This window comes from Drosophila willistoni (assembly GCF_018902025.1).
Source record: "Drosophila willistoni isolate 14030-0811.24 chromosome 2L unlocalized genomic scaffold, UCI_dwil_1.1 Seg168, whole genome shotgun sequence".
NCBI classification, from domain to species: Eukaryota; Metazoa; Arthropoda; class Insecta; order Diptera; family Drosophilidae; genus Drosophila; species Drosophila willistoni.
Genome location: NW_025814047.1, coordinates 8507156 through 8573123, shown reverse-complemented (window position 1 = coordinate 8573123; position 65968 = coordinate 8507156). Strand labels below are relative to the sequence as shown.

The following is a 65968-nucleotide window of genomic DNA, read 5'->3' as shown; positions in this document are numbered from 1 at the left end:
TCCATTCATGCAGCTCTCTAATATATATTGTTCATAATATTATTTTAATTATCTGTAATAAAAAAACATTAATTATTTAATTTTTTTTTCAAATCTATTTTGGGAAATAATAATTATTTTCGGTCCCTAATTTTTTTTATATTGCATTACAGGATTCATGCAATTTAGAATATTCGATGTTTTGCTTTAGAAACCATTAAATGACAGTAAAATATATCTCTTTAATTTCCATTGAGACACATGTACATGGTATCCCGATTTCGATGTAATCATCATTAATGAAACTATAAACACCTAAAATTAATAATAATAATAAAAATATATTTCAGAATCGCCATCTCTCTCAAACATATCTTATCAAACAGAAACTAATACATATATATTAAATTATTTCTAAGCATTCATGGTTTAAAGAAGTCAAGTTATTGAATGCCATAATCAGTAACCAATCATACCAATTATAATTAACATTAAACAAAAGCCCTGAAGTTCACCATAATAAACTGGGCAAATAGTCTAGCAAAATAGTCCGGATAAATAGAATAGACAAGTATTAAACCAATAGCCAATGCAATGATTTCCTTTGGAACCGCTTAGCATTTATCCTCGTGCTACTTACTGCTAATGGATAGAATATGATAGAATGTAAATGTTAATTATTATTTTTGTGTGCAGATATAAAATATCAGTTCTCACCTTGTTTGGGTTGAACAACGTGTTAACAATTTTTCAATTGTGCTGCTGCTTCCTTGACCCAGTTTGGCTACGTCGAATGGAAAGCAAACGAATACGGAAAAATAAAAATATTAAAATTCATCTGCCAACTCAATCGAACAGTATTTTCGAAATCACCTCGATTGGGCCTTACCTCTCTTTGGAATACACATAAATTGGCTCTCAATATCCACAAAACGACAGTAAATGGTCATTTTTATCGAAATAATTGCTTTTTTCTTCGTTTTTGTTGAATTTGCGGTTTGAGTTTTTTTTATTTTGTTTTTTTTTTTTGTTGACTGGCTCGTTTGGCAGCGAAAGTTTTGATTGCGATTCCCTGACGTTAGCGGAGAGCTTCCACTAATCCTCCAATGTTCATCCCTATGCCCGTATGAAGGGGGGGATTTCATTACGAGAAGGACGCCGGAGGCCTGGCAGCCTGGCCCAGTCGAATTGCCCAAACAAGCTTCAATCTGACAATTGTAACCAGGCAGGCAGCCGCAGAGCAGGGGAAAAATGGGCGATCGTCTGCTGCTGCTCCGACTGCTGTACTCGGTGTGCCGTGCTGATTGTGCATACGCACGAAATCAATAAATAAAAGGGGTAAAAAAAGAAGAAAACATTCCCTCTTCAGACTCAGTCATCCAGCCAGCCAGCCAGCCAGCCAGCCAGCCAATGCGCAGCCGTGGCCCACGCCGCCCTGCCGCTGATGCGCGCTCATAATTCATTTCATTATTGTTTTGACATTTTATTTATTGAATGCGAACAGGCGTGCGTAGTGCTCCTCTCTTGCCGACCCCTTTTCCCCCTGGCCGGCAACCACTCCTTCTCCATGTGCCGCTCTTGGTTTGTTTATTTCTCCTCATATTCGTTTCGTTTGCTTGTCAGAGGTGGAACAGGCCAAATGGTTTTGTGCAAATTGTTAACGGGCTTGTTTTATTACCACCACCACCACCACCCCGCTCGACCCTCGCCAAAAGAAAACCAAAAAAATTTATAAGAGCTTATGGGCCAGCATCGTTTCGTTCACTCCTCGGTGGCAATGTGTGTGGTCTGTAAAAACAAAAGACTTAGGCAACAAACTTCACTTCATTGTTGCTAACAAACTCAAATTGAAATATTGTGTGTAAGTATTTACCTAGCCAAAGAAAATTAACATAAATTTTGAAGTGAACCAGTTCAATTGTAATTTGAAACTCAAGATGATGAGCGATTACAAATGTTAATGTTGGCAATATCGCCAAGATCGAAAGGCAGAAACGCACATATGAATGCATATGAACCATCTTTTACACACTTGCCACGCCCACACATACACTCCAGTCTCCGCAGACCCCGAACAATAAATGCGATTGCCAAATGGCAAATGGATAACAATTAATACACACCGCAGATCAATGCATACATACATGATAAATGGACATTCTTCTGTACCCCCACACATTGGACACCACCCCTGGCTCCGTCACCCCTCCCCCCCTCCCCATATACAGATGACAATTTGGAGCAGAAACTTAATGGAATCAAAATGCATATAAAAACTTTTGCCCCCCAACAAAAGCAACAACAACAACACGAAGAGCGAATGGGAAAGAAGAAAAATATGACAGTATCGTTGAAAATTAATCTTACCATAGAACTTCTAAACCCTAGGCAGGATGTGGTCTAGTGGACTAGTGTGAATGGTGAACTTGATTATGTTTTATGAGACGCATTGCATGCAAAAGTCTGCCAACTCCGCCACGAAGCCTCCTCAGACGGTGTGAAGAAGTGAATCCCATTAGATGTCGGCCATAAATTGTGGTATCATTTTTATGCAACTGACTCTGGAGGACTTACAATAAACCAGGCATTGTCCCATGCTTCTGCCCCCTCTGACCAGAGGAAAGGGATATGCAGCCACGACAATTGGGAGATAGTCAGGAGCGGTTTGAACAACAAGAGGGGCATGCAACAAATTTGACCAACAATTGTTATTCTTCCCGGACCAGCCCTGGAATAGGGAACCAAGGTGGGCGATAATCTGTTGGCAAGTTTTGATTATGCGTTGGCTATTTAAAGCAATTGTTGGCTTCATTAACCACTACAGACTAATCAGTTGTGAGGTTTTATGTGTCAAAATCGAATAAAATCAAAACTACATCAAGCTAGGTTTGTTTCCCATTTTTAAGTGAATATATGATATACTTTTTTTTTTTGTTGAAATATTTTGCTTGTACTTGGACACTGTTCTGTGTTTCTGTCACCTACGCCTCCTACGGCGTAGCCCATGGTCTATGCCGAGGCCTTCCAAACGGGCCGTATCATTGTTGATGACATTTATGTCTTAATATTTTTGCAGGCGTCCAACAAATGAAAATGGAACTGCAGTGGCACTCTGTTGATACCGTTACCCCAGCAGCAGCAGGAGCAGCAGCATCTGCAACCACGATGCCAGCAACTGGCAACTTCCACCATTAGCCCGGCTAAGAGGCTCAGCAACTACACAGACATTCGTATTTAAACCATTAATTTCCATTTATGGATTAAGCATAGCGACCGAGTGAGAGACAGGGGCAGAGGAACGGCAAGGGGAACTAGCAAAGGCTGGAAAGCCCGCACGCACAAAAGCCTTTAATAAATGCAACGCCATTACGGCCAGCACATGGAACCTAGATGGAGGAGCAGGAGCTGGACAACTCAATTGCCTGTGCAGTTTTCCCGAGCTGCTTATCGCCTGTTGTTGCTGGTGTTGCATTTTCCTCTTGGCCTCTCGCCCTCTCGCCCCTCGCCCCTTGAACGACGAAAAAAATGTTTAAATGCTGCTCATGTGATTTTTCTTTTGCTCCATAAGGCAAATGGAGACGCTGGGATTAAGCTGAGTGAGTAATGGTTGCCCGATGCTTAGGCCACGTCGAGAGCTAAGTATTTAATAGATTGTTTCATATTTGTACTAAAATCCACAAAGTAACCAGTAGAAATTGTGGAATCACCAAACTAAATATGCCACGAGTGCGCTCTCATCTATTTATATGGTGGAAAGTGGAGAGTGTCGGAGTTTTGGGTTGTGCAATTGGAATAACTAGGCAAACACTCGAGCGACCTTAGCTAAATTCCTGGGTGTTCCCCAAACCCATCAACTGCCCCGACTGCTCCACCAACTCTGTGGCAATTGTAACGCCCCACCAAAAAGCAAAACAAACCAAACAGAAGAAGAGCCTTGGACACGCCGACTTCCACGGGGATGGAGACGATGGAGACGACGCGACGTTGTTGTTGATATTAATGTAGACCTGTCCGAATGGCAAATGAAAGTCATCAATCAAAGAAGCGCGCGCGAGCACCAGCAACTGTTGAACAAAGACAAATACAAATATGAGTTCAGTGCGCATACGCGGAACGGTACGTTATGGTTATAAAGAAGGCCAAGTCCCCAATCCCACAAAGTATACAGGAGCGGCTTATCCTTTTCAATAAGAGCCTGCACTCTCCATCATCTGTTCGTTTCATATTTCTACAAGTCCAAACAAAACAAGGCAAATAAAAGCTGCATAGTCGGACCAATTGAACCGGACCAATTGAAGTTATGTTTGACTTAAAGAACGAACTCTTTCATAAATTGATTAATTTAATTCAGGACAATCGAAAACCTGAACATTTTTTTAAATGTTGCAACCTACACATTTCATTTAGGAACTTTGCGATGTGACAACTTTTCCTTTTACTTAAGAAAAACAATTTGAATTCCAGTATCCAGTATTCCCCAAAAAGTCATAAGGAATCAAATATATATTTCCTATGAAATTCAAAAGATTGAACTCCCATGGGAACCTTTACTCGCTTCACAAATAGTTTATGAAGTTTCTTAAATAGTTTTGAAACATCTGTAAATCTACGTTTCTTCGAATAATTTATGTGGTGCCCCTTTTGAGTGCATTCAGCCTGCGTTGGCAAATGCGGTCCTGGCGGACGCATGCAAACACTTTTCAAGGACCCGAAGGGTGCACACTTGAAAAATGTGAGAGTGCAAAATGTGCAGACTTGGGGCGCCATTAATTGTTTAGGGGTGGGCAGGTGACGAGAAAGAGTGATCGTGCAGCGGCATGGGCAAGGGGGTGATGGGTAATTTTTAAGATTATCATGCGCCATTTTGTCCACCTGTAGTCACTCTCTCCCTCTCTCGATGTATATTTCTCTCGCTCTCTCTCCTTCTATGATGTCTTAATTGTCATGCAAAAAGGCAGCTGGGGCGTTAAAAATTAAATTTATGTTTCTATGCAATTTATTATATCAAAGCAAAAAAACAAAAAAAAAAGAGGAAAAAACTAAACTTGTTGCCTAACTCAGCTCCAATTGGAGGCCTGGCCTTGCTGATAGGTTGGGCCACGCCCACTTTGTCGGCTTTCTGTTGATGATGCCAAAGAGTTGATTTTGCTTGTCTTTTTTATTATTTTTATTAAGTTTTATTTTATGATCTAGACCTGTATACACCTCCTCCGTTCTGCTCTTCTCATCCCTCACCTTATCGCAGCTCTGTTGTCTTGTGTCTTGTCTGTTGTCTCTTGTCTCTACTACCCACCCAGCCAATATGTTCGATAAAACTGGGCGATAAGCCGCTGCCTGCTGCTTGCCCAGCTTCCTGTTAGAAAAAGAGAGACTGAAACTGCGGCTCAGACTGAGATTTACTTTTGGTTTTATTTCGGGTTTCTTTTGCAGGTCAACGGCAGTTCAGTAAATGTCCCAAATTTGTTTTCTTGTTCATTTCGGTTGTTGGCATAACAAAAATTTGTTAACTGATTTAACTCTGTCAACTTATTTGGATATAATGGGAGCTTTTTTATTTGAATTTTAACATTGAAAACAATCAGCCAGTAATTGTTAAGGCTTGCTTTTTGTACTCTATAAAGTGACGAAAATGATTTTCCCCTCATGTTCCATTGGTAAGGTATTAGCCATTATCTGCCAAGGCGAAAATTCTTCTAATGTTTTGAGGTCAAAGCAAGAGTACTTGAAATTCGTTGAGCACTTTTTCCATTGAAAAGTTTATGTATATATCTCTAGTCGATTGCTTATTTTATCGACTTTTGTGCATCTTTTTTGAGAGGGGGGAAAAGAGGCTAGTTACAAAGAGAGGTAGAGCCCATTTTCGTGCCCAAAGAAAAACCAAGAAAATGACAGTAAAACAATAACAATGAATACAACACAAAATCGACAAAAAAAAAGAAACAAAATAAATTTTTGATATTGTTGCAAGTCAGCGGGAGATATTTCACTTTTAACCTTTTTGCATTTAAGCAAAAGCAAAATTTGTTCATAACATTTATTTTTCAATTAAATAGTCGCATTATTATTAAATGACATCGTCTCCATCTCCTTGGTATATACTGTATTAGGTATAGGTATTATAGGAATAGTCATTTGATTTATAGAAGCCGTGTCTGGTTGTAGCATGTGAATAATGAATTCGAGATTTATAACATCAGCCTAATTGAATGTTTGATCCTGCGCATAAATAACCAAATTAATGGAAATGATTTTTAATAAATTTCTCAATCGCATGCCAGGATGGTATGAGCCAAGTTAAAAGCCAATGGCCAACTGGAAAAGTGACAGCCCAGAGAGGCTAGGCAGCAGACACGCGCTCCATAACGATGTCCTGCTGGGTTATGACTAATGTTTCTCTATTAGGCTCCGCATTCATCCTGCTAATGGAGCCGGAATGTAGAATGAAGATTTCCTTCTCTTTGCCAATGCAAATGGACGGAAGCGACAGTGTCATTAGAGGGGCAGGCAGGGGAAAGGCAGCTGCTGTTGCTGCTGCTGTTGCAGTCCAGTATGTCATTCACCCGATTAATTATTAAGAAATGTATCCGTTTTTGCGATAATTAATGGCGCCATTCTCCATTTGATTTCACATATTTGGCTGCTGGCTTTAGCTCAATTCACAGATAATTGCTCCGGCTACTCCTTCCTCCTCCCCATGCAATGATTTCGAAAGGCGTAGCATGGGTTTTTGGGTCTGAGTTGCTTTTGATTTGCTCCGATCGCATCGCATAACTTTTCGGAATGCCCTTGGTTTGTGTTGACAACTTCAATTAACGAGTGCCCAGTGCGTGTAATTAGCGCATTTCTCGGTTTCTCCTCCCTCTTTCAATCCCCCTCTACCCACCGTACCTCTACCCGCTGCCTATTAAAGTCCTTTACCGAAAATGATACAAAATACTCGTAGCACATGTACACGACAATTTTGGCATACCCCGAGAGTACAAAGATGAGGTGCAGACAGAGGCCAAGAGGCGGAGACTTTTTTGGTCAGAGCTATCGATTGTTAAAAAGGAAGTGGAAGCCGTTTCTCAACTTGCTACAACTCGTAAGGTATGTGGCATGCAACATATGATATCAGTTATCAATATAAAGATGGGTACTTCCTATAAATGTCCAAAATTTCCGTCATGAATCTCTAATCATAAATATAAATATACCCCACAGAAAAGAAGGAGAATCAACGAAAAAGTAACAACTTGGATCAATCCACTCAAAAAGTAAACAAACTAAAAGTTTTCATGGACTTTTTTTTGTAGAGGATACAAGTGAAGTCGATCCATGGCAATTGAAAGTATTTGCCATTCCTCATTTGTCATTTCACATTAGAGTTCTGAAGTGTTGAATTTTGAATTTAAATGACAGTAAACACACAAATGCATAAATCAGTTGGGCCAACAAGAAAGGCATTCAAAACATGCACAAAGTGCCGGCACCTGCCACATAACCCAAACACAAAACCAAACCCAAACCCAAAACCAAATCCAAACCCATATACCGAAGCCCATCCCTGAATTGAAATACAGCTCACAACATGCAGACATGACGACAATTTGTCTGCTATAATCTATGGGGGACCAGCGACAGTAATGATACAGGCACTTGAATTTATAGTTCCGTTTTGGGTTTCGCTCAGGTAACATGGCCAAAAACGATGCAAGCGCAGGGGAGGGGAGGGGCAAAAGATCTAAAAAGTAAAAGTGTGCAAATCGTGGCGGCTGCTGTTACTGTTAGTGAGAACAAAAAACCCAAAACAAAAATAATAAAAAGAAAGAAACACAATGTGGCCAACAATGGAGAGCCAGACAAGACAAGATCCAGACCATGAAATGGAGGAGAGGCGGTTACACGGACTCAAATGGCTGGGGGCAATCAAAACAGCGTCACGATTGCCAAAGAGGATGAAATTTTAGCTGCAATCGCGGAATGGCAGCAAAAATACATACATATATATAAATAGGTACTTGTATAGTAGGTAACGAATCATAATCACATAATGAAAGCAAGTTTAGCTATTGCCTAACATCAGTTGCTTTGCGATATAATCAGCATTCGCGTTTAATTGAATATAAAATAAAAAGAAATCTCTGTGATAAAAAGCACAAAACACTTTTTTCTCGTTTTGTAATTGTCTTTTGAAACGCAGATTTCATGTCTCTCGCTCTGGGTCTGGGTCTGGATACCAGGAGGCATAATTGAGATGCTTTTGAGGCGATAATAAATTATAAAACCAAAACGAACGAACCAACGAACGAAATCGAACGAAAACCCTCAAGAAAGTAAAATGGCGAGGTGACTGACTGATGAATTTTTATTTTCAGGTTTCTTTGTTTTTGGTTCGTGTTAGTATGAGGCCAAGACTTAGAGACTGGGAGACAGGGAGACAGGTGGGACGATTAGGCCAGGGATTAGGCAAAAGTCTGCAAGCCATAAATTATAAATTGAAACCTAACGGGAAACAAAACGTTTAAGAAATCCAAAAATGAAAAGGGAAATCGTTTTTACACAGTTTTTTTTTTTTTTGCTTGTGAGGACGAATGAAAGGGGTGATTAGGACAACGAACCCGCTCATAAAGGATTAGACTGGTCTTTAATGGAATCTTCCTAACAGGTTGGTAATTGAGAAATGTCATGCAATCTGATATGTTTTTGGCATTTGTCGTACTAAAGACCTTTGCTTTTTGGGGGCAATTAGCACAAAGCCATTGCGTGTCCAGTTTGAAAGTCCATGTTAGAATGGACTTCTCTTCTCTTTGGAAGCGTACTAGTAGATATATATTTGGATGGACATATGTCTATTGCATAGATAGAGCTAAGCTGGAGCCTACCGCGTGACTCATAAAACAAAACACACACACACAGAGAGATCGAACGAAATAGAAGAGGAAGTCGAAATAGGAAAAGAAGAACATCGTTTTGCGGCAGCGCCTGCGCAAAGCGTGAAATTTATGCGACCCACACGCAGCGCCACTCACACGACCACGACCCAAGGCACAGATAGACGGACAGACAGACAGACAGACATTCATTCTTATAAAGTATAAAGATCTCTGGCAATAAATCCATGACTGATTTATGTACTGCACAATCGTTACAAATCACAAACGTTTATTGAGTGGCATCTCCCACCTCCCCTCAAGTGCCTCCGACAGTGCTCACTTCTCATTCGTATTCATCTGCCTCTGCCTCTGCCTCTGTCTCTCAGTCTAGTTAGTCTAGCAGTGTGGTAGCCAAGGTGAAGAGTTGGCCAAGAAAAAGTGACAGTGTCTTCAAGTTAGCTGCAACTCCACTCACGTGTTGGCTTTCAGCTTCAATCAGACGAGCATCACTTGGCCCTGACATGCAGTTGAATTGCATTTGAATTAATTAAAATGCTCGTCTAGTGCCTTGTGCCTAGTCGAGTCACCGTCCCCGGGACGTCCTACCCTCTATCCCCGTCGCTGCCTCCGCCGGTCTCAAATCTGCAAAATTTGTCAAATAAGTGCCGCAAACATTTACACAACAATCGCAGACCGAGGAGACGTCAACGACGACGACAATAAAAATTGTTCGGCTCCAGACAATATCTCCATTATAGCCATGGCACACGCAAACAAACGGCCAACACTCCACTCCAACTTCAGAGATCAAAATCTTCAAGTCCTATCACATGTATCCGCTTTCTGTCTAGAGCCAACAACAAGACTATTGAAAGCCCAAAAACCCAATCCAATATTGGCCATGGTAGTTTTTCTCATAGATTGGAAGGAAGTACTCACATTTAAACATGTAGTTAAGCCTAGTTGAGTCTCTCAGATGTTATCTATTCCATGATCTATCTTTAAGCTTAAGTAATTATTATATGATTGTTTCAAAATTATTTCTTGTGAAAAAAAAATATCATAATATATCTTATTCATAACAGAATACTCTTGGATGGGCCTTTTCCACATGTAATTTCACACAACTCGAAATGGTAAAACATACATCAAAGCATTCACAATGAGTATATATTTAGAGACGAGATAGTAAAGCCAAAAACGTCTGTTCCCCTAAATATCTAACAATATGTCACATCTAATATCTAAAAGGGAATGAGTCGAACCCTTGGGTGCCCATCTGTAAGAGCAAAGCTTAAACAAGTGATTATTGAAAAGAACCACGATAAAAATTAACCTATAAATAAGTCTTGTTTCTTGAAATCTGATAGAGTGTAATTGTGTGGTTCTGCTTTTCTCTTGAAACCTAGACTTCTAAGACTTCATTATCCTCATCGGAAAATCGAGGCTTGAGACTAAACCAGAAAGCCGGGGATAACTTCGGTAAAGCTGAAGTGTGTAAAAAGTCGAAAATTTCGGAAAAGAACTGAGAGAAAGGAATCTGCGGGTTATATAGCACGCTACTTTATTGTTTTTTTGACATCAATATAATATAGTTATCGGATTTTGATATAAATACCCAGATTTATCAATGCCTAACATAATGAAGTAAGTAAGTCGTCTCGCCGACTTGGGTATACCATACACCAGGTGAAACAAATATCTAAAATTTCGAAAACCAAATGTATGTCTATTAAATGGTTTTAACATTCCTCATACCATATGCTATCTCGTTCACTCTACAAACACACGAGCACTCTAGCGCCGCCACTAGCCAACGGCCAATTCTGCCCTTATGGATCGAGTATCAAAATACGTTCATACGCATATTTTGCATGATTCTAGTCCGATTTCAATCAAATTTGGTAGTTTGATAGAAATAGATAAGATTTATTAGTCTGCCAAATTTGATCGCGATGGTCAAAAAATTGCGAGAGCCAATCGGTTTTTTCTAAATTATGGAGGCGGAAGTGGGCGTGGCAACATATCAAAATATATGTATTCTGCGCGCATACTAAGCCAATATACATACTAAATTTGGTGAGTTTAGCTTTGTTAGTTTTCGAGAAAATCAGTTTTGTTTAATTTTCGGGGGCGGAAATGGGCGTGGCAAAATTTTTAAATAGTCAATATCTGCGCGTCTATTAGGCTAACTTACATACCAAATTTAATCTCGGTAGCTTACATAGTTTTTAAGAAAATCTGTTTTTTGTAAATTCCGGGGGCGGAAGGGGTCGTTGCAAAAAGTTGGAACAACTATTTTCTGCGCCCTCACTAAACGAGTATATAAGCCAAATTTGATGTCTCTATCTGTTATACTTTTTAAGAAAAACAGTTTTGTGTAAATTCTGGGGGCGTAAGGGGGCGTGGCCAAAATTCCAATGAACTCTATATATTTACATACCACACGAGTCTACATACCAAATTTGGTGGCTCTAGCTTTGATAGTCTCCGAGATCTGCGTGTTCATACAGACGGACGGACGGACGGACGGACAGACGGACATGGCTAAATCGACTCTGTTGTTGATCCTGATCAAGAATATATATACTTTGTGGGGTCGGAGATGCTTCCTTCTGCCTGTTACATACATTTTGGCGACTTTAATATACCATTTCACCCTATGGGTGTATGGTATAATTACATTAGCCAAAACAATATTTAGGACAACAATTATATATCGACCAATCATTCCTATGGTAGCTATGCAAAATAGTCAGCACATCTTGATGAAATTTGGCACATTAATAAGTAAATATTAATTTTTATGACAAAAGCTTAGAAAATAGCGAAGCTTTCGAGAAAAGATACTGTTATTTATTTAGTGGTTCCTATGAAAGCTTTATAATACAATAGTCCGATCCGGCTGAATACAAGATATACAATGCCTATAGTATATAGGCCCACATACAAAATGTCAGACGGACGGACAGACAGGCGGGGATGGACGGATATGGCTATATGAACACGTCTCCTTTTGACAAGGCCATAATAAGCAAATAAAACCCTTTGATACTATTCGATATTCGGTGCGTGGTTGCAATGGAAATCGTCAGAAATAATCCATTACTCCAAACACATTACTGCATTAATAAGTATATACACTCCAACTCCAGTAGCAAAGGAGCTGATCCCCTAGAGAGGACTGTCAACATGACCTTAAATGCAACTCGTGTTCCGGTTGCAATGAGATCCACTTTCAAACAACCAAACAAAACCTTTCGGCATCGCCCAGTAAATTGTCAAAATGTACAAACAAAATTTGGTTTCGGAGATACAATACCGACACCTTATAGCCTCGTCTATTGAGGTCGTAGCCCAAAATGTGTCCCAATAGAGTCTTAAACTAACTTAAAATAACGTGCAGTCTACGGCTGATCACAGCTCGGTTTTTGGGCCTTGTGCTTGACCTTTCTAAAATCAATCCAATTACCTGTGTCTTCTTTCACTTATCATATATTTGTATTATAAAATATATATTAATAATGCTAATTTCGGCTTACACCTACAAGAATCGCAGAACATGTTCGTCCACCGGAGAATATTCTGCCCAGATCTGCTCAACAGATACATCATTTTAAAAGTGATGTAATTCGTTTTTATTATGTACATATGTGTGCACGTATGTATGTAGAATGTAGATTCAAAAAATGAATTATCTATAGTTTTTGTTGATTCCAAGTATTTCAAATCAGATGTTGTAATTGTGTTGCCGTTGTGCGACACGATCAATTCGTAATATATGCAAACATATAAAACAGGAGAGACAGTGAGATGAAGATGCCGCATCGGTGTAAGAGCCAGAAAGAAGGTATCAAATTATAATTTAATTTTCAATCGACCACCGGGGTGGGCCAAAAAAGAAAACAAACACATACCACACACACAGAAACACACACACAAACACACACAGTCTTTCTGATACATTCCTAGGCTGTTGTCAGCCGTTGAGATTAACTCATAAATTGTCCAAATTAATTCATAGTGGCACCAATGGCGACACCTACTCGTTGTCACCGTTACACCTCGCCACCATCCAACCGGAATGGGGACTTGGAGATGGGAATTCGGATAGGGGAATGGGGAATCGGCATGGTTTTGCTTGTTTCGTTAGTCATAAATTTATAGTCTTTATTGAAACATCAATTTGGACGCCATAGTGGAAGACACCTGATCCAATTGTGTTCGCCGAGAGAAGAGAGATGGAGGTGGAGAAGGAGGAGGTGGTGGCTAAATCCAAGGTGGTCCAAGATAGTGCGACCAACAGCAGCGCGGCGGCTCTTTCTACTGTTTAGAACAGGTTTCTTCTTCACTTCAAGCGAATGTTTTGTTTCTCAGTTATTCCAATATCATTCGCGTTTTAGCCAATCGCGAGAACGTTTGTTTAACGTTTTTTGATCAGTTTTACGGCTAGTTATGCAAATTATTTCCAGCCTTAGGGTCTAGGCGGATGATCTCACTCACCCGGGTTGGAGAAACCACAAAACTGTGTCCCAGAACAGAGTCATCATTTTTTCTTTCATTCTTATAAATAATTGGATAAATATATACAACACACACCCCAAACTATGTAAATAATGTGGAGCAAATGGTGGAAGTATTTGCTGGTCAATGTCCTGTGGAAATAAATTCATATCTCATCCATAGCATTTACCTTTTGACAGCCCACGATTAGCTAAACTTTATTGGATTTTAAGCTCGTCGAAAGCTCCAAAAAGCTTACACAATACGTTGAAATTGAATTTTTAAAACACAAGGAAACGTGTCCTTTCTCTTAAAATTCCAGTTTCGAATTGAAATCTAGCGCATAAAAATGCTCGACATTCACTGCGTTTGATTTTATAAATGGAGAAGAGGTTTTGAATACTTTTCCACGAGTATATAACGGTTTCTTTTTATTCTGTTTCTCTCTCCCTCTCTCTAGCTCTGTCTATTTCTCTTCCACAATCTCTGCCTCCTTGAAAAGCACTTTTCAATAGCTCAATAGAATTCCCCTTGTGCGCGCGACTAGAAATGGGTGGAAGGCTGTTTTGGGAGGAGGAATTCAACTTGGGTCCTAAAGGACATTCGCTATAAACAGGCGAAACTCAACAGGTTTAAGCTCAGTTGCTGTTCAACGCTTCTCTAGGGAGAATCGCACATCAAATCGTAACGAAGAAATATCAAATATACATATATACTATATATATAGCATATTTCGAATAAACCGCTTTTCAATTTATCTATAATTGAATTTTGTCCACATTAAGTTTATGGTTATAAAAAGAGAAAACACTTTTTTTATGTGCTATTTGTGTGTGCTAATCAAAAGAGACCCAAAAAAGAAAAAAGAAGAAATAAATTAGTGAAAAAGGAACATTAAGTTTAAAGCATATTTTGTTCGGGGTTTGGTTTAAATTCGAGTTCTGTTTTGCTTTCTGTCAACAATTTATAATGTGTTTTTTTCCGTTTATTTATGACTTGACCAATGACAATTTGTCAAGACAATTAAAATTGTAATCAATAAAAATTGCTCTGGTGATGGAAGGACATGGGTCAAGTGTGAAAAGTAAACAGCCAAGGAAAAGGGATATGTGTGTGTTGTCCATTTAGGTGAACTCAAATACAGCTCATCGCGGAAAATTGTTTACATTCGAGTTGAGGTACACTGAGAGAATCGGGGAGAATCCACAGCCAGTCCACAAAGAAGCAATCAAATGTGCTTTCAATTAAACTCAGAGTGCGGCGCACTCCCAACAACAAGAACCCCTCCCCATCATCTCCCATCCCATCCCATCCTGTCCTTCATCCCTTGGAGTGGACTTGGTTGCTCATCCATCAAATTTGTTGTGCTGACTTGCTGATTGTATGGAAGAGGGTGGTATAATAAGTGATATGTGTGTGTGTGTCTGCCCTGGCCCATATGTGTTTATCTCCTCTCCATGTCGGTTTTTTTTTTTTTTTTTTTGCAATTATTTTACGCGTCTTCTTCTCATTATTGCACTAACAACCTCCCTGGCTATTGAAACTCAACAAGTGTCCTTCAGACAGTGAGCAGAGTAGAAAGAAGGGCAGAGGGACCGAATTTAGCTATTTGGGAATGGGAAAGTGGGGTATAACACGCAACAATTATGTGTAATTCTTTATGCAGCCATAAACATTTGTGTTTATTATCATGACCAAATAGTGTCCCATCTAAATACATATTTATATATGTATCTACAAATATATACATACCTATATAATTAAATGGATACATAAAAATATGCATGTACTCGCATGAACAATCAACAATATGCTAAATGGAAAAGCTCACAAATTAAATACAGAAACAATGCAGAATCTGAACCAAAACCCTTCCCCAGCGGGTGCCAACAGCAGCAGCAGCGGCAGCGGCAGCAAAAGGACCAACACGTGCGTCAAGATCGACATCACCAATTGCAAATCGAATCCCGAATCGCCCCACCGCCCCAACTCAGTCTCCAACACCCCAGGGGGAAATTCCGCAACAAGTGCGGGTATGGGTTCGGCTGGTCTCCTCCAAGTCCCCACCCATCACAATCTGCAGCTCGATAAAATTTCCGTACGCTCGATTAGTTCCGAGGATATATCCAATGGTGGAAGTGGAAAATGTTGCAGTGCCGCTGCCAGGAATCCAACCATAAAAACCGGACGGCGCCTGCAACTGATGCAGGTGAGAGAATATAGCGACTGATAGACAGACAGACAGACAGATAAATTCCTATTGAAGCATAAATTAGCAAGGACATATGCATCTTAATTAGCTCGACGGGGCAGGGTCACGTGCCAAAGTGCGCGACCCTCGCTCTAATGAAGTGGTCACACGAGAAAAACACTAATCACGTCGTATGAATCGGGGCTGGAGCCCGTGACCAAGAGCTAGGGGCGTATCGAGCTGAAGTGATACCCACCTTTGCTCATGTCTGAGCATAGATTGCAAATGAAAATAGATTGTCCCAATTGCACAGTGGTTAAAACAGCGAATTAAATGGATAACAACAGGTTTCTTAAAAGTTTCAATTTTTTTGGAAAATGGCAATCAAGCCATGTCTTTCCGATTTCATTTTGATGTTTGTACTTAATGTTTTTGGTAGTATTAATCAGCTACAATTTGTAAAAGCATTCACAAATTTAAAATTTGATACATTTGATATAGAGTCAACAAGACGTCAAGACGTGACATTTCAATTAGATAATATATCTACTAAGTATAAGATTAATTCATCGAGATTTTTTTAATACCAAAATGAACAAATTTTGCCCACTGTTGCTTTGGACCGAAGACACTTTTTTTTTTTGCTTATTGTGCCTCTCATTGAAATGCGTATCCATTTTCCAGATGATAATTCTACCATTTATACCAATATTGGCACTGATTGTACAAACATCTGTATCGCTGCAAGAGATACTCGAGTACAGGGCCGATGTGGCCGATATAGAGACACAGGTAAGACCATAATGACTGACTGCCGAGAGTCCTGGGAGTTATCCTCTGGGTAATTACAATTTATGGCAGAAATTCAATCATATGCCAAAGTGTTTAAATGTTATAGGTTCTTTAGCTGTCGTCACCTACTTTCCTATTCCTCAATCTCTCTCGTTCTATCTCTCTCTCCCTCTCATTTAATGTTCACTTGACCAAGGAGAGTCTTTGGTAAATATTTGTTTGGCCAGGTAAGTGCCACCCACTTTCACTCCTACTTCCACCCCGCATAGCAAGGACAAGACACACTCGGGGCTTGAGTGCTGAGCCCCTCATAATGCAAATGCGTTCTCAACGGAAAGAAAATGTGAAACAAGTGGAATGTATAGATAGAGAAGGAGAAACAGAGAAACAGAGAGGCAAATATCAAATAATATAAGGATGCTAAAGTGAATTGATAAGCACGCAATGTAAAATATGCATCGACAGTTACAAGTTCTGAGTGGATAGGGCGATTTTCAATTGGGTCACGTACTTAATATATACATGGAACTCGGGTTCAGCAACAACAATGACCATATTCTGAAGAACGAGTAAATAGGAATCCATCTAAATCGATTTGACTGTTGATGCAAGAATATTCCTATACATATGGACATAAGTATATATAATTCCATTCTGTCTGTTCAACCCATAGCAACCGATATCACAACTTTGGATGAGGACTAGTCACAGGTTTTTTCTCAATGTTTAGTAGGGTTTTTGAATTTGAAATTAAATTAAACCTTTTTTAAATTACATAAAACTCTGGATATAATTGGGTTCGAGATGAGGAAATTGTCTGTAGCTACAAGTATTTCATGAACCACCAAGTTCTATCATCAGAAGACTTTGCCATAATTTTATTATAATTAATATTCGAACATTTGAAGAAAAATTATTAGAATAGAATTTTTTCGTATCCTTAATATCTTTTTTGAGGGAGAAGGAGAAAGAGAGAGAGAGGGAAAAAATTAAATTTTAACGTTCCAATTTATTTGAATTTTGGATATTTTATCATCAAAGGTAACTATTGCAACGGATTTGGGTAAAGTGGTAACACGTCTTCAACTAGAACGTTCTGAAGTGGCCTTCTACATCTTCACCAATGGCAGCAAACAGCGGTAAGATATATGTACATATATCTATGTATGTAGATGCATTACTGTCATTTTTGATTATATTCTTTCATGGGCAGTGCCAATCTCACACAGCGGTTTACTAATACCGACCATGCCCTAAATAACATGACAACGTGGAGTGAAATAAGTGTGCCCACTGCGCCGGATGAGGATGAGGATGACCGGGAAGTCATGCTGAATCGTAATGAGTTTCAGAGTCGTCTCAATGAGTTTAGAGATCGAGTGCGGCTGGAACCGGAAGATAGTTCCATTACAGAAGTTATGAATTGGTATACATCGATTAATCGAGGACTATTACATCATCTGAACGAGCAAATCAAAGAGACTGATAACAGTGGCGTGTGGCGGCAAGTTATTCCATCCGTTAAATCCATTAACCACATACTCATCTCTTGATATCGCTTATAGCTATTTAGTTGGTTTCAAAAATCTGTTAAAGAGCATTGAATGCCAGAATATAGCCACCTCGTTTGGCATTCGCTACTATGGCCGAGGATCGCTCACAGCTGAAAACTTTGTATCCTATGTGCGTTATGAGTTCATGGCGCGAGAAATGATTAATTCGACCCTCAACTATGCGCCAATGTTGAAGTACATGTACACAAATATAACGAGTAGCAAGAAATTCCATAGGGCGAAACTCATGTGAGTACCACCTTGGTATACCCTTGCATGAAGAGTATATTAGTTTTAGTCAGGAGTGGGGAAAGATTAGATGGAACGACGTGGAAAATATGAATGTCCGTTCACCCGTTTTGCATTTTTCAAGCGATTGACATAAAGTTTAATATTTGTTAGCTCAATATACTTTAAATGCAAATTAAATGAAGATCGGGCAACTATATTATATTGGTTTAATTGAGGAAATCGGGTCGGAACTGAATGCTGGAGAAAACAAAAAGTGAGCAAGTTGTAATATACAATTGTAGTGCCAAAGCACTACTCTAACACTAAAACTAGTTGAGAATTAGTTGACATTTGAAATACAGATTTTGGCAAAAGATTAAAACCAAAGCTGGGAAGGGTATACAAATTTCGGCACGGCCGAAGTTAGCCCAAACTTCTGTTTATTTTTATCCCAATATGATTACCTGATTAGGAGCAACACTGTGCTAAAAAACAAACCGAACGTATCCGATGAACGAAGCGCCATTGAGTATTACGAACTTATGAACAATTATACCGAGGATCTGAGAATATTGCAAAAGGCATTGCGCCGCTTCATCAAGTGAGATTTTCTTCCACAATCCGCGTGGTAATTCTATTCTATTCATAAGAATTTGTTTGTCCTGTTTAGGGAGTATGTTGACGAAACTCTAATGGAGGCAGATAGCAAAGAAGCCATTGGCATTGCCATATTGGTAGTTGTCTTACTGGTATCGCCCATTATTATTATATTGGTAAAGAATGCAGCAGCCACCATTCAGGTAACTGTGTACTTGCTATGTAAGAATCCTCATCTGACAGTGTTTTGCCCCTAGTTGTATGCCTTGAATCTGTCACAGAAGGCCAAGGAACTGAAGCGTGAGAAACGTAAAAGTGATTCGCTGCTATTCCAAATGCTTCCACCCAGCGTGGCCATGCAACTTAAGCAAACGCAGCAGGTTGGTGAAAGTACAAGCAAGAATCACCCGCACACACCACTTAACGCGATTTGCCTCCCTCATTAACAGGTGCCAGCCGAGCTCTACGAAGCAGTTACCATCTATTTTAGCGACATTGTGGGCTTCACCGAAATCGCGGCTGATTGCACACCGTTGGAGGTACGTATGTCCATACCGAGCAGAAGGCGAGGATGTTGGCAAATGCAAATAACATTGTTATTGTCACATTTCACAGGTGGTGACATTTCTCAATTCCATTTATCGTGTATTTGATGAGCGTATTGAATGTTACGATGTCTATAAGGTGGAAACCATCGGCGATTCCTATATGGTGGCTTCTGGGCTGCCGGTTAAAAACGGTAATTTATGCAAATTTCAATCAATCAAGGAGCACGGGTGACGACGGCCAGCTCCAGTCAATCCGTCGTCAACGCAGGCATTGACCCAGCAGCCCACAAAAGCCGACCGACTTGTGCTAATTTATTTTTTTTTTTTATATGCTCATGCGCCATAATTTATGCTATGGAAAGGTTTCCGTTTTTCATCACATATGTTCTAATTTACATGTCCTTTCTGTAGGCAACAAGCACATTAGCGAGATTGCAACAATGGCCCTTGATTTGTTGGATGCTTCGTCTCTTTTTCGTATTCCTCGAGCTGGGGAATTCGTTCAGATAAGATGCGGAGTGCACACGGGACCAGTGGTCGCCGGAATAGTGGGCACCAAGATGCCACGCTATTGCTTATTTGGCGACACTGTTAATACGGCTTCACGCATGGAAAGCACCGGAGAGGCCCAAAAGATACATATCACCGAAGAGATGCACGATTCACTACAGCAGGTGGGAGGCTTCAAAACCGAACATCGTGGCCTTATTGATGTCAAAGTGAGTTGTTATACTGTACAACTTAAAAACCTTATTTAAATCATTGTTTTCGATCAGGGAAAAGGTCTAATGAGTACCTATTGGCTAACCTGCAAGGATGGACCCGTTAAAATGTTGCGTGAGGAGATCTCTTGGAGGGCCGACATACAGCCCGTGTTCCTGGATCATCTAAAAATGCATCCTCCCACGGACTACAAGTTGCCCAAACGCAAATGAAGGCCCGTTTGAATGCCTAATGAGAACAAATTACTGTTATTCCAGTGTGTGCCGTGTTATCTCTTGTCCTCTTTGTGTTTACGTATGTTTGTATGGGTGTCTGTTTGTTAGAGGTTATTCACCCTTCTCATGTACTAAGTGGGCGATTGCTCTGTAATTTGACTATGTGAATGACTACTATTAAATAATTCTGAATGTAACAAACCAAGCCAGACTAAACGATTTTAGACGGTACTTGGATTAATTTAAAAAATGGATGTGGCTGTTGTTAAAATAGACAAAGAGTCCAGTTAAAGCATCAGCACAGATAACGTTTCTAAAGGATCTCCAAATTGATTTGCCAATCCACATACACATAAATCCTTTTTTCATTGAACAGGATCAGCGTGCCAAGGACGAATTGCAATTCATTTTATTAAAGGTGAGCTATACGAAAATATAAAAAGCGCTTTTACGTAAACAAATGGAAGTCGAGCTTTTTATTTGTTTCAAAAACGTTAGTTAATAGCTGAAGAATCTGAAATTCAAACTGCAAAAAGTTAACAACAGTTGGAACCGCCCAAAATGAAAGGAGTTGATCGGCAAGTGGGACGCAGCTGATTATACCGCAAACATTCTAAATATAAATACTTATAACTTAGTTACTGAAGAGAAAAAAACACAAAAAACGTACATCCCGTGGCAGACATTTCTTTGCATTCGCCTATTCCTTGATCACAATACTCAACGGCTTGGCACAGAGAATATAGGCTAATCATTACTAATAAAGAGTTTTATGTAAATGAAATCATTTTATACAAATTCCACAATCAATTGCTTACGGTTGAAACTTAGTATACATATTATTGTCTGTGGACACAGTCATTGTATATCCATGAATTTGCTTTATCAACTTAGAAATCCGGAGTTAAACTCAACTACGCCGGTTTGTAGCCACCATCGATAAGGATCATAAATTATACATTGAATATAAACTGTGCCAGATAAACACGCTCCAACAAATATTAAATATAGCCTCATTTGGATTTCTTAAGGCGCGACTAGGATCCCCACATAAATGCGTCGTTGTGGTCGACATCTATACTGGAGATTTATCTTATTTTAGTCGTGGTGCGAAATGCTTTGTTTGGTGCCGTAACAGATACAGAGCTAAAATTTTGCATGTAGGCTTGTATATACTGCAGGGGTTGTATATTTCGGATTCAGCCGGATCGGACCTATATCATATAGTTCCCATACAAACGGCAAAGTCACGAACAGTGACTTTTCTCAATAACTTCGTTATTTTCTGAGCTATTGTGGAAATTTAATATTGGTGAGCTTAATACATTTATAAAATATCAAAGAAACTAACTTCGGCTATGCCGTAGTTTATATACCCTTGCATTTGTTCCACCTCATTGTGTCGACGTTGGTGAGTTCGCGATTTCGCAATAGAAATTGGGGCCAAAATATTTACATAGTTGCATTATGTTGCGCCACACTCTTGAAATTGATTTAACAAATTTAACTAAATCATGGAAGTAATCTTCAAGGTATGCACTACCTAATGTATAATGTTATTTTATGTGTACTTCCAGGGATTTAGTTTAGTAATTAACATGCGTTCTCCGTGTTTCGTGGAATATAACTAATGTGCTGTTCCATGCTGAAAGCAGTTTATTGGTCCAGTTTGTACTTGTGAGTGTTGTCTTTAGCCACAAACCTAAAACTTATACCCGTTCGTCCCCCTTTTCGCACATTTTGGTATATAGAGGAACGTTCGATTAGAATTGTGCTAAAATGCAAGAGTTTTGGATTGTATTTTTCCAGTTTTTGCCGAAATTTTCGACATCTGGACCATAGTGCATTGGTTGGAGTCCGACTCAGACTTTCGACGCAGACCACCTCTAGTTTTCTGGAACTCAAATATTGATATCGATATATGATGAAAATTAGAGATGGTATATAGGTTATCGCATTCAAAAATAGCTTTTTACTAGTAGACACTGATTAAAATGTTTTCTTCTAAATTTTTGGATATAATATTTAAATTTTGGTTCTTACAAATAAAAAGCGAATTATAAGAAGCAATCTACTGTATAATACTGTACTCGACTGCATGCATCATCAAGTGCGTGTGTTTAGTGGATCTAGCTTGTTTTTAAATGTGTATATGTGTGTGTGTAAGTGAGCGAGCGAGTGTAGGAGTGGGAAGTTGTTGGCTGCATGAACAAAGCGAAATTGGACCTAAATTAGTTGACCAGCTGTTTGTGTATTAAAGCAATGGCCAAGGTAATATCACAGGACACATTTGACGATGTCGTCAAGGAGAATGTGGTGGAGTTTTCTATGAGCCCTTCGGAAGCAAAAGAAGAAACCATCAAACAATTCGAGGCACAGGTGAGTCAGACCAACAACTTTTTGTAAAAACTGGTGCCTGTTGCAACACTTCTTTTGCAGGGCATCAATCTGGCCAACATTATCAAAGATTTGTCTATTGATGCTGACACGGGCAGGCCGATTATCAACGAGACTGTGGACAAACTAAAGTCGCACATTGGGGAAAAGTCAACGGATTCAGCACAACTGTTAAACTATTTGTCTGTCCTGGAGGCGGAATGTCAGAAATCCTTGGCCCATCGTGTGCTTGCTGGCAAGAACGGAGCTCATGATGCCTTAATCACACTTCTGGAGCAATTACTGGCCGCAGAGGTTCTGAACGAGGAGCTGCTCTTAAAATGTTTACTCGCTGTAAACAGTCTAACTAACAAGCAACCAGATCTGTTTGATGCGGAAGCCCTGACAGTAGTGCTTAAGTTATTGGCACTTAAGGATCGCACTGATGTACTTTGCCTTACGCTCCAGTGGATGCAGAAAGCATGCTTGATGCATGAAATGAATAGACAGAATATAATGAGCACCAGCGCCTTAAAGATAATGAAGCCTTTGCTAGGCAAGGACAACGGGCGACTTGTCAGGGATCTAACGGCTGTGTTTCGTTTCTTGGTATTGGATGATGATATACGTGTAGAATTCGGTTGTGCCCATGAGCACGCCCGACAGATAGCCAACGAAATGCTTGTTCCTCTGGTAGAGCTGCTCCCCGCATTTGAAGATGTAAACATCTTGGCTGATTTATTTCTTACGTTAGGCACCTTGGCAGTACGTCAGGAATTATGCACGGTGATTGACGATGCAGGAGGTCTAAAGCTGGTCTTTGACATAATGAGTACAAATCTCGAGCAAGTACGTCTTAATCGTGAGGCTTTAAAGCTACTGCGTGCGTTGGCTGGTCATGATGCTGTTAAGGCTCACATTGTGCAACAGGGAGTGGCACCAATTATCAAACAGCTTTTGGAAAATCATCTGAACAATGAGACTATTGTATCCGCCGCCTTGGCCTGCATTACAACATTGACTTTACGCGTTAAGGAACACAGTGCAGCCTTTTTTGATACAGGCATAGCCGAGATTATCGTAGAGTCACTTCGCTCTCATCCTAAAAACAAAATAGTCCAACGCAATGGGGCCTGGGCCATACGCAATATGGTGTCACGTTCACGCAATCAATCTGAATCTTGGCTATCTTATGGCATCGAAGATCTCCTTAATGCGGCCATGAAGGAGCATCCTAGTGTGGAGCAGGACATCAAAGCTGCATTGCGCGACTTGGGCTGTGCTGTGCATCTCCGAGAGGAGTGGACTGGCAAAGCGGAGAAAAAAATCGCCGCATAGATGAAAACTATCCAATATATACACATATTTTATATTTTTATAATACTTATCCTAATCACACCGATAACAACTAACTTATTAAATGCAACTGCAGCGTATAATTCAATCCTACTAAAGTTAATCCTGAGACAGTCTTGGCCATTGAAGATTTTCCAAACAAAAATTGCCAGCAATTATTTGCCCAGCTTGAAATTTCGCAAAGTACCAGCTTTGAGTCGCGAGTTGATATTCTTTGATAAAAGCTGTGGCTGTATCTCGCGGTCTTGTTGCCTCTCCTCTTCGTCCCGCTGGGCAAAGGGATCGGGCTTCTCGGAGCCACCTACACCATTGAACACTAAATTAGAACTTGTTGCAGCATGTAATCCTGTGCTTACAGAGCCTAGGTTTAGGCGAGGCTTCTTAAAGATGGAGTACTAAAATAATTAGGGATTACGGAAAGGGGATATTAAATGAAAATTAATCACAATGTTTTAATAACTCAATTACCTTTTCGCTGAGATCACTAGTTGTTTTCCTTATAGCTCCGGTTGTTGCATGAGGACCACTTAGTAAACCTCTGCTCCCTTTGGTCGGCGATAGTTTTGCTTTGCTGGCGAGTAAATGGGACAATCCCACGCTGCTGGATTTGATGTTAAGGTATGGTGAAGTTGACTCTTCAATGCGTTTAATGTTCTCTTTCTGTAAGATTTTCGGGAGTCAACTAAAGCAGGTAATGCTAAAATTAATTACTGACCGTTGTCGGAGAGATGGTGGCCCGCTTTTCGCCTCTTTTCAGGGCAAGTATATTATGATTCAATCCAACAGAGTTATTAGGAGAATCTAAAGCACTACTCGCTTTGCTCTCGATCTGAAATAAACCATAATTTATTTAACTATCGACATTCGGGTTGGACATACATACCTTCTCTTGAGCTTGATAAAGATCGCTTTCCAAGTGTGAGATGCGCTCCTCCATGGTACTGGCGTTGAAATTAGAAATTAACGAAATGATAAAACTATTCAAATTCCACACTTACCGCTTAATGTCCAGTTCCTTGCGCAAGTCATGCTGCACCACTCTGATGATATTTCTCAACTCCGTTTTCTTGGTTTCGCTCTGACGCAACTCACGTTTAATTGTGGCGACCCAATTGGCCAGAACTTGAGGATTAGATTCATTCTTTAACAAGCGTTCCACTTCGGCGGAATTGGCATCTAGCATAGCGGAAACACCTTCCATAGTATGAATCTGCTGCTTTAACGATTTGTTTTCCTTTCTCAAGCTATCCAACACCAGACTATCACTTTTTAGCACCTTGATCTGTTCCACATAGCTGCTCAATACAAATTCATTCTTTTGCATCTTTTGCTCTAAACCGGCTATAGTTTTCATGCACTTCTTTTGTGTGTCTTTTAGGTCTTTGATCTGCTGGTCTAACTTTTTAGTCTCTTTTTCCTTGATTTTCAAGGAAAGGTTGGCATTATCCAGTTGCTCTTGCAAGGTGCCCACATCAATGCGGCTAACATCCAGGTTAGCCAGGTTGAAATAGACGCGCGTAACATTGCGTGTTGTACATTTATTGCGGCACTGGGGACATGTTTGGGAACTGCAATATGAATTCGGTCTTTAATATGATTCCTTAAATGGATATGGATATATGTATATAGGTAGCAATTACCGCTGCAGCCATTGCATCAGACATTGATGGTGGAACATATGCCCACATGTTGTTACATATACATCGTCTGATTGTGAGAACAGCTCGGCGCATATAACACAATTTAAATTCAACATTCTGTCATAACAGTTACTCACTAACAACAAAAAAGACTTGCTAAAACAACAATTAACATTAAGTACGATGGAGTAATTTGCGCGCCCAAACAGATGGAACAGATGTTCCATTGATTGAGGACTGCCAGATGTTTTTGATCACAGTCTGGCAGCACTATTAAAAAAGAAATGACAGGGTCACACTGAGAATCCCAAAACCAAGTCAAAATTAATTAATTTAGAACTGCCGTGCATTTAATTTCAGATTTAGTTTATGTCTATATTGTATGGAGTGACTCGAGTGTTAACCAAACGCAAAGAAAAATTCGCCGTGCTCCGGTAAGTTAAAAAAGAAGGCGCACACACAAATGAGGGAAATCTTACATGCGCATTTCCCCACAAGCAACAACAACAACACCTTTGTCAACTCAACGCTAATTCTTTTATTTCTTGGACACACACTTATACACTCTTACCACACATATGTACATACTAACACAAAAGTGGAGCCCAGCCAGCAGCAGCAGTAAAATCAAGAAAATATAAGAACAACAAATAACCAAGGCAAGACGGGATCACAAAAAAAAAAAATGGCTAATATGATTAGCAATAACAACAACAAAACGAATAGCTCAACCAGCAGTGGCGCCAATTCATCTTCCTACGCTTACAACAATTACAACAACAGTGTCAGTGGTGGAGAGAGTGGAGCCGGAGGCGGAGTTGGAGGAGGATCTGGTCGAGTACAAACATTGCGCGATGTTTGCAATATGCTGATGCCCAACCAATACACGATACCAACAGGTGGTTGTGCTTATGACCATATTATCAACCTAATGCGAGACCTCAATCTGCAGGACGATGGTATTGTCTATAATACAAAGATCAAAGCCATTGAAACTGACTTTTGTAATATAGTGCAAGACGAGACGATGTTGTGGTAAGTTCCTCTCACTTATATTTTTCTTCATGGTATTCAATTGATGATTAATATTAATATATAAATATGCATACGTATTTTCATAGATACTTATGTATGTATTGCCAAGCGTACAGTGTGTCAATTATGTTTTTGTTCAATATCCCCTCTCTTTTATTTTAACTAATTTAAAACAAAAACTGTATATTACACATAAAAATCTAAAATATCCAATTGGGTTTGACTAAATCCAACTGGATTTTTTGAAAATTACAAATTTAATCTTATTGTTGATTCATTTTCCGTTATTACAAATATAATATTGTAAGCCAATTGTAATGACTTCTTTGACGACTTCAAGTCGATTTTTTTTTTCATATTCGATATACTGAGTGCTGTATCATTATAGTTGATGTTAGTTTTAATATTTTATGATTTATATATGTTTGTGCTCTGTACCAGGACATCAACTAAGCACTATACGTATGAAATAATAAATGCTTCAGATTTTACAAATGTCGCAATAATAATATTAGGTGAATTTCCTACATTTTCTTTCTATTGACTGCCTCTCTCTCTGATTATATATTACTCTAGTGAATCTATGGAATATATGAATGAAAAAGCCCTTTCGGACAGCGACACGGCATTAAAGTTTGCCCTTCTCTTCTCTTCGCGCAATTTTGATGCTCTGGCCATGAAGGAGACAAAAGTGCGCAGTGCCATGCTAAAAATACTTGAGACTAACTTTATAAACGCCGATGCATATCGTGTTCATGATAAGAATCGTCTTTACAACTCTATTATTCTACTGGGAGAATATTATAATCGGGTGCGACTAGCGGATCATGCTCCCATCACAATTCTGGCCGATTCGCTGCTTAATCTATTGATACGGGAGATAAATGACACCAGTGTTGTGATTGGCACACGCCTGGCACGTTTGGTGCTCTCACAGATTACCCTTAATGGTGAATTAATGCGCAAGACCCACAAGGAGCAAATAGATCAGTTGCTATTCCATGTCAGACGCCACTTAATCCTCCAGCCCGCCTTGACAGCTAAAGTGAAGGCCATGCTCATGATGGTGCTGGATTTGTTTTACAGTCACTTTCGTCACATCGGAAATGAGCTGGAAGCCATGTATACCGACTATCTGGTTGTGGAGGAAGGCGAGGAAGAGGAAGATGGGCTGAATAACAACCAAAATGGTGGAGATTTACCGTCTGCCCAGATCCAGGAGGGAGAAAATGGCAACAAAGTTCTTAACTCGTCACAAGAGCACGACTCTTTCGATTCGCAGCCAACTTCTACCAAGAAATGGAGCGAACAGGTCTGTGAGGATTCCTTTTGTGAGACTGAAGGCACTGGGGCAGACGACGATCAGTACGACAATGAAAATTTGGTGAATTCATATGCTGCATCATCCTCGTCACAAGGACGCCCCGACTCGAACACCCGGGGTCGTCGTACCTATCAGCCACGCAGTGCTCCCCGTCCATTAAAACAACAGCAGCTTGATCAGCAATCACAAGACAAGTAAATTGTAATACTTTGAGTGTAAAAAACTTGTTTTAATTCTTACGTCAAATTTCAGCAGCACCTCCGACCAATATCCTTCCATGGCCAGCAGTGAAGATCGCGATGAGTCTAAACCCCTACCGAGTTGGCGCAAGACCCGATTTAATCGGGTCAACAACGATGCTGGTGATCAGCACAATGGACGCTCCCGTAACCAGCAACGACGGTTTAGTGCCAGCTTTGACGACGATCAACATAGTGTGCGCAGTGAAGGTGGTCCTAATTTACGTTTATATAGCATACAAGATCGCAGAAAGCATTCCCAGGAGCGATACGAACGCAATCAAGTCGGTGGATTAGGGTCTAACTATAACAGCATTGTGAACTCCAACTGGGATCAGCGCGATCGGGATGATCGCAGCGAACGCTCCTACATAAGCAATTATGAGCGTGGGAATAGCTACAAGCGTGGTGGTCGGTACAACAATCGCAACACTTACGACAAGCCACCGCGCTTTCAGAAGCAACAGCAGCAGCAACAACAACAGCATCATCATCATGGTCAGTCTGGTGGGCATAAGATTCATAGCGACACTTGGCGACGATCGAATACGGCAGTCAATGCATATCAGGATGAAAACTGTGCCTATAACTCCAACGGACCAGATTCGAATAGTCGGAGCTCATCGCGAGCACGTACATTGCCGCGACCAGCTAAATCTCAAATGGATGATGGTGGAAGGAAATCCAATTATCGCTTCAGTCAGAGTCCAAGCCATGCAAAAGCAGGAGGTAGCGCAGGAAGCGGCGCCCAACATAGCTTCCCTCGCTACAGCAGTCAAAGTAGCCTAGCCAGCGAGGCGTCTAGCACATTTGATCGCCGCCAGCAGCATCATTCACACCAGCAGCCAAAACGACATCGCAACTTCACACGTCGTTCCCAGCCCGATATACATCAGCCGCAGAATGCAGGCAGCTGGCAGCATGAATCGCCACAGTCGCAATCGCAGTCACAGCCATCGTCCAAAGATGAAAGCGAGTTGGTACGCAATGCCCAGCAGACCACCAAGTATATGAACTACCTTTCGGCGCAAAAATGAGAAAAGGCCTGCCCGAGAAGGCGACGTGCCCAACGGCCTCTACAAGAACCTCGTTCGACACATAGGCCAGTAGTTTGTAAAGCAATCCAATAAGTAAACTAGATTTGTGGTCTAACCCACATGGGGCGTCCCAGCATTTTCCCCCAAAAAACCTTGAATTGCTACTTAAAAAGTTTTCCCCATATATAAATATATATAAATTTATTATATAGGATTCGCTGTAAACGTATGTTCTTATCAAGCGCGTGGACTGTGTTTGCCTGTCTTCAAATACAAAAAAAAAAAAAAAAAAAAAAAAAACAGCTCAAATCTTGGACTTGACTTGTGCCCATTAAATAAATAATATATCTCCAATCCAACACACAAATCAATCATACTAAGGCTCAATAAAGCAACAAACAGAAAAATAAAACCAAACTCAAAAATCGTATGCATTAATTACACATACAACCATTGGAAAAAACAAACACAAATTATATTGTAAATAGCTTACATTCATAGTCAGTCATCAGATCGATCACAATCCACACACACACACACATATATACACAAACACATTTTATACAAATTGTTTAGAAACTAAGTACAAAGTCATTGAAACAAAAACAAATCCTAAATCTATTCTAATGAAACAAGAAAAAAAAAAACAGAAATCGTAAAAAATCATGTTGTTTAAATGTTACATGCACGTTAAGCATATAAATTATATTTTTTAGCTAAATATTTATATACAATATATCTAAATGTCATGTTACAATATTTGCAAAAAAGAAACCAAGATTCTACAGATTTATTAAAGGAATTATACATACAATAAAATTTACAAATTTACATTTATTGTCGATTTTCTTTAGCCCCGACTCAATATTGTTATCAGATTGCTTTTGACCTTAAAATGATATCGTTCTTTATGGTTTTAGTTATAGGTACATATATTGATATAAACTTATAATATTACTGGGATTTTCCTCAGTAATGCTGAGAGTCTTTTGAGTGAGTAAACAAAATTGATCCATTCCCTTTAATGAGTGAGTAAACATGTTTGCTGAACCTGTTCACTCAATGAATCACTTGCTAGCTGACTCACTAGATTCTTGACTGACTGCAAACAATGTTGCTATTTTCTTTAACTAAAACCACTTACCACCATACTTATAATAATGATTCATAAAAAAAGGATTATCTTTTTTTGTTTCCTGGAACATCAGTTAAGCTAGCCCTACCCAGGGACCTGGTCAGGACCTTCGGAAAACAACAGAACCGAACAGATTTGGTCGTCTCTTTTTTGCCTATCATCACTAAGCCAAACATAATATGTATATATTATATCATACAGCGTAATATCGGATATTTTGATTATTTGCAATCTGTCGGAGTTAGGACAATCATAAAATTTTCTTGTGGGAACTAATCTTCCAGTTACATTACATTACAATTGTTTTCCATTTAATTATATATTGCAATAAATTGAAGAAAGTTAAATACTTTTCAGACAAGCAATGCTGAAAATTTCGGCCTTGGCGCACTTGGGGTAAATCCGCTACTGACAGTCCAAAACTGCTTCTACAAAGGTGCAACCAGATCCAATCCGTTTCTCAATTTTTGCGATATTTGAATTCCTTGTAATTCGCAAAACGAATTATACGCCCATCCGCATCGGATTAGATTACCATATTGCTGGCATCGGTTGGCAAAAAAGTCTTAGAAAAAATATTGTATTCCGAATTTGTCAAAAATATATAGTAATGCCGAGAGATAAAAAAAGCTCTGAAATTGGGGTAAAAGAGATGTTTTCAAATTTTCAAGCTTTTACGACCCCATAAATTTTAAATATTCTTGATAAGCTTCAACAATTAGCCATATACCGATTTACATACATACATATGTACATATGTTACAGGGTTTTTCGTTCATTCAAAACCATTTTCAATATATTTAAATTATATCACATTTATTTAAAACCGGGTAACTTACATTTTTTGAAAACAAATTGAGATTTTAGCTTTTTAAATTATAACCTCCTTGCTCAACGCTCTGCCTGCTCTCTGGGTCTCACGGTCAGAACTTCATAAGTCGGTGAACTCACTTCCTGGCCACGATATGGCATGTACATTACTCTATGCGAAGGATGCACCTTACCCAGCAGGGTCAGCCCTTCATGTATGCCACGAGCTGCATACAGACCCTCACCCAGCTCAGAATACCCGGCACGAAGAGCATTTGCTGGAACAGCTCCATATGCTCCCGTTTCCCAACTATAGTCACAATCAGTTAAAATCAGAATCTCTACCTCATCAGTAAGAGTGTGACCTCTGCAATTCCATGGAGCTTGCATTGCCTTCTTCAATGGTGCATATCCGCCAGGCAAGAGATCTTCATGCAAATAGACTCGGGCAACATACGTCTCATTCCCTGCATCATCAGTTCCACTTTGTATGGCACCTTCCGGCGGCAGGTGGGAATCTCTCGGTGCCTGCGCGTCTAAGTCCATGGGTACCCATTGGATAAATGACTTAGGTGGATCCTCAAAATCCACCTCTGTCCGTTCTGAGAAGTTCAGAAATACGCGATGAATGCGATTTCGATGACAATTGGTTCGGCATTGGGGGCAGGTCTGTGACCGATATAGCCATCGGGTGAGGCAATCCTTGTGAAAAACATGACCGCAGTATGTCGAAAAAATGATATCATTCGGCCGGTAAAACTCATTACAAATGCCACACAAAACATTCAGCGAACATGACGACGATGTCGGTGATTCATTCGTATTATTGGCGATTGGAGGAGGTGATGCCGACCTCCTCGTTGAGGACTCTTCCTCTTCCATGGTCTTTCTTTTGAGTTTGTTTGGCTTACAGCAGCTTTCTTGATGTACTTGCCAGTTCCAAGTCAGCCTTTTTGCCTGTTTCGGTTTGATTCTTTGTAACAATAACAGTAATTTCACAATAAAGCGGAAATTAAATAAAGCTTAATATCGATGAAGCTTTCATACAAACAGATGTAGTTACATATGTATGTACATGTTTGAAAATTGTAGAAGTTATCGATGGGTTTACACGAAGAAATTGAATTTAATGCACAGTGGATGGAAAACAATCTGGGCCAATTAGAACTTGCATATTTACCTTACAGACATTATAATCAATCGAGTTTAGAAGACCAATCAATGCCTTCACATTTAGTATATGTATACCCTTTTCCAAGGGTATAAAAAAGAACGATAGTGGTATGATCCGGCTGAAAACTTTACTTGCCATTTGGGAAAGGTTCATGGCGTTTGACAAAGGTTATTGGCTTAATTAAATGAAAAAAGCCAAACGTCCTGGTCCAAAGTTCCTAATGACCTGGATTGTGGTGTCTCCCCATGGCTTTAAGTCCGAATGACGACTTCTTAGTCTCCAAAGTTTTAGTGGTTTATTTTAAACACAATTCAGCCAACTGTTTTTCTGGTAAATATTTACTTAAGTTACTCGGGCCCAAAACGCTCTTAAACTACATAAATTTGGTATCAAACGAAAGAGAAATATTATCCATTATACCAAATAAATTAAATCTAGCTTTAGCCGATTTTTTCACTTTTCAACACTGAAATCTCGAGTATCTTAAGTAAATATTTACCATAAATTGGCGTTTTCAAACACTATCAGATGTTGTGTATGTTCATCCCTGGTCCTTGTGCACGTTTTGGTTTTGTTGTGTTTTGATTCTTTGTTTTCGGATATCAATGGAACGAAAAGAGCCCAATTCTTTTCAAGCTTTGGGTCTGCGCCCTTGGCTGGCTAAACAACTAACCAAAGTGGGCTTAAAAGATGCCACACCCATACAGAAAAGCTGCATCCCTGCAATTCTTTCTGGTCAGGATTGTATTGGCGCGGCCAAGACAGGATCTGGCAAAACCTTTGCATTTGCTTTGCCCATCTTGGAGAAGTTAAGCGAGGAACCTGTTAGCCACTTTGCTTTAGTGCTGACGCCCACACATGAACTGGCCTACCAGATATCTGAACAATTTTTAGTAGCTGGCCAACCAATGGGGGTGCGGGTATGCGTGGTATCAGGAGGTACAGATCAGATGATCGAGAGCCAGAAGTTAATGCAGCGTCCACATATTGTGGTGGCCATGCCCGGTCGACTAGCGGATCATTTAACTGGTTGTGATACCTTCTCCTTCGACAATTTAAAATATCTTGTAGTAGATGAGGCGGATCGCATGCTGAATGGAGATTTTGATGCCAGTTTGGCGATCATCGAGAAATCGCTGCCAAAAGCCAGACAGAACTTGTTCTTTTCCGCCACCATGAAGGACTTTATAAAGGATTCTAGCATATTCCCGATAGCAAATGAAGTGAGTAAAATCTGCGTCTATGACAATTGAGTATTGGTAAATGAAATAATTGTATTTATCTTAGTGCTTTGAATGGTCTGAAGAATCACAAGTTGCCACTGTAGATACCTTAGATCAGCGATATTTGCTTTGTGCTGACTATGATCGGGATATGGTATTAATTGAGGCCTTGCGTAAATATCGCGACGAGAATCCAAATTCAAATGTTATGATTTTTACCAACACCAAGAAGTGAGTTCGCCAACCAAGGATGAAGATATTTTCTCAACCTTCAAACTCTTCCAGGTACTGCCAACTGTTGTCGATGACCCTCCAGAATTTAGACATTGAAAATGTCTGCCTGCATGGCTTCATGCGACAAAAGGAGCGCGTTGCGGCAATAAGTCGTTTTAAATCGAATCATATACGCACATTGATTGCCACCGATGTGGCTGCTCGTGGCCTGGACATACCTAGTGTTCAGTTGGTTATCAATCATATGTTGCCCCGCACACCTAAGGAATATATACATCGTGTTGGTCGCACAGCGCGAGCCGGACGCAGTGGCATGTCTATTTCGATCTTTCGATTCCCCAGAGACTTGGAGCTGCTTGGCTCCATTGAAGATGAAATTAACACAAAGCTTCAGGAGCATCCTATTGACCGTAATATGCACCTGATTTTCCCCATCTGAAAACTTCTATATACATATACTCGAATTATTTATCTTCAGAGCGTATGGTAGAACGAATATTTATGCAAGTAAATGTCACGCGACGCGAGTCCGAGATGAAACTAGACAACAATGACTTTGATGAACGTGCCCAAAACTATAGACGCAAAACTTGGATCATTGAAGGAAAGGACCCTGATCAAATGGAAGCGCTGTATGTCATTGAAAGCTTACTTAATAAAAATCTATACTTGACTTTTATCATTTGTACAGTTACCGCAAAAAGCAAAAGGATAAATTAAAAGAAATCCGCCGTAAACGCAAGGAGCAGCAAGAGAAGTCATTAGGCAGTGATGAGAAACAGGCTTTGATGCAAGATGAACGCTTTCAAACCATGGACAAAGAGCGTTTTGAAAAGAGACCTAAACGAAAAAGTGAGACGGCCAATTTAAAACATCCCAATGCGATAAAGAAAACGAAAACCAAACCAAGTTAAAACCAACTTTGTACATTAAATTGTTTATAACAAGACACAAAAAAATTGAACTTGATATTGCACTAACCTAAGCAGTAGTTTGGGCAAAATGCGGATTAAATAATTTGCAAAAGTTTTACACAGAGAATGGGCAAATTGATTAATTTCATCGTTATCAGTCTAGGGCAATGGTCAAGAGGGCATCCTCAGGATAGACCTCCAGTAAGGCTTTGGCTCCATCATTAAAAGGATATGATATGCTGCCATCTATAACCAGATCTAATCGAAAATACAATTTTTGAGCAATTCATTTCATCACATCAGATCACTTTGATTAAATCAGTTCTACTTACTGGCGTCGATGCAATGTGACTTAACAAAAACATTCTGTACGAAATCTCGCTCTTTAAACGTTTTGGGTGAAGGCCAAACACCAACACAGATCTGCTCACGTATGGAATAGCATAGTCGGGGATCATCTGGGGCAAAGAGCAAACTCTGATTATAGCGGTGGGCAATTTCTTCGGCATTTTCGCGCAATCGAAGCACCTCCGCCGAACTGCTATTGGGCAGTGAACGTAGCAAGTGCTCCACATCGCTGTTTGTAATCCGATTGATACTCGTGTGCCATGACGTGGATCCGGTGCCAGTGCTCACGCATAGACCCGAGCACTTTGTCTTATTCACCACGTCCTGGTGGTCCAGGACTAGTTGTAAATGGGAGACCCGGGCTGATAGATGTTCACCAATAAATACCTGCTTTCAGAAAACAATCCTTTATTAATTAAAAAGCAGGCAAAAAGATAGCTCACATTATACATCACCTCATTGAGGGCCAAATAAGGCAGAACTCTTCTCATTTTTGCCTTGTACTTGTAGGCCATATTCTTCTCCAGCATTTCAGGTTCTGTATTAACCTGCTCCATTTTGACCTCCGTGTGCCGAAACAAATCGGTCGATTCAGGAATTTCGCCATTGCTACCTAGAAACGTGGTACGTATGCGTGAACGATGCATCCATTTAAAGTCACCCTGGAATAACGAAGCATTAGATTAAAGTTGATATCAACGGGGCAAGGAATGCCCATTCCCAATTGGCTTACACTTTTGATGCGTCCTACCGCATCGGAGGGGTTTTCCGTATAGTGCTTCGGCAGCATGAGCCGACCCTCGGAATGCTGCGGATCGGAATTGAAACCTACTATCGGTGTCTTCTGCTGGCTTAGGGCAAAGAGAGGACTCGAGCGACCAGCAGATAGCAAAAAGGTTCCATCACCACCAACCGGGACAATGACATCCGCCCAGCTCATGACGTCTTTGCTCAGTGAGCTTCTAAATTCAAGTCTGTTCGTTTAGTAAAGTCAACAGCGCGAAGGGGCCACACAGGAGAGACACATTTATGTGGATTGAATGGTTGGTGGTTTTTTGGTGAAACAATTCTCGACGACTAGAAGACAAGAACGCATATCCTACAGCTACGGCATACACACCTGCTGGACAGCTTCACCTCACAGCCCACATCCTGAAAGCTCTGGACCACACGCCTTTCGAAGTCCTTGTGCAGATTATGCAGATATAGCACCATCTCCACATCAGTGCCACGATCGCGTAACTTCTGCTCCAACTGTTCTTTGGATAGGCCCGGATGACGTAGCTGCTCGAATTCATAGCGCGATAGCTTCGTGACCACCAAAGCTCGTTTCAATTTAAAATTTGCTGGCGTATACTTGGCATACTCTACAAATTATTAATTTATGCAACACAATTTTATTATTTAACAGAGACAATTTACTCAACCTGGCATTTTTCTTACGCATAGATTCATTCTGTGACCTTCTTTTACTAAAAGATTTGATTGCCAACTCTCGGATTGGTTTGATATGAAAATTTCATACATTTTCAAAGAAAACTAAAGTTAAGTTTTTTGAAATTAATAATAACTAATAAACGATTGAAAATGGTGACTCGTTTTTAAGATCTCTTCTTATGTACATACGGAATGTAGAAATGATTTTTGATTTTTGGCAATGTAGCTACTAGCTGATAACAATGATTAATAATCACTAGCAATTAGAAATCAAAACGGATGAGCTCACAGATTTGGAATTGCGCTCTTAGATTGGCAGTTGCGGATATTGTGGGTCTATCATCCGACTGGAGCAATTATTTGGAACTTACCTTTGGCAAATTGTTGTAACAGTTGCTTAGATTTCAACATGATGTGGCATTTAATTGATTATGTCGTTTATTTGTATTTGTTAAGTTAAATGGTAAATGAATTGAAAGTCTTCTTTGTTTATAGAAATTGAAAAAAGGAATATAATGAAATACAGAAACAAAAATTCTTCTTCTAACAGATGAACCGAACCAAATGTATTTTGTAAGTTTTGTTATTCACGTTGAGGTTAAGTATATTTTCATTCTTATTACTAGTATTTATGTTGTTTATGAAAAACGGTAGAGAGGAGGAGGAGTTTGATCAATTTCCCCACTACCCCATTTCGCGTAAATTATTTTTATATGCGTCCACGTTCCTGGTCTTTAGCAAATTAACTGATTGATTATTTCGTTGTTTGCCGTTTGCTGTAAATTTATCGCTCTGTTTGTGTTTCTATTTCTGTTCGCTTTCGCTCTTTACTCTCTTCCACCTCCCCTTTGTCCGGCATCAACATCATTAGCGGCGTTCGCCTTTTGCCTCTTGTTGTGCATTGCTGATAAGTGGCTCATCCAAATTGTAGTTGTTATCAGTAAGTTGAAGCAACAATAACAAAAAGTGTGGGGATCGACCACAGCTCTCTTTGCTTAGTATTTCCAGCATACATTTCATCTGCTTAATTTGCCATTCACCCAATTCGCTTATATTCATTTATCCGGAGCTCCTTCTTCTTCTTACTTCCTAAAGCTAAGCGCCAAAAACACCCTGCATTTAAATTGTAGATTTTTAAACATCTACGAACTAAAACTAAAAAATTAGGCCGAAGCCTGAGCAATTATTTAAATCGATGATACATTGGTCTTTCAGTGGCCTGTGGCTTAATGGTTATATCGATACCAAATTTTGGTTCTGGATTTCCAAGAGCTTTCTATAAATAAAAGAAATTAATTTATACAAATGAGCAACGACAACGTGTTCATGTATTGATAAATTACCTGCAAAAAGTTAATCTGATTCTGCACCTGTTGATCGTGCACAGGTTTGTGCACCACATTTTGAAGCAACATCGCAAGATTACTGGCGATTTGATAGACATTTAGATCCTCAGGTGGCTTAGTGTCTATTTTAAAGTTATTGGCCAGCATAAAATCATTGTTTTGGCTTCCTTCGGGTCGACCACCACTGAAACCCATCGGCAAGCCCCCATTCTGTACACGATGTGGATTGGATACATTGGAAACCGTGTTAATAAGTGAGCCTATGGTATTCGGATTGCTTAACTCCTGGGAATTATTGTTAATATGGATGGAATAATTATGGGGAAAATGATCTTTAATATTTTGTAGAAGATTTGATAAGCTTGGCAGCCGCTGCCCCTGATTTGTGTTTTGGGGAGAATAGTTAAATGCATTATAGGCATTGCGCATTCCATTCGAATGCTGTTGCTGCGTCTGGTTTTGACCATGTCCCAATCGATTTTGTATATTTCGAAATTGATGATTTGGCTGCTTCTGCTTTTGTTTCCACTGTTTTCGAAATCCCATGGAGGAATTAGATTTATTAGCAAAGCGATTCCTTGCATTAAACTGTGGCACATTGCTGGGCACCAATGGTGGTGCTCCTGATGGTCGATTTACATTATTCGGCTGAATACGCCATTGTGCCGAGCCAGACGGCATGTCCTGGGTAGAATTTGGAGCCTCATCCTGTCCATAGACCTCATTAAAGTTATTCATCTCATAGTTGATCTGTTTTGAGTTTGTGACATTATACTCAAATTTAGTATCCGTTTCCTCCATATTAACATCCTCATTATTAGGTTGGTTGTCGTTTTTATAGGTAACGAAACGCCGCGACTGACGAATATTTTTTTCTGGTTCATCATCTGAGTCATTAGAAGACGACTCCTGATCCTTATAAGAAATAAAACGTCGGCCCTGCCGATTTTTCTTCCCCCCGCCCATTACCCCCGGATAGCAACGGGGTATATTTGGTTTAGGCACTACGCATTGCTCATAATATTCATCTAAAATGAAAAGCCCAAAAAGAAATGTGTCAAAGAAATTATTTTCATTACATTTACACATGTTTTGCATTTCGTCTGATACATGAAATACTACAAAATTTTAATACTCGTAGATTCGAAAGAATAGAGTACAATTAATTTTGGGACATCTACCAAGATATACATTTGACTTACCCAAAGACATATCTTCTTTTAAAGCACTCATTTTAATTTTTCCATTCGGTCCTCGAATGTAGTTTAAAATGAGCTTGATTTTCCGACTACACAACAAAGCGCGTCCGCCAAAACCCAATTCGAACCGTTTCGCTTTTCTCGTTGAATATGACAATTAACAGTTACGAATTTGATAGTTGTCAAGTTGGTGTAATTTGTTTTTTTTTGCAGTTTGAAACAGTGGACTGGGGAACATAAGCAAAAAGAAGTGATCACAGTAGTTCAGTGAAATTTTAAGGAAATACTAACTTTTAGCATTTATGTTTTTTTTTTGTAGTTTTTTGATTTAGTCGTTCATAATTTTGATTTGTGTCCGTTAAATTCTCAAAGGTTTTATTATCTATTGCTTACAAAATGGAAAAAAGCTTCCGAAATACTGCCAAATGTAAATAAATATTTTGGAAAAACTTAAAATAAAAGAAAGGTTATTAATATTATATTTCGAGCTAGGACCTGGTGTTTATAAAAATCTTTTGTGTTCCTGACGTATATTTGTTGTGAATTATTATTATTACTAGCAGATAATTTCACAAATTTATATGAATAAATGAAAAAAATAAAATAAAAGCTACTCCATATTAAGACGTAAGACTAAACTATTATCGTAAGAATAGCGACCATGAACATATAAACTATGTTAATTCTCGCATCATTTTAGCAAAAGTGCCTTCAAAATGTTTGCTGGGTGGCCCGAAAATATTAGGGCGAATTTCAAAATTTCTAAGCGAAGTAGAGCTAAATAAAGAGATGGCCACACTAATAGGGGGTGTTTGCTCTTCAATATTAAAATTGAAAAAAAACTGGTTCTATTTGATTTCCGCTTCTCAACGTGACAAGATGATACATATATCAGCACTTTCGGGAAATGTAAGTAATTAATAATAAAAGAAATTAATAAGGGCAGCGAATATAACTGCGATTAAAGCGTTTGTGAAGCTACTTTGCAGAACTCAATGTTGCCAAATAAAACAGTCAAGTAGAGAGCCAATGTGCCAAACCACGTGGCCAGCAAATCCTTTCTGCCTGGCATACAATAAAAAACAATCAAATGCACTGCCTGTACTGCCTGCCTGTAAACAAATTCATTTTGTTTTTAATTCCAGATGACCCCACGCTATGATAGACGCCCCATTCTGACATTTTATATCTGGGTAAGATTAATTTCTTATCGGAACAAAATTTCGAAGGCGAACACGAGTCGCTGGTCTAAAGAAAAAAAACACTTTAGCTAGTGCTTTTTACTTGTTCGTAGATTAAAACTGTTCTTTGCCCAAGCATAACCCAAATTGTTTTCCAGAAAATTTGCGGTGCATATTTCATCTGTGAAGAGCACATTACAAAAAAATGTTATCCAACATGTTTCCATAGATTATATCCTATTTACTTTGTATTCCATTGCAGAAATGAAAAGTCCATGGACCAATGCTGCTGAAAAGTCTATGGACCAATGCTGCTGAAAAGTCTATGTATGTCCATGGCCCAATGAACCAATTTTTTGTTCATAAGCTACACGAAAATTAATGGTAATTTTTTGGTATATTGGTGTTTTTTGTTATTAACTTCACATTGTTCTGATGATATTTTACATTTCTGACACCTCATATGAAACGCTGTGATTCATATTATTTGTAATTAAAAACTGAAATTAGGTTAATTAATTAATTGCATTAGCCACGCTACTAAGCCGTTTTGCACCAATATTAAAAGACATCTTTTCTTTCTTTTAGATCAACTTTTGAAGATCGAACTTTGAATAATTTTTAAAAAGGTGAGTTTTGTCACTACTATAAAGAGAAACAAAAAAAATAATTCAATGATGATCACTTAAACCATTCACAGACACCATAATAAAGTTAAATCTTGATAAGCTTCTCCAATATTCTTTTGGAGCTGGCAAGTCGGATTTAGCCGTTTATGGATCTTGGTTAAAAAATTGGCACTGAGTTTTATTTTTCAAAACTGTTTGGTCACGAACAGCTTAGATCGACTCATATTTTAAACCTTTTTTTTCGTTTATATTACAGATGTGATTCGATTTTCTTATTATTGAATTTCCTGCTTTGCCGGATATTTATTTATTCAATGGCAATTAATAAACAGGTAAGAAATTAACTAATCGGATAGAGAAATAATTAAAAAAGTGAACACGAGTCGCTGGTGTAGAGAAAAACATCCACTTTAGCTAGTGCTTTTTACTTGTTCGCAGAATAAACAATACTTTGCCCAAGCATAACCCAAATTGTAACCCATTAAATTTGCGGTGCATATTTTAACTGCAAAGCCTACAATTCAAAAATTTTGTTAGACGAGTCTATGAGTTTCCATCACATATATTTCTAATTAACATTTAATTCCATTGCAGATAACAAAAATGTTGATGGTACCAAGATGCTGAAATAGTTCTGGTCAGAACATACTCGTCAGCTTCAGTGAGGAAATGGTAATTTTTATGTTTATCTTTATCTCATTAAGTTCTTACTGTTCTGATGATATTTTACATTTCTGACACCTCATATGAACCACAATGATTCACTTTATTTGTAATTAAATACTGAAATTAAAATCGATTGTAGTCGCTACTAATCCCTTTTTTTGGCCGACTTAATAAATCTTTTTCTTTCTTTTTTTTAGATCAGCATTTTGGGAGATTCTGTTCGATGCCAAAACAGAAAAAGGACATAAGAGTGTGATGTAAGTTAGGCATCTTCAAAACTATTACAAAAGGTTGACTACGTTGATGATCACTTAAACCATTCACAGACACCATAATAAAGTTAAATCTTGATAAGCTTCTTCAATATTCTTTTGAAGCTAGCAAGTCGGATTCAGCTGTTTATGGACCTTGGTTAAAAAATTGGCGCTGAGTTAATTTCTTGAATTTTTTGAATACATTTTTGCGAAAATAAGATAAAATAATTCGTTTTTTATTTCGTTACAGATGTTCCGACCCAAAGACGACATTAATATTATTTTTACTATTTTATAAAAAAAAAATAAACTCAGTAAACTTTATCAAAAATCGTTTTTTACTAAATTTGCTCGCTCTCTTAAATCCAATTCTCTATTTTGTTCGGCAATCATTCGATCACCTTTGGACTTCTTACCAATTCCCAACTTTGGTAGTCCTCGATTCAATCCCTCGAGCAAGACGCAGGCCTTACATGGCTGCTGCGAGGAGACGAACCCGCATCTGGAGCACGTACCACGTACTGGCTTCTTTACAGTATCCTTAAATCTCAATTGCTCGCCCGAGTAGATAATATCCATAATAACCGATGGACGCACCTTTTCCAAATCCTTGAGAAATGCCCTGGCATGACCGCGGTAGGCATTGGGGGCAAATACGCATTCAGTACTAAAGTAAACCAGCTTTTTGTAGTGGGCATACATTACAATGTCCTTCTCGTAGCTATACTTCAAAGGTTTTACACGGGGTATAGAGTCTTCGCCACCACCTGTACGTATGTCTGTGCAGCGCCTTAGACGAGCTGTGTCGCCACGTAGAATATTCATAAGAACTGTCTCTGCGATGTCATCGGCGTTGTGACCAGTAGCTATGCTGTCAACTTGCAACAGCTTGGCCCCGCGATCCAGAGCCTGGCGACGGAAGACCCCACAGAAGGTGCAATTATTGCTTCGACCAATTTGTGCTACAATGCGATCCATTGTCCATCCGTAGAGCTCCTCGTAGGACAGAATTTTCAATGACATTTGGTAATCGTCCCGATTCTGTTTGACAGTCTCCAAACTGTCGTCCCGATACCCAGAAATTCCCTCGTCTATAGATAACAAAACAAGATCCAATCCATAATTGTGTTTTTCATTCAGCAACTTCAGCCTGAAATAAAAATTGTATATATTTTTATTGAACTAAATGAGCATTATTACTCGGTTAGTACTTACACATGGGCTAACACAGTTGAGTCTTTACCTCCACTTGCGGCTACTGCTATTTTCTGGCCAGGCTGAAATAATTGGTTGGAACTGATCGTGTGATGTATTTCCGCCTCAAAGGCCGCAAAGAAACATTCCTTGCAGAGCGCATCGCCTGTCTTTGGTCGCTAAAATTTTTAAAAAGTTTTAATTAGTTTTATTAAAAGCCGCAATTATCGTTGAAAGTTACCCTGAGAACTGCTCGATTACCGCACTGGGATTTGCAATACACGGGCATAACAAATAAAATTATTATTATTCCAAAAAGCGTGTTGAGAGAATAGGCATAAGCAAGACAGAAGATAGCGTAATGTGTGTTATTGTGACGTCAATAATATGTTGATTTTTTATGACGTATATAAATTAGAATACCTTTGCCATTACGTTACAATCATCGATAGTCGCCTATTCCATCGATATACTGATAGTGCCACCTCCAACAACCAATCAAAAACAACCAGCATCGATAACAAAACAAAGGGACAATGAGTAAGGAATCCAAAGCTCTGATCAAGGAGATTCGGGAGACAATTAAATTGGCCAAATATGCTGATGCCATCCACAAGTGCCAGCGCTTGCTGAAATCCGATCCGAAAAACAATGCTATAGCTTATTTATTGTTGGGCGCCGCATATCAAAATGTAGATAAGTCGGAAGCGGCAAAATATCTAAGGAATTCGATTGAGCACACGGAAGGACCGCCTACAGTAGCCCTACAAGGATTGGCGAATTGTGCCCCAAGCTCAGAACTGCCCGAAATTTATGATAAACTAATGGACCTGATACCGTAAGGTAGTATTTTTTAGAGGGATTGTAATGAATTCATTTCATTCTTATTTAGTGAGAAGGCATTGGAATATATGGAGAAGCTGTATGTATTGTCCACACAAGATGTCAAAGTGGCCGCCGATTGTTTTGAAAAATTCCGAAATAGAGTTCAAAATGGTAGTGGAAGTAGTCATTTTTCTAAAATTCAGGAATACTTGGGCCGTATTTGGTATAGCCAAGACTTGGTTGTTGCTGAAGACGACAATGAGCTGGTAAATTGGCAAAAGAGCATATTGATCCTTTCACTTTCATTCTTTTTTTCTATATGCAGTACAAAACCACAATGGAAGCTTTGTTAAAAATTTTTGACGAAACTTCCCAGAGTGCCCTATATAAAAGATATCTCAAATGGCTGTACAAGCAAAAGGATTATGCATCCTGCATCCGCAATGCCTGCCAAATGACGATCACCCACCCTAAGGATGTTTATGGGTACGAGTGGATATGCAAAACATATTGCGAAAACCATGATAAACCCGATGCAGACTCAGAGTTGTGGATGAAAGAATTGAAAGAGCCAATTCAATCATATGCTGAACAGCTTTTGCAGTTACATTCGAAATCAAGTCTTGCCCTACTGATCAATGCTTTCGATTTGTATGCAAAAAAAGATTACATCGCAGCAAGGCAGTTGGCTCAACAGGCTCAGGAAAGTCATCCTGGCTACGCAATAACAATCAAGCTCTTGATCCGCATCTATATTAAGTTAGGTGCCCATAAAATGGCTCTGCTTATGTGGCAAGAACAGGACCAAAGGCAGTCCGACTTGGGATATATTGAGTGTCTATCATATGAAAAGGATGAAGAAAAATTACGAGAAGCAGTTGAGCTACTCGAGAGATTCGAAAAAACGGAGGAGAATGCGAAAATTTTAGCTCGGTATATTAATTGCAGTCCTAACCTAATTCCAAATTGCTATATTACAAAAAAAACTCTTTGCAGTTGTCTTTTTAAATTGGGCAAGTTGCAGCAAATAAAGGAGTTGCCCCTAGATGAACTGACCCAGGCTGAATATCTACTGTAAAGCAAATAATGCTGCGTCAACTTATACTTTAATAAATTCGTACATCTTTTTTCAGATCTCCAGAGGAAGCAATTCGAATAATTGGCCAACCCGAATCATTTCAGCAACTTCTTCTCTGTGGCAAGCTTTATATAAAACTGGAAAACTATTCGGAAGCTCTGAACTGTATGCTTAAAGCCACTCGCTTAAATCCTAGCGCGGAATGCTTTGACTATTTAGGTCGCATTTACCAGGCTACCCGAGACCTAAGTCGAGCTCGAAAATGCTTTGAAAAATGTTTAAGTCTCAATCCTCTAGCCGAACAGGCAGTAGATGCCTTAAGTTTTATCTATCAGCAACTTGAAGAGGAGGATCTTAATGAGGCTCTTCTAATCAATACTTTGGGACTTTTAGGTAGCGATCAATCCTCCATCCGGCTACAGTATAAGTTGGGACTGCATTTTCTACATGTAAAAAAATTGGATAATGTATGGTCATTTATGTAACGAAATCCTGTGGCATCAACTAAATATTCCGCTGTCTTTCTTTCCTCTTGTTTAGGCTATTCAATGCTTTCGGCTAGCCATTAAACATGACCCTCAGTGTATGGTCTACTGGGAATCACTAGGCGATGCATATGCGTCTCGAGGATCCTACAATTCAGCCATACGTGTCTTTCAACATATCATGGAGCTAGTGCCAGACAATAGTTATGCTTTGCTTCAAGTAGCGGTGATCAAGACAGTAATCTTACCGATGATATCGCTTCGTAATACAGATTGACCTAAACCTACCAAAACCTATTTTTCCAGACAATTCGGATGTATCCCGAGGCCATAGAGGATTTCAATCAGCTTCTCCATCAGCATCCAAAATACTTGCCCGGTTTGAGGGGCGCAGCCGAGGCTCACATTGGACTCGCTTGCAATTTAAAGTCCCAGAATCTTTATGGCCGAGCCAAACAAAATCTCCAAATGGCTGTCGATTACCTACAAGAAGCGTTTCTACACTCAAAAGAAGCTTTAAGCATGGTCTGGCTGTGGCGTTTGACTGCTACCGTGTTTGTCCAAACAGCCCAGTTACCTCTATCATTGGCCAATTTGGATGTAGCTGGAAAGTTGGCCAAGTGGGATGAAGATGTGGAAGAGATCGCCTATTTGTCGCGCAAGGATCTCATGCATTTGGCCAAGCGTTTCTATTTTCGTGCCTTAAAATTACAACAGAATACTTACCTCTGGTATGAGCTCGCTTTCGCAAACTACTTAAGTGCCATCTATGTTCCTGAGGAAGCTAAAACTTATCTCGATATGGCATCCAAGGTGTGCAAGATGGCCATTAAGGAGCGGGGCAATCGCTGGCAGAATTGGAACCTTTTGGGGGTCATCCATATGCAGGCGTCCTTGGAAAATTTGCCTCTGTCGCAGCATTGTTTTATACAGGCTGTGACCTTAGAACGTAAATCGTATACAGCGTGGACCAATCTGGGTGCACTCTATATACGCCTAGGTAACATAAAACTGGCCAATGAGGCCTTCAAACGTGCCCAGCAGTCCAGTCCAATGTACCCAAATGCCTGGATCGGTCAAGCCATGGTGGCCGAAACGATTGGAGAACTTGAAGAAGCATTCGATCTGTTTAGACATTGCCAGCAGTTCGAGTATCAACCTGAAGCAGCTTTGGGATTTGCTCACTGGGTTTGTAATGTGCTCTCCGATCCTCAGCTCTCCGCAAAACCACATAATCGCCATGCCATTCAGCATATGCATGCGGATGTTTCTGCTCTGGATGCTATCAATTGGTGCGAGCATAAGATTAACAGTAATAGTCAAGATTAAGCTCATTTAATTATCTCATCCCACTCTAGGTACGTGCAGAATGAAGAAAGAGAAGCTAGTGTTCCCGCTCTCACATTTCAGGGTTTTCTATATGCCCGGCAACATTTGTATCAGCAGGCTATACAATCGTTCACCAAAGCATGCCAGCTATGTGAACCTGGTCCGGATCGTGACAGTCTGTATACCAATCTGGGTTATCTTTATTTGAAACTCGATCAGCCAGATAAAGCGGTAAATGCTCTCAATGCAGTGGCCCACGCTACATTTAAGCCAATCATTGGCTTGGCCTTGGCCTACTACAGAACAAACCACCTACAAGAGTCGTATTCAATTTATAATACGGTGCTCGGGCAGAATGATCAAAAAGCAGCAACCATTCTGGTGGCCATGGCATCAATGGTTTATTCGTTCCAAGGCGAAGCAGACACAAAGACACTGCTCTATCAATGCATTCTGAAGCATGCTCCAATTCAGGCTTACTACTCCGGTTGTGCTCTTGGTGTACTCCATCAGGATAATGAACTAAATCAAACCATTATGTCCGAGCTGAATGCATACCAAACCAATGAGAATTACTGTGCAGATCTGTCCTATCTCACAGCACACTATTACTTGATAAATGTATGTTTATGCCAAAAAGTCTTTAGATCTGCTTATAAACTTGTTCTTGTTTTCTAGGATGGTCCGCGGCAGGCATTAAACTATCTTCAAACTCGGGTGCGCATGTTCCCCCATTCTGCTGCGCTGCGTAAAGTCTTGTTAAAATTTCTCCTGGACTACTTTCCAAATGATACATCGATGATAAAACCTACTTCTAATATGGGATTAATTGCTTTGACTTTGGGACATCGAAGTTTGGAGTTCAGGTAAAAAACTATGATATTAGTGGCAATATGATAGGATTCGTCACAAATATTTCTATCCCTTTCAGCGTTAAAGCTAGCGAAGAAGCCGAGACCACAATATTTGCAAGTCAAGCAGTCCAACCTGTGGACAAAACGCAGTCTCTCAAGTTAGTGCAGAGAGCTATACGGTTAAATCCAATTAACCAGCAAGCCAGACAGTTACTTGCTGCCTACAAAGTCCATTAATAATTAATAAATATGTGTATCATATGTAAATCTTTACTTTATATTTAGGAGGTTTTAAAAAAAGTGCCTGATTGTTGCACCCAAATCAGTTTACTTAAACACCTATTTTTTTGCATCCATAAATACAAACATATATTCAAGAATATTACATTTTAATTTAAACACATTTCGAAATTGACAAAAGCTGGAAGATTAGGTTGAAAGAAGTAGATTGTTGAAATTGAACCGCGCCAAACCATTATTTTCTAAAAGTATACCTATTAAATAACAAAACACTTTTTGGGGTTTTCAAAGTTAGCTCGTTTATTTTTTATGGCGAGATGAAATTTTTTGTTCATTTTTCAGTTTGTCCTATCATAGGACTCCTATGAACTAACCATGACATATATCTATTATATATCTATTTTGTAAGTGTTCTATAACCAAAAATTCAATTTTTCAGATTATTTTATCAGTTTATTGCAACTGAAACGACACATCGCGGCCAAAGTAGTACATGTAGGGGAGAGGGCCCAGTTGTGACTCAGGCCCAGTTGTGACATTCTCAAATATTTTTGAAATGCGGTATTGAATGACAGTTTGAGCCCTGTAAATCATGTTTGTTAGACGTTCTGCAGTTTTTGGACAGACCCCAACGTTAATAATCGTATTGTATATACGCGTACCAAACATCGTTTTGAAAATCGTGCGAAAAAGTTGTTTTCCATTTTTTTCAAAGTACCAAAATTTTGTGAAATCAACAGTGAAAAGGTGAGTGCAATGCATCAAAGTATTGTATTTGCCGTATATTTTGTGATTCTATAAAAATTTATGTGATTATGTAGTGTATATAAAAAATATAGATATAAACTTTAAACTATAAAAAGGCCCGGTTATGACTTAGCTGGGGTGCCCAGTTATGTCCCATTTTTTTTTGCACTCGGATTATGTAAAATTGTCAAATTCCAACATTTTTGTTGTTGTTTAACAACAAGGAAAGGAAATTTACATATTGAGACCAGTTTGTCCAAGAATATTCTGGAAGATCTCCATCGGGAATGTTCATTCGAAGTGCGCTAATATGCAAGCAAGTTATTTCACTTGCAAAAACTGCGAAAGTCACATGGACGACGAGGGCTTAAAATCGTTCTCATTTATGGCCATTTTCTTTTGGGTTTTTCATTGTTTTTGGCTTTGAAGCCCTTCATAATAAGTAAACCATTAAATCACAACAATTCGTGTGACATTCCTTTCATATTTTCTTATTTTCAGTGAATTTCTTAAGTTGAGTCATAACTGGGCCACTTTTTTTTAAAGTTAAAAAAAGTTATCCAAATTAAATCTGTTTCAAAATTTTTTGAGTAAGTCAAATAAACATACATTCTTTGGAAAAAAGTTGCGTTTGGTTAATATTTAAATGTTAAATTTCTTAATTTTTCATTTTCCCGAACTGAAGAAAAAATTTCGAGGTTTTTCAAAACCCGGGTCATAACTGGGCCCTCTCCCCTATATTTTCAAATTTTAGCGCCAAATGAGTATTCGATATGTATTTTTCAATACATTTGTCAATTGAGATATATCGATATATCACGTAAATGGAAAAACATCGTTAGAGCCATCGATGTAGAGCTGAAATGAAACATCGATTTTTAAAATAATTCATTTATTTCGCGAATCTCAATGTTTTTAAATTCTTCGTTCAAATGCAACGCTGGAATAAAGAGGTATAGCAACAATAGTTAAAGCGATACTAAATAAAAACAAAGCGACTAAGAAAGATTTGGGTTTATGTTTTAATTATAAACTTATTTGGTAACTTTTTTTATAACTAATTGAAGCTTTAACTTTTTCTTTTAAATTATCGTCATTAAAAAAAAAAAACAAGGATTAAGGATCTTTTTTTGAGATTTTTGTTTAACCCTTTCGACCCCAGCGACACTTTGCTTTTCTTTTGTTTTGTATGCTCTTTCGCAGTGATAATGGTGCTTTTAAGTATACACCCTATGGCTACAAACTGTTGGCTTAAACTTTGTAAGTTTAAGTTAACTCTACAAATAAATAAATAAATAAGTATACACCCAAAATATGCGACAAAACATATTTTTGAAGATCATTTGGCAAAGTTATTTTCAATAAGCTGCACGTGCATAGAAGAAAAATTGCATGCGAAAATCATTAGTTTTTAAAGTAACGGCTTTACATTTCTAAAACATATATTATATATAAAGTATGCTTTTGTGCTCTTGTGGGCAACGGTCTAAAAGGTTCAAGTTCCAGCCTAATCCTTCACTTTCCCATCGTTATGATAATATAGAACATTGGGTTGTATTTGGTTAAAAGGGACGTTGCAGATTGTGCAAGACAAGGACACAAATTTCCAAATGCAGTAACTGTAAAGTCCACCTTTGTTGTAATAACAATAAAAACAGTTTTTTTGACTTTTTATACCTAATTATTTGAAATAAACAAAAATCATTTAAAGTTGTTGAAAGAAAAAATTTCTCTTTTTTGTATACCACCATGGTCCAACGTTGCTTACAAGCAACTTTCCGTAGCCCCCCAACGGGTAGCCGTGGCGACTTAGCATTTTAACCTACACAAATTCTTCTAAAATTAATATAAAAAGATTAAACGAAAAAAAAATGTTTCATTCCACAGGGAAAAACTTGGGGTTGAAAGGGTTAAAAACAAAATTTTGCTTACGACACTAGATTTCAAAGATATTATTTGGCCTGCCGTGCTAAATAATCGATCCGATTCGCAGGATGACGAAGGCACACATAAAAATTTATTTGCCAATTTTTTTTAAAACTTCCGATGTATCGATAGTACAATCGATGTTATTTCCAGCTTTACATCGATGCCCATCTCCTCACTAGAATGGAAGCCATGTAAAACACAAAGTACGCGAGAATTAGTGCAAAATAGTGAAAATATGAATGAAAAAGATGTGCTAAACACAGCAATGATAAATGCAGAGACCTAAAGTTCTTTATGGGTAAACATAGTTATGTTATTTCAATGAGTACGCGTACTTTAGGATTGCAACTGCATTTATAACTCTGCCCCTTCCCCTCTCCGACTTGGACTGCGCCTTGGCATACCTACAAATGAAAAACCTGCTGAATTACAGTTAGACACTGAAAATAGCTGCAGTTGTAAGATAATTAAAAAACAACGCTACAGCCAGCCCAGAGTGCAGAAAAGCGGACGTTTGAAAGAACGAGAGCATGGAAAACGAATCTGTAAAGTCAGAACACAGTGGACGCTCAAGACGCTCTCGTAATCACAACAACAATTCCAGCGGGGGAGGAGGCGGAGGTAGTGTGAACAACGGCTATCACAGGGATAGAGATCGATCACGTCACTCGCATCGCAGCACCCACTCATCTAAGTCGGGTGGAGGTGGCGGCGGTATCGGCAAGGGATTTCAGCGGGGCAGTGATATGGCGCCTTACCAGACAAGCGTAAACATGGCGGGAGATGGTGAGAGCCGGGATGGTCAGGAGGTGATCGAAGTCCAAATTCTACCGCAGGACGAAAACTGGGGTGAGAACACGACTGCGGTGACAGGCAACACCTCGGAGCAGAGTATATCCATGGAGGACGTTAACAATATGTGGCATCGCGAGAATGATAAAGGATTCGGATTTCGATGCCGGCGCTATGTGGAATCCAGTTTTTATTTTCTTCTCGGCTGTGCTGCTTTCTTCTCGCCGGTCGCCATGGTGGTAATGCCGCACATTGGTTTATTCTCCTCGGCCTTTGATCATCCAGAATTAACCCAGACTAGGCGTACCCAGCTGCTGGCCTGCAGTGAGCAGTGCAAGGGCCAGCTGGTCTCCCTAGCCGCACGCTTGCTGCTCCTGGCGATTGGACTGTGGGCGGTTTTTATGCGAAGAACTGCTGCCACAATGCCTAGAATATTTCTCTACCGCGGGATTGTATTGCTACTCGTGACGATTTGCACTTTTGCCTATTGGCTATTTTATATCGTTCAGGTAACGAATGGAGCACGAATTGTGGTGGAGACCGATGCCGTAGACTATAAATCTCTGGTAGCGTACGCCACCAATTTCGTTGATACACTGCTCTTCATCCATTATGTGGCTGTGGTATTGCTGGAATTGCGTCATCAGCAGCCTTGTTACTATGTCAAGATCATCCGCTCGCCGGATGGAGTGTCTCGCTCCTACATGCTGGGCCAGTTAAGCATTCAACGTGCTGCCGTCTGGGTATTGCAGCACTACTATGTCGACTTTCCGATCTTCAATCCGTATTTGGAACGTATTCCGATCTCTATATCCAAGTCACAGCGTAACAAAATTTCCAATAGTTTCAAGTATTATGAGGTGGACGGAGTGAGTAACTCGCAGCAGCAGAGCCAAAGTCGAGCTGTGCTCGCGGCGAATGCACGTAGGCGAGACTCATCCCACAATGAGCGCTTCTACGAGGAGCATGAGTACGAGAGAAGGGTTAAAAAGCGGCGGGCTCGACTCATTACAGCAGCAGAGGAGGCCTTCACTCATATCAAACGGATTCACAACGAGCCTGCACCGGCGCTGCCTTTGGATCCGCAGGAGGCCGCCTCCGCCGTGTTTCCTTCAATGGCTCGGGCCCTGCAGAAATACCTGAGGGTCACACGACAGCAGCCAAGGCATACTTTTGAAAGCATTCTTAAGCATTTAGCGCACTGTCTCAAGCATGATCTGTCGCCTAGAGCTTTCCTCGAACCCTATCTAACCGAATCACCGGTGATGCAGAGCGAAAAGGAGCGTCGATGGATTCAGTCGTGGTCGCTCATTTGCGATGACATCGTTTCTCGACCCATTGGCAACGAGTGCACCTTTCAACTAATTCAAAATGATGTCTCTCTTATGGTTACCGTGCACAAATTGCCGCATTTCAATCTTGCCGAAGAAGTTGTCGACCCCAAGAGCAATAAGTTTGTGCTGAAGTTGAATTCAGAGACATCCGTATGACACCACCAGAATTCGCTACACCAGACGCAGCAACAGCCCTCCTTAATCACTCCCACGCATAGCAATCAAACGCAATCGTCGTATTTGCATGTGTTTGTTTGAAGAAAGCTTGGGTTTCCAAAATAGGATTAATTGTATTTCACGTTTTAACATTCAGTACTTATGTTCATTCTGATCAATTAATATTCGTTCACACTTTTTCTAGAAATACGAACATATCACGAGCTTGTCTTTTGACACTCAATCGTAAAAACAATGCAGCTCTTCATCCATTTGATTTCCTATAAACATTTCAAATATTTTTTAATCTAAACTCAAAACGTAGCAAATAAGAAATTAATATACTAAGTTAAGATAGAAAGACTTGTGCAAAGGGTGTGTCATTTCCCAGCACCGATGCTGGGCGCACTCTTGGCGCGATTCACTCCCTAAATCAAATAAGATCGCACAATTGTAATCAAAAATGAATCCTAAATATTGAGCCAAGTTCCAATCCGAAATAGACTACTCAAATGTAACTCTTAACTCGAATGCAACATATGACAAATAAGGTTTAAGCAAAGAGAGACTGCCTGCATTTACATATACATATACATAAATATATATACATACATATATACAAATTGCCAACAAATTGAGATCAATAATCTTAACCATGCATACATCAAAATATGTATTTTTAGATACAAAATTTTCAATGTATAAACCACTACTAGTACTCGAATATAAGTAATGTATGTGTGTTCCAGTGAATCAAACCAATTTATTTAAACTTTTATATATTAATTGCATACTTTATATCAACTTAGCCAACTTTTTGCTTAAGCAATTACATTTTATTTCGTTTTTCTAGCTAAATGCTTGTTTTTATTCGATATAAGAAGTACTCTATACATATTACCAATCGACAATTATCAGAAGAAAAAGCAATTTTTCTTTACAATAACCATATTTAAATTTGTTGTATTAAAACAAAAATCGTAAAATAAATGCACACACAACACTTTTTTAACCAGCTTTAATATGAACAATTTTTGTTTTTGTTGGGAAAGAATTGATTTGACATGTATGTATGTAGAAATAAATTAAAAGGTCAGCCTAACTAGAGTCGAGTCTAAAGGTTTTGTATTAAGGACTAACTATCCCTTTAGGATCCCTGCATCCAAACCTGTTTAACTACGGTTTAACTTGTTCATTATCAAGCATTTATCCAAAAATTATTCCTTTAATACCGTATTATATACATAGCTGCCATAGGAAAAATCAATTATGATAAAATTGCAAATTTGATAGTTTAATCCATTCGTTAACGACTGTGCCAATTCTATCAAGATCGGACAATTATATAGTATAGTTCAAAATAGTAGTAACCAAAAAAAACATTTGATGTTTAACAAGTGAGAAAAAAAAACACCGATCTGAACTTCTGGGCCATGGAGACTAAATAGTTTGGTGCAACCATTTAGTTTTTATATGTATTTAAACTTACCTCCAGCATTCGCGTAAAAAAATACATTCATAAGCTATATGTGTATTCATAAGCTGATTGGAAAACTCAGATTATGGACAAATCAAAGGCAGGTATTAAGTGGAATTTAGATTTCTCATAATAATTTGTATATACATATTCGGTACTCTAATTTCAGCGATAACCATTTCAAGTGTAATTGATTTGAGTACTTGTGTGTTCCATGTGGGGGGTGGGAACTTCTTATCGCTGTTCGGGAGAAAACGAGGCCACCGAATTGTTTATGCCATACAAACGATATCCCCACCATTGTTTTTACAGTTGAATGCTGTTGATTTGTTTATTTCATTTTTATAAATATGTACTCTAGTTTAAATAAAAGTATTACACTATTACAGTTTGGAATATCAGTAAATTACAAGACAGCTCTGTGTCCATGGTTAACTATTTTTTGGTTTTTTCGGCTTGTGCAACGTTAATATTGTTATGAATAACTAATTAATTTTGAAGGCAATTAACTGCTGTCATATTCGTCAATTGGTAATCTTAGTCATGTTTAGGCTCCAAACCGTTCTTCTCGGGCTCGTAGAACTCTTTGACAATGGCGTCCACCATGCGCTTTAAAGTGTTCGTCAGTTTCTCCCAGTTCTTATCCTCTGGTTTGCCACACATCTCAGCATAATATTTCACCTTGGGCTCTGTACCGCTGGTGCGGAGAGTAACCACAGCTCCGTTCTTAAAAGTAAACGTGATCATCTGTGAACTGGAACTAACGGGCAAGGTGGCCTTCTTGTCGCTTGTGCTGCTGTCATAGCCAGTGGTCAGATCCCTTACATGGACTATTTCAAACTCATCATCCAAAATTCCTGTGGGGTAGGTGTTCGGCTGATCATTGTCAAAGTTGCGTAGGCGTTCGAACATGGCCGTGATCACGGGCGGACAGTGGCAAATGAGATATGAACAAATGCTAACGTGGAAACCATATGTCTCGTAGATGTCGCGCAGCTTTTCCTGCAGGGTCATGCATTGCTTACAGCGCAGATAACAAGCCATGGTAGCCACATGGGCGGCGGCACTGATACCATCTTTGTCCAACACATTGGTTGAAACCATGAAACCAATAGCTTCCTCGAAGGCAAATAAAACAGTTTTGCCAGCCTCCTCCTCTTCGATAGCTTTGTTCCCCATCCACTTGAAACCTGTGAGTGTTTCATGAAAGCTGAATCCTTCGCGTTCTGCCATTGATTTAAGAATCTTGGAACTAACTGTGCTAGCAATCATCGAGCACTTGGAGATATCTCCATCGGGATTCCGCATTTTATAGTTCTCCAGTGACCACCATCCCAGCAAAGCACCTAGTTCGTTGCCGTTAAATAATTTATATTTACCATCCTCACCAATCTCGGCGACAGCCAAACGATCCGCATCGGGATCGTTTGCCAAAATGATTTCAGATTTATTTTCCGTGGCAGTTTTAATTGATAACTCCAATGAGGTTTTGCCCTCCTCAGGATTGGGCATGGGAGTGGTCGGGAACTCGGGATCCGGCTCTATTTGCTCACGCACAGGAATAAATGGCTTGAGATTTATTTTATCGAAAGCCGTTCGGACATAAGGATGACCCACACCGTGCATAGCCGTATAAGTAAAGGACAACTTACACTTGCCGTTCGCCTCCATCAATGGACATGAAATGGACTTTTTCAGGATATCATAATAAGCTGGCACAACGGATTCGTAGGGATCCTCCAACAGATCATTGGCACAGAAAGCTGAATCATCCCAAGAATCGCATCTGGGTTCCAGGTTGTTCATTATAGCCTCTTGAATGCCAGCATCATGCGGTGGAATAATCTGGGCTCCGTTGCTCCAATAGACTTTATATCCATTGTCCTGCTTAGGATTATGAGAAGCGGTCACCTGGACTCCAGCCAAGCAGCGAAGCCTCAAAATCGAAAATGGTACCAAAGGCGTGGCCACAAAACGAGTGTAAAGATAAACAAGGAAATTGTTATTCAGAAACACAATGGCGGTTAGCTCAGCAAATCGCTGACTATTGTATCGTCCATCATATCCGACGACGATGCCGCGGCTTTTCCAGTCCTCTTCGTTTGGGAACTGCTCCTTTAAATATGCGCATAGTCCTTGAGCGGTTCTGCAAAGAAAACGAGTCAGAATGAGTTGATGTGGCGAAACCTTGGTCAAATTACTTACTGGACCACAACCAACTCATTCATGGAGTCAAAGCCAGCCCGCATACAACCCCTTAATCCAGCTGTTCCAAATGTAATACGTGTACACAGTCGTCGTCGCAGTCTGAATCGGAACAGAAATGTATCAATATCGAGATAACAGATACGATAAGCCACTTACGTGCTCCAATCTTCTGCCTTAATTGCATCCATTATCTGCGATAAGGTGCTTGGGTCTTTGTCATATCTCAGCCATAACCGAATTTGCGCATCCAGGTCCGCATCGCCCGACAATGCCATGGTCTTTAGCTCACATTTCATTCGCGCTACTGGAAGACTCATGGTGATTCTGAGTGCTAAGCGAAGGAACTGCCAAAGAAATACCAATTTCCAAACTGATTTCGTACACAATGTAATTTGAATTTCGAAAAATATTTATGACAGAGAAATAACTATATTTTCGACAGATTTTTCACCGGATCGCTAGGTCAAATAAATAAACTGACTGACTACATAAATATGACTGACAGCGCAGCTGCTATGGGATGGGCCGATTTTAATTGATAAGCCCAATGCTGGGGGTCGCCCTTTAAAACAAACATCAAGGTCAAACTCACCCGGAAATACGCGACTTTGGTAATTTATTTTATAGCCGTTAAATTGTGTATGTTTATTATTTAAGAAAATCGGCTAAAAGCTATTTTCTGATCTATTCAAAGTGTTTACATCAAATGGTTTCTATTTTTAACGGGACATGTATTTAAAACTATTGCAATTAAATAGGACTGAACAGATGTTCTCTTTTTGCCGCAACCGATAAATCGATGAGCAGAGATGATTTTCTTTTTTTTGTTTATGCCTCTGTGACATTAGCTGCAATTCGCAAACTACACTCCGATATTAAAACTAGAAAAAATAGGAACACTGTTTTGAATGTACACACAACAATAATATTTTTACTATATTTTTTCCGATCGGCAGAAACTAATTATGATCATTCATCTTTGATCTATGATTTTGAATATGAACGGAATTACACTGAATTATTTGTATGTCCTTTTTATGTAACTTCTCCACTGAATATGACTGTAAGTTATATAGTTTAATGAACTTTTCAACCAAAATGTTTTTGTAACACTAAAAAAGTGGCCTTTATTGCAAAAAAAAATAGTCATTCTACAGAGATAACGTTTGTAATGACTACTGTGTTAGTTGTTGAAAGAGAAAATTGCAAGGGTATGCACAATTCGGTTAATATGAACTTGACGATATATACTTTTAGCACTATCAGTAGCAGGGCAATCGATAGTTCTATTGAATTTTCGATTACTTTAAGAAGACTCTGCACGACGCTAGAAAACAAATTTATTAATTTATTTTCAATTTCGTGAGAATAAACTAATTCCAAATGGCTGACGTATTAGATATTGACAATGCCGAGGAGTTCGAAGTAGACGAGGATGGTGATCGTAAGTGCAAAAACGTGTATAATATTTCATTTAGCCGGTATGATTTAACCTTTTCTTTTCCGCCTACGTTCTTGCACACAGAGGGTATCGTGCGGTTAAAGGAGAAAGCAAAACATCGCAAGGGTCGCGGCTTTGGTGCCGATAGCAATACCCGCGAGGCAATACACAGCTATGAGCGAGTTCGCAACGAGGATGATGATGAACTGGAGCCAGGTCCACAACGTTCGGTAGAAGGCTGGATATTATTTGTAACTTCCATACACGAAGAAGCCCAGGAGGATGAGATTCAGGAGAAGTTCTGCGATTACGGCGAAATAAAGAACATTCATTTAAATCTTGATCGCCGGACTGGGTTTTCCAAGGGCTATGCCCTCGTCGAATACGAAACGCACAAGCAAGCCTTGGCTGCCAAAGAAGCTTTGAACGGAGCCGAAATAATGGGACAAACTATTCAAGTGGACTGGTGCTTTGTCAAGGGACCCAAGCGCGTTAGAAAGTCAGAGAAGCGACGTAGATAAACAGTGGAATATGTCACGATTGCGTGAAAATAAAAATGGAAATTGAAATACATTTAACTTTAGCCTAATGGAAAGTCTATAAGCAAATGAAATAATAAATTGACTCATTAAATTACCATAATCTTCATTGAAACTTTAGCTTACTCCCGTCCATGTACAGGTTCTCTTATTGTTAGTGCAAATCGTTAATGTTCGTGAAGTCGATATTCCGACCTGATCCTGTTCAATGACCATTTTGTAAAACTCTTTCTTTTTGTATCATGTCTTTTACTTAAATAGTTGTAATTTATTTTTTTTAGTTAAAGTGAATGTTAGTTTTATTTGCCTAGATGTACTTAACAGCCATTGATGGCGATCTTCTGAAGAACTCGATCAAAACAAGGAATTGTTAAATTTTACCGCGATATTCTTGTTTTACATATTTGGACGTTTCGGATTATAAAGGTAAAAAAATTTTATGGAACATTCCATATTAACAAACATAAAAAACTTTTTCAAGAAGAGTCAATAAAAATAAAAAGGAACATACGAATATATATACAGTGAAAGGTCTAGTCGCCGACAGCTCCCGCAGGCGAACATCTTTTGTAGCCGGACGAATTTTACAGTCCCAAGAACATGATTTTCATATAAAATACGTTCCCGCAGGCGGACAAAAATATTGGAACCGTGGCTGTCCGCACACTGGAGCTCTCACTGTATGTATATACTTATACAAAGAAATACTTTACATACCACTAGGGACAGGTATTGTTAGTTATAGCCGTCAAAATGAAAAAACGGCTTACTCTGAAGTTTGCAAAAGGGCGTCCCAAAATCTTTCGCTGGAGCAATGTTTTTCCGTATGACAGCTACATACATAACATACTTATCCGAACTCCTTTAAGTTCAGTTCAGTCATTAATGAGTATTTTAAACTGATAAATTTTAATTTTTTTGACATTACCCTAGAAAATAACGAAGTTATTAAATCACTGCTCGTGACTTAGCCGGTTGCATGTGAGCTAAATGGTATAGTGATCCGATCCGGCTTAATCGAGATATACACCTCTACGAGGAGTTTTCGTTGATTCAGACGGATATGGCTATATGAAGTCGTCTCGCCGTGTATATATATATATACTTTATAACGCTCCTTCTATGCGTTTGCAGGGGTATAAAAAACTTTAAAATCATTGAAAAGAAACTTTTGGATAGCTGAGAATAGGAATCCAATCAAAGAAATAAAAGATTAATATTTTTGTCAGTTCTCTTACAATAAACACGAAATAGAAATAAAACTAGACGATACATTATGCGTAATCTTATCAATAAAATAAATTGGAACGAACCGCAAAACATCCAACGATTTAAAATAACAAAAACTTTGACGATTATGACACTATTTTTTTTAAAACTGAAGTTGAAAGCTGCCGCCACTTACGCAAAAACAATATAAAAAAACAGCAAATACACAATTCTTTAAATTTTGCATCTTTTATAGACCCCAAAAACTAGCCACTTTCAAAAATTCTATCGACATCTTGTTTTTTTTTCGAATTGAAATGTCCAAATGCAAATAATACACAAGTTTGTAGTTGATAATGGGTGATGAATATTTATGCGCTTAGATCTTAAATAGATAGTGGTAGACTAGGTTTCGTTTCAACTAACATAAAAAAAGATACAATAGATCCATTTAATGACGTTGTTTGGCATACAAATATTTTAGGATATCGATTAGATTAATATAGACTGAGCAATTTTTGGAACAGTGCGAAATTAAAATTACAACATACAAAAAAGAGGAGAATAATGTAACAAAATGTTTTGTTAGTCGTATATATGTATGAACATATGTACCTACAAAATGAGGAAATGAAAAGTTTATGATTAAACACTTCTTGATTTTCACATTGTTTTTAAATCAGTCGTAATTGTGGTGTGGAACTTGTTGCATAATTTTCGTTCGGTTCTTTTTGTATGTATATTGTGAAAAAAAGTCAATAAAAATCAAATGCCCCGAGATTTGTAATGCTTAGTCATAATGTCCAATAATTTCAATATCATCAGCCAAAGGACTTTCGATTTCCGGTTTGCTTGGATTGCAAATTTGCTGATTTGAGTCCACATTAATCAATGATAATGTCATTTTGCTGCTTAGTATGACCTAAGGATAGTAAGAAAGGATTATAGATCTATGCTTTTTTGTATGTTCAAATGTGATTCAGGACTTACAGCTGGTTCTTCAGATGAACCATTAAGCTCAGCATCGTAGACCTCTTCGCGTTTGATTTGAGAATCGGCTACCAAAATCTGACCCTCATGCGCCAAAGCCCCTTCCAAGTAAATTGATTGCGGTTCGGGTAAACTCTCATCCAATTTGGACTGAAAATGGAATTTGTTGTTTGAAATGACAGTTTTGAAAACTATATATCATCAAGCGGTTATACTTAATCCTAATTATAAATATATCGCATTAAAGAAATAAGTTTGTTGGTATTGCCGTGTTTAACTTAGGACTGAAGCTATGGAGCATGGGGCACTTAAAGGCAACACTTACATGTTCGCTTTGTGCTGTTCGGAAAACAGGAGTTGGAGGGCGTCCAGCATTCCATTTTTGGCCGCCCTCACAACTGGCTGTTAACTCCATGCCCAAAACCTAAATCGAGCTAGATTTATTACAAATGCACAAAAAAAAAAAACATTTGGTGTAAACCAAACTGAAGTACACGAGCTTACCATCATTTCTCGTTCAGCGCTAATGTCCCGACGTTTCGTATGAAGTGGCTTAGATGAAGTTGTGATCGATGTCGTTTGTGGCGATTGCTCCTGTTCCTGTTGCTCACCCTGGTCAATATTTGTATGCCCATTGGAAATGTTTTGCTTGTCTAATGGTTTCCTGTTTTCGTTGTCGTTTTGCTATTGAGTGGAAAAATGCAAATTAGTTGTGGCGATCCTAGGTAATGTTGTATTAGAAATGCAACTTGGTCTGCAGCGCAATTTAAATTAGAAATGGTTAAAAATAAATTATAAACAAAAAAAAAAACGGAACACACAACGGAAAGAATAATACAAAACGGATATAAGTCTTATTAGGTTAATGGAACACAAAAACAAAGTAAATAATTTAAATATTGAATGTTTCGAAACGATTGCCGTTTGGGGGACCCTTCTTCCTGTTAACGGCCATACCATCTAACCTTATTTAAATCAGATTCAGATTGAACTTGACTCGTTGCCCTCATCGTTGCCTGCTCATCGTCGTCTCGAATATTCAATTGCTCATCGGCAGCATCGATTAAGCCTTGAATGGCCGTTACAACTATTTATATTCGAATATTTTCATATTTGTCGGTTTTTGGTTTTGTCAAAATGTACAAATATTTTACATGGCGAGAAATGTGAAACAGAAATGTTTTTCATATTTAGAATTTTTGAAAAATTTGTTTGTTTTCAGCATAATATACTATGTACTATATAAATTATGAGATGATTTTTGTTGGTTTAATTATTCAGCTGTGAGTTTAATATGATTGTTCAGAGAGAAACGACTGAGAAAGATTTCGATTTAAATACCGATTTTGATAACTATAATGATTCAATTTGAATTGTAAAATATGTCCCCATCATAAGAATTTAGTTAACAGACACACACACTTACACACAGAGAGAGAGAGAGAGAGATAGATAGATAGAAAGTGAGAGAGAAGATGTGGGTGTGTGTGTGTATTTAAGATGGTTAGTAGATAATTGGCAGACGACGAGCACAAAGTTAATAGATGTTATTAAATATGACAAAAGTGGGAGGTCGACTCCATGCAAGGGGAGCAAAAAAAAAAAATCCATTCCAAAGAGGGTCTAGTCTACATATTGCTTAAAAATCAGAAGTACTTAGTTCTTGATCTGTGATTTGATTTTATTGCGGATTAAGGAAATTTTTTGTTTTTGTTGTTTTTTTTTCATTTTTTTTCTGGTTTGTTTAGAAATTTGTCTGCCTCTTGAGAAACTTCATGGCTATCATCTTGAAAATTGAAAATTGTAGAGAAATCAAAAGATTAATATGAAGAGAACGCAGCGAATCAAAAGTATGTGTGTGTTGGTAGATAACTAAAAAATGGGGGGATACGAGATACGATATATGTATATATAAAAATGGGGAAATGATGGATAGAGGGCGATCTTCTGGCTGGCTTTTGAGGAATCTAACCTTTGCCTCATACTGATCCGTGTTCATTTCGGCAATCAGCTTGGCCATGGCTCGTTCTGTATCCTCGAGTTTCTTGCGCAATTTTTCTATTTCCATCAACTGTTCGGTTTCCTTATTAAACATGGTTTTCTCCACCTCGACCAAGGATTGACGTTGTTGCTGCTGCTGTTGCTGCAAATTTGTGGCCACTTCGGTGGCCGACAGACTGGCATTGTAGAGCTCCTTTGTGCCATTTGTGCGCCTTCCTTTTGCCGCTGTGCTGGCGACGATTCCTAGAAATTGGCGTACGGATTTTTGTTTTGTGGTTTTCATAAAAATTCGGAAGCAAAAACAACAAGGATAAGGACTACGAACTAAAATACGAGTATCTATTTACAAAATGTGTCGGGTATGTGGTTGTGGCTAGGACAAATAGTGAATTCATTTCGGCGGGATTAGTATATATATTTATTTTACATACAACATCGAGACATATATAAGACAAAAAAAATATATACATTTATGTATATACTTGAGCTAAAACCAAATGAGGGGGACATATTTCAAAACTCAAGACTCAAATTTCGATTTCAAAAGAGTTCAATACAAACTTAATGGACTTCAAAACTGAATCCCGGCTTACTTGTTTGATGTTCCCGCCAGCCTTTCATTTTCAGCATGGATGCGAAAAAAGCAAAGAAAATACAAAAAAACGAAGTGGTTTTCTTTTGGTTAGCTTTGATTTTGTGAGTTAAGTGTGGGGTGTATCGATTATACAGTAAAAAAAGACTATTTTTTGATCCTTAAATACATACATAAATATGTATATTGGCCTTAGCTTATGACTCACCCAATTTTGTGTTACCCAAATCCTCCACTTGGCTGTGGTTAGAATGGCCAAAAACCTCCTGACGGAAACTGGGATCGGTTGGGGCTGGTCCATAGGGTGCATTTGGCACCTGCTTCTTGAACGCAATCTAATGGGAAGCACGAAAGTTAATAGAGCTAATTAATCGAATACCACGAGATATGTTTTGAGGCAATCCACCTTCATTATGGTATAGCCAAAGAAGAGAACAATTCCAATTGTGTAAAGAGGCATAAGGAATCCCATGCCACCTCCACGCTGCTGAGCCGGATGATGCACTGCTCCTGCACCCATGGGTGGTCGCATTCCAGGAATGGGTCCAGGCTGATAAAATAGGAAGGTGAAAGAAAATATCGCAATGAGAGATTGTCTCCAATCAATCGATCTAACCTACTAAAATCTGTTGACATGCGTGCCCTGACAGATAAGTTAAATATATTTATTTGGTAATTTCTTCATTAACATACAATAATGTTTGAGCGATCAGACAGTTTTCAATTAGTTCATTTCGACCTTACGGAGGTAGGAGTGAAGTAGGAGGCAGGAGTAGAAGAGAAAGATTGGGGCAGCTAGAAATAGGAGGGCCCCAAAAAAGATAAATGAACTGGCGCAATAAATTTGGCAAAAGTTCAATATGTATGTACAATATTTTGTTAATCATTATTGGGTCCTCTCCCAACATCCCGCATCCCACCTTGCTTTTCGCTTTTCTCCTTTTCTTTATTACACACGTATTTACAGTGTGAATCCGTTTAATGAATTGGCCTCCCTTTTTACAACAATTTAACTTTTTCTTGGACGGACACCTCCAAAAATTACAAAACGCGTTTAACTAAACATTAACTGGTTGTGATTTTACTGTGGTGCTCAACGATCTTTGGCCATTCAAGAGAGTATTCACTGTTTTCATCTATTGTCTATACGTATGTACATATGTATGTATTTGTATTTGTATTTGCTTGTCTTTTGCCTTCAATTTGCGTGCAGTGTCATAAAAACAAAGCCCAAATCCAAATAAAATAAACGTTGGCTATTTATAAATGACGTCTAAGCGAGGGCGCTGATGTGAATTGCGGATATGCGGATGTATGTGGACGTGAATGTGTGTGGTTGTCGGTGTCTCATCCTCCTCATCCATCTCGAGATGGAGGCGAAGGTGAAGAGACAAATATTTTTCAGTTTCTTTGACTCACCCGTCCATCAACAATTCGAGGCGGCGGATTGCTTGGAGAACTTTTGCGTTCAACGATGGGCACAGTGGGCGTGGCTGGAATGGCCCGTCCACGCTCTCTCATGGCCTGATATATCGATTCTGGATGCAAGTGGGCTGGTCGCTCCTGGCGCAAACCTGACAGTATCGAAGGTAAATATGTGAGTATGATTTGTATTTTCATTTTTGATGACAATCCAAAAATTGCAGTTAGATTCGGTTGAGTAAATAGTTAAATAGGCAATGAAATATTAAAAATTATTTAAAGCAAAGAAGCGTGGTGGGGGGACGAGTGAGTTTTGCTCTTCATTTAGCCGCCAACCTACTTATTTCGCCTGTATACAAATTAATTTGTTTGCGATACAAATGGGGACCCACAAATGGTTCGGGACTCGGCTTCGATGCATTCAAGAATTCCTCACGGTCAAGTACGACATCGCAACAGCCTGGTTACAATATTAAGGTTTAACCCGGGGACACACATACACGCACACACACGAACAACATAAATAATATTGAATAAAAGTAAAGAAATCATAAAATATGAATATGGTCACAACATCAAAGTAGTTAAATATTCAAATACCTCCTGGCCCTCCGCCTCGGGGATCCTTGATATTTGGCTTGACCGTGGCTGGGCCAAACATCATGGGATGGAAAACTTTGGGCCACAGAATGGCAATGCAACCAATAACCGTGACTATGATGAGTGCCGTCTTTTTGGAAGTCATAGCCTCTTCCACTCCGCCTCCGCTTGAGCTAGACGATGGAGCAGGCCGTTTCTTTATTGCTGTGGACATAATGATTCAATTCGTGTTTTCGTTGATTTTGTTCCTTTATTGTGCTTCGTGGTTAATTTGTATGTTTATATTTTAAAGCTAAAACGTAAGGCAACTTTATCTCGCTTCGTGCTGATAAGTTGTTCCTGCTCTGTTCAGTTTGGTTGGTTGATTGATTCGTGGTTAACTTTGACGTTGGCTCATTTTGGTTGTTTTGTGTTATTTGTTGTTGTTTTGTTTGTTTAAAGCATCATCTGAAAGATACACAGATATTGGTACAACCATGTACTAAATATATATAATTACATTTGTAATAATAATTATCATTAGCCTTAGTTCACTTCACATCACTAAACATTGTTTTTTTTTTTTTGGTTTTCAAATTTTTATTACATAAATAGGCAGTCCCGCGATTTGGTGTTTTTTTTTTTTTTTATTTTGTTTATTTTTAGCCTCTACGCTTTTCGGTTTTTGCTTGGCCTGTCTGTCTCATAATTCTTGATAGCAATAATTTTCTTTCTTTAAATTTTCTTTGCCATTTTCCTTCACAATTAATGATCGCGTAAACATAAATAATATCATCAAATGC

At 39.0% G+C, this 65968-nt stretch overlaps 14 protein-coding genes, 1 long non-coding RNA gene and 2 other non-coding genes across 40 annotated transcripts; 10 read left to right on the top strand and 7 right to left on the bottom strand.

The window, feature by feature from the left end:
* The first annotated feature begins 15154 nt into the window (after window positions 1–15154).
* LOC6652499 lies at window positions 15155–20392 on the top strand. The gene is made up of 12 exons (XM_002074742.4): window positions 15155–15546; window positions 16213–16320; window positions 17362–17459; window positions 17534–17824; window positions 17886–18122; window positions 18577–18705; window positions 18775–18904; window positions 18959–19081; window positions 19151–19240; window positions 19317–19440; window positions 19661–19968; window positions 20026–20392. Exons 1-12 carry the CDS (start codon window positions 15187–15189, stop codon window positions 20182–20184), a joined length of 2157 nt encoding a protein of 718 aa, XP_002074778.3. The 5' UTR covers window positions 15155–15186; the 3' UTR covers window positions 20185–20392.
* Window positions 20393–22185: 1793 nt separating this feature from the next.
* Window positions 22186–24007, top strand: LOC6652500 (armadillo repeat-containing protein 6 homolog). The gene is made up of 2 exons (XM_002074743.4): window positions 22186–22566; window positions 22627–24007. Exons 1-2 carry the CDS (start codon window positions 22450–22452, stop codon window positions 23899–23901), a joined length of 1392 nt encoding a protein of 463 aa, XP_002074779.1. The 5' UTR covers window positions 22186–22449; the 3' UTR covers window positions 23902–24007.
* On the bottom strand, window positions 23917–25786 carry LOC6652344 (E3 ubiquitin-protein ligase TRAIP). Its single transcript, XM_002074744.4, has 6 exons — window positions 25560–25786; window positions 24918–25487; window positions 24803–24860; window positions 24635–24748; window positions 24388–24579; window positions 23917–24314 (listed from the first exon to the last, which is right to left on the bottom strand). The coding sequence occupies exons 1-6, from the start codon at window positions 25784–25786 to the stop codon at window positions 24075–24077; spliced, it is 1401 nt and encodes a 466-aa protein (XP_002074780.2). The 3' UTR covers window positions 23917–24074.
* Window positions 25787–25830: 44 nt separating this feature from the next.
* Window positions 25831–30025, top strand: LOC6652345. Of its 2 annotated transcripts, none has more exons than XM_023181235.2 (4): window positions 25831–25993; window positions 26159–26594; window positions 27171–28112; window positions 28174–30025. In XM_023181235.2, the coding sequence occupies exons 2-4, from the start codon at window positions 26245–26247 to the stop codon at window positions 29192–29194; spliced, it is 2313 nt and encodes a 770-aa protein (XP_023037003.1). In that variant the 5' UTR covers window positions 25831–25993; window positions 26159–26244; the 3' UTR covers window positions 29195–30025. The 2 variants fall into 2 exon arrangements, with proteins under 2 accessions (XP_023037003.1, XP_002074781.3); XM_002074745.4 differs by having other exon boundaries at window positions 25832–25993; window positions 28171–30025.
* Window positions 30026–31124: 1099 nt separating this feature from the next.
* Window positions 31125–32136, bottom strand: LOC6652346. Its single transcript, XM_002074746.4, has one exon. It carries the CDS (start codon window positions 32019–32021, stop codon window positions 31221–31223), a length of 801 nt encoding a protein of 266 aa, XP_002074782.1. The 5' UTR covers window positions 32022–32136; the 3' UTR covers window positions 31125–31220.
* A 725-nt stretch (window positions 32137–32861) lies between these two features.
* LOC6652347 (probable ATP-dependent RNA helicase Dbp45A) lies at window positions 32862–34811 on the top strand. Its single transcript, XM_002074747.4, has 5 exons — window positions 32862–33536; window positions 33601–33767; window positions 33822–34180; window positions 34249–34402; window positions 34462–34811. The coding sequence occupies exons 1-5, from the start codon at window positions 32919–32921 to the stop codon at window positions 34682–34684; spliced, it is 1521 nt and encodes a 506-aa protein (XP_002074783.1). The 5' UTR covers window positions 32862–32918; the 3' UTR covers window positions 34685–34811.
* Window positions 34696–36942, bottom strand: LOC6652348 (NAD kinase 2, mitochondrial). 5 transcript variants are annotated; one of them, XM_002074748.4, is made up of 6 exons: window positions 36841–36942; window positions 36153–36399; window positions 35766–36006; window positions 35488–35694; window positions 35017–35419; window positions 34696–34942 (listed from the first exon to the last, which is right to left on the bottom strand). In XM_002074748.4, exons 1-6 carry the CDS (start codon window positions 36878–36880, stop codon window positions 34839–34841), a joined length of 1242 nt encoding a protein of 413 aa, XP_002074784.1. In that variant the 5' UTR covers window positions 36881–36942; the 3' UTR covers window positions 34696–34838. The 5 variants fall into 5 exon arrangements, with proteins under 5 accessions (XP_002074784.1, XP_023036782.1, XP_023036783.1 ...); XM_023181014.2 differs by having other exon boundaries at window positions 35766–35994; XM_023181015.2 differs by having other exon boundaries at window positions 35766–35991.
* Window positions 36943–37007: 65 nt separating this feature from the next.
* On the bottom strand, window positions 37008–39176 carry LOC6652349 (GATA zinc finger domain-containing protein 14). Its single transcript, XM_002074749.4, has 3 exons — window positions 39018–39176; window positions 37813–38843; window positions 37008–37745 (listed from the first exon to the last, which is right to left on the bottom strand). The coding sequence occupies exons 1-3, from the start codon at window positions 39046–39048 to the stop codon at window positions 37653–37655; spliced, it is 1155 nt and encodes a 384-aa protein (XP_002074785.3). The 5' UTR covers window positions 39049–39176; the 3' UTR covers window positions 37008–37652.
* Window positions 39177–39809: 633 nt separating this feature from the next.
* On the top strand, window positions 39810–42039 carry LOC111519583. Its single transcript, XR_002724406.2, has 8 exons — window positions 39810–39923; window positions 40160–40207; window positions 40458–40579; window positions 40784–40824; window positions 41081–41156; window positions 41419–41496; window positions 41688–41747; window positions 41995–42039. It is a non-coding gene; the product is annotated as an uncharacterized LOC111519583 (long non-coding RNA).
* On the top strand, window positions 40622–40703 carry LOC6652351. Its single transcript, XR_049978.2, has one exon. It is a non-coding gene; the product is annotated as a small nucleolar RNA Me28S-Gm3255 (small nucleolar RNA).
* Window positions 41534–41615, top strand: LOC111519611. The gene has a single exon (XR_002724415.1). It is a non-coding gene; the product is annotated as a small nucleolar RNA Me28S-Gm3255 (small nucleolar RNA).
* On the bottom strand, window positions 41960–43302 carry LOC6652355 (cytoplasmic tRNA 2-thiolation protein 1). The gene is made up of 3 exons (XM_002074750.4): window positions 43180–43302; window positions 42960–43117; window positions 41960–42894 (listed from the first exon to the last, which is right to left on the bottom strand). The coding sequence occupies exons 1-3, from the start codon at window positions 43225–43227 to the stop codon at window positions 42069–42071; spliced, it is 1032 nt and encodes a 343-aa protein (XP_002074786.1). The 5' UTR covers window positions 43228–43302; the 3' UTR covers window positions 41960–42068.
* A 127-nt stretch (window positions 43303–43429) lies between these two features.
* LOC6652284 (tetratricopeptide repeat protein 37) lies at window positions 43430–47889 on the top strand. The gene is made up of 10 exons (XM_002074751.3): window positions 43430–43776; window positions 43831–44029; window positions 44089–44696; window positions 44760–44837; window positions 44897–45308; window positions 45382–45564; window positions 45633–46618; window positions 46685–47276; window positions 47334–47521; window positions 47587–47889. Exons 1-10 carry the CDS (start codon window positions 43475–43477, stop codon window positions 47744–47746), a joined length of 3708 nt encoding a protein of 1235 aa, XP_002074787.1. The 5' UTR covers window positions 43430–43474; the 3' UTR covers window positions 47747–47889.
* A 2689-nt stretch (window positions 47890–50578) lies between these two features.
* On the top strand, window positions 50579–53735 carry LOC6652285 (vang-like protein 1). Its single transcript, XM_002074752.4, has one exon. It carries the CDS (start codon window positions 50956–50958, stop codon window positions 52705–52707), a length of 1752 nt encoding a protein of 583 aa, XP_002074788.3. The 5' UTR covers window positions 50579–50955; the 3' UTR covers window positions 52708–53735.
* Window positions 53736–54501: 766 nt separating this feature from the next.
* On the bottom strand, window positions 54502–57161 carry LOC6652286 (glucose 1,6-bisphosphate synthase). Its single transcript, XM_002074753.4, has 4 exons — window positions 56985–57161; window positions 56549–56736; window positions 56390–56491; window positions 54502–56330 (listed from the first exon to the last, which is right to left on the bottom strand). The coding sequence occupies exons 2-4, from the start codon at window positions 56707–56709 to the stop codon at window positions 54722–54724; spliced, it is 1872 nt and encodes a 623-aa protein (XP_002074789.1). The 5' UTR covers window positions 56710–56736; window positions 56985–57161; the 3' UTR covers window positions 54502–54721.
* Window positions 57162–57680: 519 nt separating this feature from the next.
* On the top strand, window positions 57681–58475 carry LOC6652287 (RNA-binding protein 8A). Its single transcript, XM_002074754.4, has 2 exons — window positions 57681–57836; window positions 57918–58475. The coding sequence occupies exons 1-2, from the start codon at window positions 57776–57778 to the stop codon at window positions 58352–58354; spliced, it is 498 nt and encodes a 165-aa protein (XP_002074790.1). The 5' UTR covers window positions 57681–57775; the 3' UTR covers window positions 58355–58475.
* A 1451-nt stretch (window positions 58476–59926) lies between these two features.
* Window positions 59927–65646, bottom strand: LOC6652288 (resistance to inhibitors of cholinesterase protein 3). Of its 19 annotated transcripts, none has more exons than XM_023181076.2 (11): window positions 65187–65643; window positions 64927–65046; window positions 64584–64738; window positions 63571–63714; window positions 63373–63499; window positions 63166–63186; window positions 62544–62815; window positions 61076–61255; window positions 60897–60995; window positions 60572–60721; window positions 59927–60503 (listed from the first exon to the last, which is right to left on the bottom strand). In XM_023181076.2, the coding sequence occupies exons 1-11, from the start codon at window positions 65398–65400 to the stop codon at window positions 60372–60374; spliced, it is 1614 nt and encodes a 537-aa protein (XP_023036844.1). In that variant the 5' UTR covers window positions 65401–65643; the 3' UTR covers window positions 59927–60371. The 19 variants fall into 19 exon arrangements, 17 of the variants coding, with proteins under 17 accessions (XP_023036844.1, XP_023036845.1, XP_015032034.1 ...); XM_023181077.2 differs by lacking the exon at window positions 62544–62815 and adding an exon at window positions 61537–61658 and having other exon boundaries at window positions 65187–65641; XM_015176548.3 differs by lacking the exon at window positions 64927–65046 and having other exon boundaries at window positions 65187–65644.
* Between the last annotated feature and the right edge of the window lie 322 nt (window positions 65647–65968).

Bases quoted from the DNA above. Each gene is read 5' to 3' on its own strand.
- LOC6652499 (XM_002074742.4), top strand. From the start codon at position 15,187: ATGCAGAATCTGAACCAAAACCCTTCCCCAGCGGGTGCCAACAGCAGC. The intron at 17,825-17,885 runs GCAAGTTATTCC...TATCGCTTATAG, and splicing joins GATAACAGTGGCGTGTGGCG to CTATTTAGTTGGTTTCAAAA. The intron at 18,706-18,774 runs GTGAGATTTTCT...TGTCCTGTTTAG, and splicing joins GCATTGCGCCGCTTCATCAA to GGAGTATGTTGACGAAACTC.
- LOC6652500 (XM_002074743.4), top strand. From the start codon at position 22,450: ATGGCCAAGGTAATATCACAGGACACATTTGACGATGTCGTCAAGGAG. The intron at 22,567-22,626 runs GTGAGTCAGACC...CTTCTTTTGCAG, and splicing joins TCAAACAATTCGAGGCACAG to GGCATCAATCTGGCCAACAT.
- LOC6652344 (XM_002074744.4), bottom strand. From the start codon at position 25,786: ATGGAACATCTGTTCCATCTGTTTGGGCGCGCAAATTACTCCATCGTA. The intron at 24,749-24,802 runs GTATGTATGTCC...GGTTTATTTCAG, and splicing joins TTTATCAAGCTCAAGAGAAG to ATCGAGAGCAAAGCGAGTAG. The intron at 24,580-24,634 runs GTCAGTAATTAA...AAAATCTTACAG, and splicing joins CCACCATCTCTCCGACAACG to AAAGAGAACATTAAACGCAT.
- LOC6652345 (XM_002074745.4), top strand. From the start codon at position 26,245: ATGGCTAATATGATTAGCAATAACAACAACAAAACGAATAGCTCAACC. The intron at 26,595-27,170 runs GTAAGTTCCTCT...ATATTACTCTAG, and splicing joins CAAGACGAGACGATGTTGTG to TGAATCTATGGAATATATGA. The intron at 28,113-28,170 runs GTAAATTGTAAT...GTCAAATTTCAG, and splicing joins GATCAGCAATCACAAGACAA to CAGCACCTCCGACCAATATC.
- LOC6652346 (XM_002074746.4), bottom strand. From the start codon at position 32,021: ATGGAAGAGGAAGAGTCCTCAACGAGGAGGTCGGCATCACCTCCTCCA.
- LOC6652347 (XM_002074747.4), top strand. From the start codon at position 32,919: ATGGAACGAAAAGAGCCCAATTCTTTTCAAGCTTTGGGTCTGCGCCCT. The intron at 34,181-34,248 runs GTAATATGCACC...ATTTATCTTCAG, and splicing joins TCAGGAGCATCCTATTGACC to AGCGTATGGTAGAACGAATA. The intron at 34,403-34,461 runs GTATGTCATTGA...TCATTTGTACAG, and splicing joins CCTGATCAAATGGAAGCGCT to TTACCGCAAAAAGCAAAAGG.
- LOC6652348 (XM_002074748.4), bottom strand. From the start codon at position 36,880: ATGTTGAAATCTAAGCAACTGTTACAACAATTTGCCAAAG. The intron at 36,400-36,840 runs GTAAGTTCCAAA...AATAATTTGTAG, and splicing joins GTTACAACAATTTGCCAAAG to AGTATGCCAAGTATACGCCA. The intron at 35,695-35,765 runs GTAAGCCAATTG...TCGTTATTCCAG, and splicing joins CGGTAGGACGCATCAAAAGT to GGTGACTTTAAATGGATGCA.
- LOC6652349 (XM_002074749.4), bottom strand. From the start codon at position 39,048: ATGAGTGCTTTAAAAGAAGATATGTCTTTGG. The intron at 38,844-39,017 runs GTAAGTCAAATG...TTTTCATTTTAG, and splicing joins AAAAGAAGATATGTCTTTGG to ATGAATATTATGAGCAATGC. The intron at 37,746-37,812 runs GTAATTTATCAA...TTTTATTTATAG, and splicing joins ATCAGATTAACTTTTTGCAG to AAAGCTCTTGGAAATCCAGA.
- LOC6652355 (XM_002074750.4), bottom strand. From the start codon at position 43,227: ATGCCCGTGTATTGCAAATCCCAGTGCGGTAATCGAGCAGTTCTCAGG. The intron at 43,118-43,179 runs GTAACTTTCAAC...TAAAAATTTTAG, and splicing joins GTAATCGAGCAGTTCTCAGG to CGACCAAAGACAGGCGATGC. The intron at 42,895-42,959 runs GTAAGTACTAAC...TTTTTATTTCAG, and splicing joins TCAACTGTGTTAGCCCATGT to GCTGAAGTTGCTGAATGAAA.
- LOC6652284 (XM_002074751.3), top strand. From the start codon at position 43,475: ATGAGTAAGGAATCCAAAGCTCTGATCAAGGAGATTCGGGAGACAATT. The intron at 43,777-43,830 runs GTAAGGTAGTAT...ATTCTTATTTAG, and splicing joins AAACTAATGGACCTGATACC to TGAGAAGGCATTGGAATATA. The intron at 46,619-46,684 runs GTGCGAGCATAA...ATCCCACTCTAG, and splicing joins GCTCTGGATGCTATCAATTG to GTACGTGCAGAATGAAGAAA.
- LOC6652285 (XM_002074752.4), top strand. From the start codon at position 50,956: ATGGAAAACGAATCTGTAAAGTCAGAACACAGTGGACGCTCAAGACGC.
- LOC6652286 (XM_002074753.4), bottom strand. From the start codon at position 56,709: ATGAGTCTTCCAGTAGCGCGAATGAAATGTGAGCTAAAGACCATGGCA. The intron at 56,492-56,548 runs GTAAGTGGCTTA...GTTCCGATTCAG, and splicing joins AAGGCAGAAGATTGGAGCAC to ACTGCGACGACGACTGTGTA. The intron at 56,331-56,389 runs GTAAGTAATTTG...TTTTCTTTGCAG, and splicing joins AATGAGTTGGTTGTGGTCCA to AACCGCTCAAGGACTATGCG.
- LOC6652287 (XM_002074754.4), top strand. From the start codon at position 57,776: ATGGCTGACGTATTAGATATTGACAATGCCGAGGAGTTCGAAGTAGAC. The intron at 57,837-57,917 runs GTAAGTGCAAAA...TCTTGCACACAG, and splicing joins AGTAGACGAGGATGGTGATC to AGGGTATCGTGCGGTTAAAG.
- LOC6652288 (XM_023181076.2), bottom strand. From the start codon at position 65,400: ATGTCCACAGCAATAAAGAAACGGCCTGCTCCATCGTCTAGCTCAAGC. The intron at 63,187-63,372 runs GTGAGTCATAAG...TGAAAATGAAAG, and splicing joins TTTGGGTAACACAAAATTGG to GCTGGCGGGAACATCAAACA. The intron at 60,996-61,075 runs GTAAGCTCGTGT...AGCTCGATTTAG, and splicing joins GCGCTGAACGAGAAATGATG to GTTTTGGGCATGGAGTTAAC.